This window comes from Phaseolus vulgaris, chromosome 3, assembly GCF_000499845.2.
Source record: "Phaseolus vulgaris cultivar G19833 chromosome 3, P. vulgaris v2.0, whole genome shotgun sequence".
In the NCBI taxonomy this organism is placed as follows: Eukaryota; Viridiplantae; Streptophyta; class Magnoliopsida; order Fabales; family Fabaceae; genus Phaseolus; species Phaseolus vulgaris.
In genome coordinates, this window is record NC_023757.2 from 35372562 (window position 1) to 35444650 (window position 72089).

Here is a 72089-nt window from a genome sequence, read left to right on the forward strand (position 1 = left end):
TTTTGTACTTATGTTTAACCTGGGCAGTGAGTGAGGAGAGGAGAATACCCTCGTGCTCATGCATGGTTCCAGTTTTGGTGACACCTCTTTCCATGAGAGAGAGAAACATTTTGGAATATTCTTGTCTGTTTTGGTTATCGTTCACGGCAAAAGATAGAAGAGATTTTCAGGTGAAGGGGTTGGAATTTAATGTTGGAGATAGCATTAGTTGGAAGCATACTGTATTGGTGTTATAGGTTCCATTTTCAGTACAGTTCCATAAAACACAGTGCTTCAAACAAAAAGATGCAATAGTCAAAGCATTGGTCAAAGATGAGGGCATGGTGGGGAAGGATCTAATAAGCGCCGAAAGGTACAGAGGACACTCATCATCCATCATCCTTAGAGCCTTCAAGGGACAAGAAAAGACATTTTTTTTTTCTCTTTTCTCTTTGTTCATCCCTCTTCTTCTATTCCCTCCTTTTTCTCGTTCCATTTTTCTTTCAATTTTTGAACTTCTGTCTCCAAACTAAAGTCCAGTTGTAACTAGTCTAAAAGGAAGGGACCCATTGCAAAAAGTTCACAACAACACTAACAATATTATGGTTTTTGTTTCTGTCCTATGTGTATCATCATCTTTGCTAGTTATACTTTATTTTTTCACTTTTGAATTTCGATTATCCAACTTTTGGTCAAAATTGTGCTCCCTCATAATTAGTGGCCCCCAACTTACCTTTCTAGTGTAAACAGTACACAACTATATACGACCAATTATTACGTTCTCCAACAGAGTTTGAGTTTGCATATACATTGCTTGTTTCTGGTCTTCGCCCATTAGGATCGTGCAAATTCAAAGGTTAACCATAACAAGTAACGTGTCTATTATTTTATAACAAAAAGAGAGCGAAAAACAAAACCAACAAAATAATTATATTTAATTAATGACAAAATTAGGTTTACCTACTCGAACCCGACTTCCCTTTGAACATAAAACACATAAAAAACATTTTAACATATAATTCATTTTCATGTTTCAAGAAATATAAGAGGGTTAGAATGTGTGTGTTTTTTATTACATAACTATAATAGTATATTATTGCAGTTTCAAACGATGGCTCTGTTCTAAAAACTTGTTGCGTCAATTTTGTTGGCTAACTGTTATTACACCACCTACACGACGAAACTCGAGGTGCATGATCTTAGACGAATTTCTTGATCGATAAGTCTCAGTTGACTATATATTTGTTTAGATAAGTCCAGAAGAATGAAACCGAGACGTTTAAATTGAATAAAAACATGCGTCATATTCTGGTATTTATTTTCTGAAGAACAATTAATATGTATCTGATTGTCACTATGAATGAGATATTTTGATGATGACTATTTAAAATCATTTTTTAGCGTAAAAGAATGACAGCTTCAACAAAAATGAAGTACTGAAGAAATATGCACTCTTCCAGAAAAAGAATCATTAAATTTTTCTTCCTAGTAAAAAGTAAAAGCAAATGACTGACTATATAAAGTACAAAAAGAGAGAGGTGAGTGCTTGCATGTGAAAGAAGTGTAGGCGAATGAGAAAGAATCGCGCACTCACAATAAACGCCAGTGTTCAAATTCTCCCGAGGCTAACTCAACGAATATAATCTCAGCTTTTTCCGTAGCACACTGGTCGCACCCGATGGACAAAAAACACTAAAGCGGATAAACATATGTACCTTAGTCATTTTTTGTTGGAAAACTTGGTTAATTTGTTAGTTTTAATCATTTAGAAACCAGAAAATTAAACTATTCCATACATTTGATGCGAATTTACCAAAAGTAGTAAAAAGGGCATTATGCCAAAGGGCATTGAATGCCTTTCGCGTGGATGGCAAGTTGATACTAACAAAGGGATTACAAAAGGATTTCCTTCCCATTATACTCATGAAATCATGTCAGTATATTAACAGGGACAAAAAGCTAAAGGCGTAAAAGAAAAAAAGAAAAATGATACAAAACACAACAAAGGATCTTTGAGTTAGTACAGTGTCAGCTAGCTATAGCTACGGTTCTCATGAATCATGACTGTCAGTCCAACTCATTCAAATGGTGCATCAGCTAAAGAGACTAGACTAGTCCGTTCCTCCTTCCGTTGCATTGCGTTGCGTTGCATGCTAAAACACCACCACTACTTTCCTTTTCCCCCTTTCATCATTATATGCACAGATTCTCATCCTACCTCGTGCATGAGCTCATTCCATGCCAAATATTGGCGTTTGAAAGAGACTTGGTTTTGCATGGGATTGGAATGTGTGCAGGGTAGGTCCAATCCAGTTCCCGTAACCAGCACTGCTCTCATAACTAGTATTGCTATTTAGAGAAAAGATGGGCGTGGCGAATGGGATTGAACAGCTTAAAGAACCACTGCTTCCATTTCCATGACCATTACCACCATGACCACTTTGTTGCTGAACAAAGATGCCTCCTCCACTGAAAAACGCGGCATTGTTGTCACTGCCGGTACTTGAGGGGGCACTTGAGAGGTCCATTTGGAAGGGTGTGGCACCAGCAGTGCCGTTGTTGGAAGATGCAAAAGAAGTTGTAGTAACACTAGTAGTGTTCCTGCCTCCACTGTTGTCGAGTGTAGGATTATGGTACCCCAAGATGGACCAGTAATCTGAAGGGTCTTGTTTGATAGGGATGGCAAAGCTTAAGGTAGAGCTAGAAGGCTGCTGCTGTGATCCAAAGGTTACGGATGAAGCTGATGATGGATCTCGTTCGTCGGATCGGCTTGCCTCGTGGCTTTTGCTGTCAGATGCAGAATCTGCGGAGTTTTTGTTCTTGCTAGATAAGCCCCCAATGGGAAGTGTGCTATTTGCAATGCTCTTAACGTCGTAGCGACTCATGTCGAAGTTTGTGACCGCATTTAGCCCCCTGAATTTGATAGCTGCAATGTCATAGGCCTCAGCAGCTTCCTCTTGAGTGCCTGATTTAAAAAAAATGCACCAAGTTAATTTATATAGTTACTATCAAATCATAAACTAATAAAAAATATAAATATGCAATTGGGCAAGTGGCAAGGGATTTTTGGCCATTTGGGTAGTTTAACAAACACCTCACTGACAGCAACATACTGCGTGTGTGTACAAAAAATGAGGAAGTTCTTTCCTTTTCAAAAAAAGGACATGGGTAGAGGAATGGAAAACAAAGAAACAAAACAATAATTGATGTGAATATAAGGAAGATATTGATGACTCACTGAAAGTGCCAAGGTAGAGGTCTTTGTTTCCGGCAACTCTGCCTATTCTCGCCTGCCATCGGCCATGCTGGTGGTGTCTGAATCAAATTATTTTATTCATTTAGAATCAATAGATATCCACTAGCGGTCAAATGGAATGAAAATGAGGCCACAAAACGTTAAAACATAAAAGTACAAGATAGACAAATACCTCGTCACTCCTCTGTATATAGAGGCCCCCCTAGAGAAACCACTACTCTTCCTGTAACATGGAGGAAGGAAAATAAATTAAACATGCCCATGAAACTATTATCATAGCTGAGAGTTTAACAAAAACGAGTAATTTTACCTCCGTAGAGAAGCCACAAACTCTTGCCTGGTCATGTTCTTCATCTCCACCAGCTCCTTCTCATAGTTGGAAATCTGTGAAATGAAGAATAAAATATACAATAAAGATCATCAACTCGAAAGGTTTGAATAGCACTAGATACTACGTAATACAGGTACCATAAAACCAAAAATGAACCCATGTCTGATATGAAAGGTATATCATCCTACTAACCGGAAAGTTGGTGGTGGTAGTTGGACCCCAGTACTTGAGAGCAGCGAGATCGTAAGCTCTAGCTGCCTTATCTTCTTTGTCATAACCACCTAAAACACAGGAAGGAGGAAGAAACAAAAAAATCATTTTTTTTGACTAAAATGATTAGTATTCTCGAGAAGAATCTGAATCTAAGAAACGAGCAATCAAACTCATGATAATAAATGAACAGGAGATGGAAGAGAATATGTGGTTTGTGACGGTAAAACAAAATGATGATGTAAAACCAAGCTATGTAATGCTGCAAAGTAATAATCATACTCACCCAAATAAACTGCAACCGCATAATGAGCAAAAGATCCCACGAGTCAGCAATCATTCCCCAGGTACAAAAGCCACGCAAAGAAACAAAAGAAAGCACGGTCAGAATCTTTAACACCAGCACCTCCCATTCACTCACATCAGTCATCACAGACATAAATATTATTATTATTATCATTAATGAACTAATGAAAAAAAAAAAGCACGCACTGTGCCACTAACTGTTACACTTCGTAAAACCTAGATAGACATGACACTCGTCACTGTTACTAAACACACAAACTCAGCAATCTAATAGCTCCTGCGAGCCTGGCAGATCAATCTGAACCATTGAGAAGGGTTTTCATTGGGATTATAAATGGCGAACCACATTCTTTTACTCCCATTTATTCCGGTCACATTCAGCGGACCGTTTAACACTCAGTCTCAGATCTCGTGGACCCGGTTCGCGCCTGCGCCCTCCCCGGTGCACGTCATACACAACCCCTCTCTAACAATAAATAACACCTAAAACTAGCATGTAATATTTTTACCTTGTCTTCCTTTCCTACTCTGTCCTTCCCTTCTACAGCTATTGTCCCATAGATGAGCTTCATATCTTCCAGTCCATCTATGTCTGATAATAAGGAACAAAGCAACGCAGATAAATAAACAAAAATAATTATTTAAAAATGAAATAATGACGGCAGAATAAAAGGTGGTGATGAAAAAGATACCGGGTGACGCCACGGTAGATGGAAGTTCTTTGGCCGAAGGTGTCGACGGTTTTCTTCGGAGAGGGCTTTTGAGGTTCGGTGGTTGGTTCGGCCGCGAAGCCGCGAGGGAAGCACGCGGCTATTGTAGTCTTCAGCTCCGAATCGTATAGGTTGTTGTCGGTGGAGAACTGCGGAAGTCGTGGCGGTGCACCCGTGGCGGTGGTGTCTGCTACAGCGGAACCGCCTAGAAAGTCCTCGAACTTGGGAGCAGCGGTGAATATGGAGAGGTTGGTGGAACCTCCGCCGGCGGCTGGCTCCGGTGGTGCATCGACCGTGTTGGTGCCTGTAAGATATAGAATAATAATATAGGGGGTTTAATTTTTAGTGAGAGAAGATAAAAAAGTAAAAATATGAAGGAGAAGAGAGAGAAGGGAACCTGTGAGGGTGAGAGATGGATAAGAGGTGAAGGAGTGGAAAAGGGAAAGAGGAGAGGTAGAGTGAGAGGAAGAAGGGTTTGGGAAGTGATTGGAAAGAGAGAAAGCGAGGGAGTTGTTTGGCGGTGATGCAGAAGAGTCCATGTTGTGGTTTGGTTGGAGTGTTGGTAGTCTTCGATGAGCGTGAAAGAGAGATTATGGGGTTTGAACTTCAGTTGTGTTCTTTGGAAACTGCGATCTTATAGAATCTATTTGAGAGAGAGAAGGAGAAAGGTTGAAGAAGAAAGGGTTGAGATTATGACACAGATATAGAGGTGGTCTAAGAGAGAGACTCAACTCAACTCAGCTGCTTCTTAGGGTTCACCAAAAACGAGGTTCTTTTCTCTTAGGATGGCTGTAGATAGATATCCCACACAACAGTGACATTTCTATGCTATCATTTTATAAATACTAACCTTTTTTATTTTATTACTATTACGCTATAATAATAACAAATATGTATAAGTATGATCCATGAAGGCATAAAATGCCCATCCCTTCCTTGCATGTGTGTGTATATCTTTTCCTAACATATCCATAAAATAATCTTCACTCCCGCAACCGACAAATATCTATCCCTGTTCAAAATTGTCTCAATATTCATATGGTATCATCTCATTACAGTAGTAGTATATTATGTAGGTATGAAATTTTGCACAAAAAAACACCAATATCTTTTATTCTCCACCGCTATGTATGAGTTCGTGGATTGGTGCATTTAGCATATTTTTATTTTTAGTTCATTATGAGATTTTAAAAAAAAAAAGATTAAAACATATAGAGAGAAAAAGTGGATGCTTTTTACAGGAAGAATGGGTGGTCCGAAGATTGAAAAGTAAGTATGGGTATAAGAGACATATTTATGGGTGAATTAAGTTAGGATACAGAGGCAGATGATAGTAAACAATGAACTAATATGAAGAATCATTTGATATAAAATAAGTGAACGTAAAGGAATTATATATACATGTGTATAAGTTATGATATGATGATGGAGCACTTGGTGTTAGTAATGTTTAGTGTATGATTGTGGGGAAGCAAGATGGAAGAAGAGGGGACACGGTGACCCATCACCCATAACTGGGCAAGTCTTGAACCATTTCGATTGCTAAAATAAACTTGAACATGCTTCATCTCTCTATTCATTTATTTCTTTATGTACCACTGCAATTTCTCTTACAAAAATCTAATTAAGCCAAATTAATGATCGAACATGGTGGCTTTCTGGGAAGATAAACTCTCTGAATCATGACATTTATGATATTTTTCTACTATCCAATCCTCGCGTGTTTCTTTCTGTGAATTTATAAAGCGCAGCAACACAACCCTTTTCTTTTAACTCCTTCAATGTCTTCTCTTCCCGCCCATACTCCTCTCAAACCCTACTACTTTCATTTTTTAGCAATCTTTATATCAATTTCACAATTTTCCTTTTTACAAGTTTGTCCAAGATAATTTAAAGCACAAAGCTCAAAATTACAAACCTTTAACTATGAAAACTTTTAAGACACACAACCCTATAAGTCTAATAAAATTTTAAACTACATTAATATTTTTGTGAGTGAAATGGCTTGTAAATAAAGTTTAGAAAAAATTATATTTTCTGAGTTTTTCTCTTAAAAAGAAAGGTTAAACTAACACATAATTTATGGGGAAAATAAAATAAAACATTTAAAAAATCTTTAGTTTGTCGATATTAATTGGGATTTCTTTTTCTTTTCTGTTCTATAGTTCCAAAGTCGATAAATATATTAACTGTTAAAGAATGTTTAACTTATATATACCTTTTCATATTTTAGTACTTGAATTTAATTTTATACACTTTTATGTAGAACTTTTACAGAAACTGTAAATAGGATTTTTGGAATAATTATTGTAAAAATGGCGCGTGTATATATATATATATATATATATATATATATTAAAATAGTGAAAAGAAATATTACACTAAAAAATATATGAAATAAAAATCAATTTTTAGAGACTAAAATAATTAGTTGCAATAGTAACTAAATTAGAGACATTTTAGAAACTAAAAAAAAATTGGTTTCTAAATTAGTTTCTATTATTGTTAAATAATTTCTAAATTGGTATCTAATTAGCAACCAAAGTTTTAACTACCAATTATTTAGTTTCTAAATTTGGTCTCTAAAGTCTTGGTACCAATTTAAAAACTATTTAACAATTATAGAAACTAATTTAAAAACCAATTTTTTTTTAAATTTCTAAAATGGTCTCTAATTTAATTACTATTTATTTACTATTGTAACTAATTATTTTAGTCTCTACAAATTGATTTCTATTTCATGATTTTATTGTAGTGTTATGATGGTGTATAATTAATAAACTAAAAAATAAATTACTGAAAAAATACTCAGTTAGGTTTTTGAAAAAAAATATATCCAATGTCTATTTAAGGATGTTTACGATAAATTTTTAGGCTTCTAAAAATTTGAAGTTAAATTTTGTTTGTTTTCTATGTTTGATATAATTTCTAAAATTCAATATTTTTTATAAATTAATTATTCATAAATATTTTTCTCATGTGTATATTACCTCTTAATATATTTCATAAATATTGGATTTAAAAATTATTTCATAAAATTAACTCTTAATTCATCCCGCTGTTTGTTTCTTTTAATTTTTTATTATTAAATATTTAAATTTAATTACATGAAAACAAATTTAAACATAACTATAAAGTAATATTTAATTGATGGTATCAATGTAGTAGTTTAAACCAATATATAAATAAATTTAATAATTTTTATATAGTACTAATTATTATATTTATTTAATAAAATATGTAGCTAATGTTAATAACATTATGAAATATTACTTTTGTTAAATATAGTTATTATTGGTTATAAATGGAATGGTAATATATATTGCAATCTATAAAATTTTCAAATTAAAGTATTTCAAAGAAAAGTAATAACATATTATTATTACAGATTCGGTACGAAATTAGCTCCTAAATGTGAATTTGTGTTAATTTATTCCATCCAAAACTTCTCAAGACATAAATAAACTATTGTTCGTTAAAATATTATTTGAAGGAATGGATGATTATAATAAGTGCTTATTACTGTTGAAACTTTTGTGCTCGTCTCAACACGTAATTGTTGCTACTTATCAGACACAATCTCACGAATTTCTTTTGTTTTCGTAAATTTATAAATATTTAAATATCTCGGAAGCAAATTTGTAGAACATATAATATTTGTATGGAGAAAGTACAAATACAATGTTACTTTTTTTGAAACTAGTAGAAAATACTTAGGATATATAGAATATATATATATATATATATATATATATAAAATCAAATTTATAGATGAATAAGTCGGTCAAAAAAATAAATGTAAATGAGGAAAAATCATAAAAGAGAAAAAAAAATTAAGAACAAAAAATATTTGAATAAAATGAGAGTGTGATTCATTTCTACTCAACATAATATTTTAGTGAAATTAAATTATAGGGGAAAGTGATCCCTTTTGTCAATCACATAATTTTTTTTTTATAAAACATGATTAAACATATCTTTAAGATATTTACTTAAAGTACTAATTTAATTATAAATATTACTTTAGAATACAAAAAATGGGAACGTACAAAATAAGAGAAGTTTAGTCGTGTACTTAGAATAGTCATACACTGTGTATGCATGCAACTGACTCTTATTCAACATTTTAATGTTTAGACTAAAGAAATTTTAACATTTCTCAAAAAAAAACATGAAGTTGTTTATTTTATTTTATTTTTATTGACAATAAATAAATTAAATTATTTGAAGGATACTTCAATTTATTTTTAAAAAATCGTATTCTTCAAAAAGACTAGAAGAGTTCTTCTTCTTAAAAAAAACTTATTTTTTTTTCAAACAACAAATACCAAATTTTATATGACCAAAACATATAAATAAAACACCTGTTCACTGAATTCTGACAAAGCTTACCACACAAAATTCATAACTTATGTAACAAACACATAACTACAATTCAAACCAAACTTGTCACTAATCCACAATCATCTTACATGCAAAAAAATTTATCAGGTTTGATCTTACATTTTTTAACACAATTTGATTTTTTACTTCCAGATTTCTGTTACTAAAACCACTCACATGTAAACCCAAGTTTCATTTCCGACTTCCTTCAATATGCGTAAAGAAAATAAAAAATGACTTTTTTGTTCAAAGTGCAATATTGTGACCTTATCAATCCAATTAAAATACTTATACCATACAATAAAATAAACCGAACAATCAATAAACATATGATTAGCAGATTTTATATGTTGTCCACACAAGACAAATATTACACGAGGAAATTCATATCTCTTCTACTTAAATTATCCCACTTTGTTTCTAAGTAATCTACATGAATCACTTTGAGTATTTTTCACTAATTTTTTACTTTCTATATACAATAATAATTTTAATTTGGGAAGAAGAAATCATTATTAATTTTAACTTGTTCTCAAATTCAGATTAAAATATAAACTTATGTGATTAAAAATTATATAATATTAAATAATATTTTTATTATTTACATATAACTTCCAGTTTTTGTATAAATGAAATATTTATTTTAAATAAAAAAATTATTTTAATATATTTTATAAGTATGTATGTGTATATATATATTATTTTAAATTATATTTTTAATACTTATATAAAAGTTATTTATATTTAAAAAAGCAGTATAAGTTGACAAATCTAATCATTCGCCCTAGACAAGATTCTGGACGTGGACTAATATCTCCAACAATCTAAATTTCTAACAAATTGTAGATTTGCTGACTTAATCCGATTCCGTATCGTGTTATTGGCTAAAAAATTATAATTAAAAAAACAAAAACATAAATGACAATATATATAAATTTTTAACATATATATATTGAAAATAGTTAAAAATATAATGTCAGAATTCTTTTATGTGTACCGGTGAGCTTAACTATAAAAAAAAATACACTCTAATAAAATCGTTAAATATTATCATTAATTTAGAAGTAAAAAATAACTAATTATTATATGTATTAACTTAAATTATTATCTTATAATTATTAATATTTAAAATATTTTCTATTATTAATAAAAATATATAAAATAATTTTTAAATTGATAGTGAATTATTTATGTTTAATATTTTATTATTTAATGGCATGGTAAATGTAGTGAATATATGTGTTTTACATAGATTGTACGGAATAAAAATGGAATCTTTAATGGTTGGACTTATTTTGGATTGAAGATGGATAAATTATTCTCTTGCGATAACGACAAACTAAAAGGGATGGAAATAATAACATAACGGAGTGCTAGAAATAATAAAAGGAATAAAAAGAATATCTGAGTTGAAAACTGTGAAAAAAATAAAGAAATAAAGAGGGGTGTAATATGTATCTTTCTTTTGTTATAAGCAACAAAGAATGAAATAAAATGAGAGTATAAGGTTATTCTAATAAATATAGAGTATAGTATAGATGTAGGTATCAGATCATAACACTAAATGCTACTCAACCGTAAACTTTTCCTACCTACTAAAAACTAGATACCTCCACCTACCACTGTTCCTGCATATTACATAACTGGATTCATTATCAAAAAGAAAATAATGCCTATAATGTACACAAATATATCTCATAAAAATATGATTTTATAAATAGACGTGTCCATTTAGCAGAGGTACTCCAAAAACTTTGAGCCCTATAAGACTCATGTAACAAAAAAAAAGTGATAATAATCGATAAAATGTTCATCCACATCTAGACCATATGATCATCAAAACGTGTAAAAGAAATATTGGATCGTTTGATGAATTTTAAACATGCAAAAATTCAAGCACCAATCATAAATATGAAAAATTATACTAAGGAATTTGTGATTAATCCATATCAAAGTCTTAATTTATGTGTTGGTGAAGATTTTAACTAGATCCACCACTTTATCATTAAAGATAACATTGTTTATGTAATTTCAAATTCCCCAAATGAATGTTTTTACCATTATAAATAATTATAAACAAAGTGTTATTCAACCTTATTACTATGAATAAATGTCCTTTCACTACATTATCACATATCTATTAGATATGAGATTAAGAAGACCCTTGCACCAAACCAACAAAAAAAATTCATTCTTTTTTCTCTGTTATTTTCCATCTTCCTTTGATTTTTCTTAATATTCCAAGAAATTTAACAATTTTCCTCATATTTCAGTTTTTGGTTCCTTCTCACAAGCTAATTACACGATGTCAAGGAAAATTTGAATGTTTCTTGGATAAACTCTTCTTCTGTTAAAGTGCAGAGTTAGAGATTGATTATGAACAAAATACTAAAAAAAAAAAATCATCAAATAAAAACCAATTTTTAGAGACCAAAATAATTAGTTACAATATAAATTAAAATAGAGACCATTTTATAAACTAAAAGAAAAATTGGTTTTTATTATTTTCTATTATTGTTAAATAGTTTCTAAATAATTGGTAGTTAAAACCTTAGTTGCTAATTAGATACCAATTTAGAAATTATTTAACAATAATAGAAAATAATAGAAACTAATTTAGAAACCAAATTTCTTTTTAGTTTCTAAATGGTATCTAATTTAGTTACTATTGCAACTAATTATTTTGGTTTCTATTTCATGATTTTCTTGTAGTGAAAATATTTTTTAGGGTATAAAGTTTGAAGTGATAAAAAAATGTTTATGGTATGATATTTCAAGATGTTTTTCAAAACTTAAATATCTACGAGGATCTAAAGGTAAGAAAAACTAACTTTTTATAATAAAAAGAGGCTTGAAATAAACTCAGAAAGAGTGTTTACATTCTTGCATGTGAGATATTGAGAATTTCAACTACCCCTACAAATAAGATCATAAAATAAAAATTAATTTATGAAATAAAAAATAATTAATTACAATAATAAATAAATTAGAGACAATTTCAGAGACTAAAAGAATTTTATTTTCTAAATTAGTTTCTATTATTGTTAAATAGTTTCTAAATTGGTATCTAAATAAATATCAAAGTTTTAACTATCAATTATTTAGATTCTAAAAACTTTGGTAGCTAATTAGATACTAATTTAGAAACCATTTAATAATAATAGAAATTATTTTAAAAATCAAAAGTTTTTTTAGTTTTTAAAATAGTCTCTAATTTAGTCATTATAACAACTAACTATTTTTTTTCTCTAAAATTAATTTTTATTTCATGATTTTGTTATAGTTTACTGTTTATTTAAAAATTGACAAGAATACGTCTTGATGTAATCATGATTAGTTTGTATGCATGAATTATAATTTAGAATAAATGATTTACATGCGAAGCGAGAAACAGGTTAAAAATGTAGTTCTAGTCTCATATGAGTATCTAAGGTCTGGAAAATTTTATATATTATAGCACATTGGAACAAAGATTTATCATTTTAATAAATCTTTAATTAAATCACGAGACGAATTTTTCTCAGATAACGTATAAAAGACTAATATAATTTTAAATATGTAGAAAAATGATACCTAAAAATTCGTAAAAATAGAATCTAGTAGCTATTAAAATATATGGAAAAGTCATTACCTCGAGTAACGTTTAATGTTTCCAAAAAAAATATAAGAAAAGTTTTCAAATTTTATAAATTTAATAAATTGTTTCAAGTTTTATAAATTTTAATTGTGAGATAAGTTTATTTAAATTCAAAACTATAAATTTTGAAATGAATTATATTTTCGAAAGATTTGACTAACAATTTTTTTGTTAATAAACATGAAAATAATAAAATATTTCTATTATTTTATATTTTTTATTATAAAATAACCTCAATATCATGTAAAAAAATATATAATTTTCTTATTTTAATACAAAATTACATAATATATATATATATATATATATATAAATTTATAAGACGGCGTGATAAAAAAATATAACTATGTATACACGATAACGTTTATATTTACGCTATATTCTGATTTGTTACATAGCTAATTTTATTGATAGTTTCAAATTAATGTAAAATAATGTATAAGAAAGTAATACGATATAAGAAAAATAAGGTGTTATTTTGGATAATTGTGAGTTTCTATATTTTTCCAAGAAAATTGAAAATAAATTCCGTTTAGATAACACCAAGTTAAAATATTTTTTAAACAAATTTTAAAACTATTTTAAATGCATCAGAGTTGAGGACGGCTCTAGTTGGAAAATGGTGAAATGAAATATCAGGTCTGAATTTTAAAATTTTCAACTGAAATTAATCCTATGTTTTTCAGCTCATTTGTTCATGTATAATCTCGAGGACTTAACTTAAAACAAAAACTAAAAACACCACAAAGAAGGTCGAAGTTTTCTGCAGAAAATTACATTATCATGTACTTGGTCAGTGAAAGAAATTCCTTTCATTACTGTTTTAATAAGAGAAACTTATGAAATTAAAATATCTTAAAATTTAAAAATTTAAATGCACATGGCAAAAAGTAACATGTATTCACTAGGTTATATATATGTATATAAACATGTAAGAGGAAATTATAAGTGACAGTTGGTTGTGCATTTGTCTTTTTATTCTGATTTCATATAAAAAGAAGTACACAATAATTTAAATGATAACATTTGTTTTAGATATGTCTGATTTTAAGATTAAATTGAAATGATTAATATTGGTGAGTGTGTGTTAGAGATATATGATATGATAAGGGTTATTTTTGAAATGTTTTAATAGTCTAATTCGCTTATCACATTGCGTTTGAAATAATGTGATGTTTGAATTATTAGAAGGATATATAAATTACACGTATTGAGGGATGCCATTATTGGATAAACTGAAGGATGGTTTCTATTATTAGATGCATGACGTGTTAATGACTTTATTGTCTCATCAAAATTACGTGAGAGACTTCTCCTTCTCCGACTAAAATATTTCTCATTTGTGTAGACAATAATTCTTCAACACTAAGAAACAACCAAATGAATCACAAAGAAGACACCAAACAAGTAAAGAGACACACAAAAGAAAAATTTGGAATGTACCAACAAAATCATATTCAAAATGGTATTGCTCATGCTTGTCGAGATGCACTAAAATGGATAAAAATATTAATTAATATTGTTTCGAGAATCTATTTTATATTAAAATATGTTTGTTAAACTATATCTTTTTATCAGCCAATAAAAAATATACTGAATGAAAATACGAGAAGTATCCAAAACTTTAGATAAAAAGTAAGATTTATACACCTTATTAAATTGATATCTTCAAATTTATAATTTAAATAATTAATAATAAAAATTTTATAGTTAATTAGATATTAATTTAAAAATTATTTATCAATAATAATTTTTTTTATAATAATATTTAATCTAATCAATATAACAATTAATTATTTTAGTCTTTAAAATTAATTTTTATTTAATAATTCTTTTTAAAGCTTTCTTTCCAGCTTTACACTCAATGTCAAGACATGTAACAAGGAAAACTAAAGAGGTATTCCTATTCTCTATTAAAAAATTATTAAATTAAAATTAATTTTAAAAATAAAAAATTACCATTATTATATTAATTTTTTTAAAAATTAAAAAAAATTATTAATATATAAATTAATTTATATTATTGATAAATATTTTTTTAAATTAATATTTGATTAACTATCAATATTTTATTAAAAAATATTGATAACTAATTAGATATTAATTTAAAAATTATTTATCAATAATATAAACTAATCTAGATACTAATAATATTTTTAGACTCTAAAATATATCATTTAGTTAATTACTTTTATCTTTAAAATTAGTTTTTATTTAATAATTTTTTTTATAATAAATATTAAATTATAAACTTACAAGGGTGCACTTATAATTTAATATTAAATTTTCAAGTTATCACACAAGTAAGATGGAAGAATATTTGATTATTTTAATATAATATTCATGTAATTATAGAATGAGTTTAATAAATAAAAATTGTATATGGCGAAGGTTGTTAGACTTAAAATTATACTGTAGTCGATGAAAGTAATTTTTAAGTTATTAAAATAAACGTCTACTTCATTAAGCATAATTTTGTTGTTAAAATAAAAATATTACTAGAATTGAATATTTTAAAAAATAAGGTATAATTTATTCCAACAAATTTCACAATAAACAAAATTGTGCTTACAATTTTCATAATCACATCTAATTTTTTTGTCTAACAAAAAATAAAATTAATAAAAATGAGACCGGAGATTTCTCAACCCTTATACAAAAAACTTGTCTCCACAAGACTTTATAATCCTACGTCCTACTCATAAATGGTCAAATTAGACTCTCAATCTACTACATGTTCATGTCTTTCCATACTCCACAAATCAATATCAACCAAAATGACAACATCCCTCATATCATCCTGAAAAATACCAATTCAAGTTGTGTTATTTGCTAGCCACAATGTTAGTTGCTTCAGATCAGAAGCTTACACTTATGAGATCACTTCATTTATCCATTATACATCTTTAACCATCCTCCACTTCCATGCATATTTTCAACCAAAAATTTTCTTGAGGTCAAAATATTCTTGATCACCTTTTACCTTGCATGGTTATATTGCATACACAAACACTACAAAAATGAAAACAGCAGACACGTATGTCCTTACAAAATCAATCCAACTTAAATACATATTCATTTCCTAGTTAGATAAACCAAGACTTGAGATAGATAATAGAATAAATGTATTAATAAATATCTCAATTGTGCCACAACTGAATCTGTTGCACCATTTTTAAAAATAATATTATTTTTATGATTCCACAAAACTTATATATTGATCATCCACGTAATTTTTCAGACTCTATTCTATTTAGGATTGAACTCTTTAGCTTAAGCACAAGTAATAAGTTGATAGATAGAAAAATAAAATAAAAACTATCACCCGGAAAGAAATATAAAGTCGAATGTGTTTTTGTTTTATTATGGAATAGAATTGGATTTTAATTTACATATAAACTAATTTTAATTTATTTCTTTCTTACTTCTATTTTTCTGTAAATATTTATAAAAAGATTATTCAATCAGACAAAATAATTATTTGCAAAAAAATGTTTGCATCTCAGTATTTAATCATGCTTGAACAGCTCAGCAAGAGGTGAAGAACCAAACCAAGCATTTCTCCTTTTCCATCACAGATCCAATTTCCATTTTCACCAAAGTCTCATAATCAGTTTCACATTTTGAAAAAGCCATAACTTTTCTATAACCACTTCACTACTTCCAACCCATTATTAGAATTAGGTGCATGATTCCACATTTAAAGCATAAAATTTTTCATAATTAGAGTTTTATAAGTAATTCAATTGTAAGATTAGGTAGCACCATACATATAATAACGAAAATACAACGGAATCTAACTTATTTGCAACAATTAACTCAAAAGGGGATGATTGTCTAAGTTTTATGGAACATAGTAACTTTATACATTTTAGCACCGATCCGTGGCTCTTTAGGTATGAATGTACTGAGAAATTAAAGAAAAAAAAAACTTTATTGTTTGGATTTAAAGAAAGAATAAAAGATTGTATACATTTTTTTTTCTTCAGTACAAATAGTTTAACAAATGATAATGGTGAGTTGGATAAGATTGAGTATCCAAGTCTTACACTAATGTTGTTAGCAATTCATTTTAGTACGAATCGTATTGGTTTGAACTTTTTTATATTATTAACCAGTCAAGATTTTCCTAATAAGTTAGTTTACCCATGATGAAATCTTGATCAAAATTTTGGAAATTTGGATTTGATAAACCTATTGTTAATTTAGAAATGAATCATATTGCTACTATGATTGAATCCAGCAAACCTTATCAATAATGTCAGAAGTATGAATCTCAGAGACAGTTAAGGGAAGGGATTTTACTTTACTAGAAGGTGTTAATTTCAGAGTTTTGTTGATGAGATTTGACATTAAAAGCAAAAATATTATTATAAAGAGGTTATTATAAGTGGAAACTAGAGAGAGAAGAGACATGATTAATTAAGTAAAGAAAAGTATTGAAGCAAATCACCTTTGAGTTGTTATATAGGACTAAGTTGGGATGCATTTGATAATGACATGACATAAATGTGAGTTGAGGAAAATTGAGATTAAGAAAGCAGTGTTGATATTAAAGGAAAGGATTAGAATAATGATAGAAGTGTGTGTATAAGAGATATGGATTGATGGGAATTATAGAATAAGTGAAGCAGGATTGTGCAACAAAGATGGTGGGTGGCTCCCGAAAGGACACTTTGACCCCGGACCATGCGGACACTTGTCTCAATCGCTACAAAAGAAAATGTGTCTTATAGTGACTCAGCCAATCCAGATTGCAAGCCAAGCAAAGCTCACGTTCACACTGCACATGTGAGAAAAGGACAAATGTGATTGTGAGGAACATTGGAATAGAGATTAGGTAGTGAAGAACAATTTTATTTAGTAAAAATGTGGGGAGCAGCAGACAGAGTAGTCCTCAAAACACGTATAAGAGTTAAAAATGCTTTTACACTAAGCAATGAGAATGCAGAAAGGCGTAAAAAATAAAGAGGAAAGGTTACATGACAGTGAAGTTATTTGTGGGGAATAAAGAAAGACTAAAGGGTGTTTTAGATTGGTAGAGAGTTCGGCGGGAGTGGGAGAGTGTTGGCATTGAGGCTTCATTATTCCCTTCAAATCTGCAGTAAAAAGAAAAGGAACTAATTAAACTAATAATTGGTGACTTATAAAACACCCACTAACATACACATTTTTCTATCATAAACTAAGCAATCTTCACAGCTGGCTACTAAAAGCCAATTTCTTTAATTCCAGGCCGAATACTTTGCCAAAACAGTCAAACTTTGTATTAGAAAGCCATTGCAGAGTGTAGTTTGGGGTCAGAGAAACGAATCATTTCTCACGTTCGCTGCTATATCTTAATTTCTAGTTTATTACTATTATTGCTTCATCATCATCATCATCTCTTCCGAATTCTCTTTTGCTTCATTTAGTTGTGTTGTTTAAATTATTCTTCTCACATTCTCGGTTTGGAGAAAGATCTGATCCTGCGTGATTCGAGACACAAAGGTGGGTCCAACTACGGATTCACAATACGTGTGGTTGATCACGATTCTCTTACATAATAAGAGATATAACAAGTGTATGAAGAGGGTTGTTAGCCCCTCACCCCCAATTTTAAGCCAACAAATATTTTATTTTGGCGTTTTTGAAATGGTATTCTAGAATATACATTAACATACATGGTATCTTATTATCAATTGAACACATAAAGTCGGATTCGGCATGAGTGTCTGAATTTAGAGAATATAATGAATAGTAAAAAACTAAAAGCAATAATTAAGGAGGCAGAGCGAAAACGGTGCATCCACATGATAGGAGAGTCAAACAGAGAAAATGAGATTGCACGTGGCGTCTTGAGAGGTCTGCCCTATACTGAAAAATGATCCACCACCATCACAGCACGTGACTTGAGAACAAGACCTCTGTTTCCACGTGCCATTTCAGGCACAAGAACAAGAGGGCGGTGGAAGTTGTGCTGGAGTGAACCACACGTGATGCTGGTGTCCATCGTAATCTGCTACTTCCACTTTATAATTTCCACCCTTCTATATTCACAATTCCTGCACTCCTAACTTTAACTACATTCTCACCTTAATATTTTTCTTTTTTATTATTGCACTTGTTACATTACTCCTTCGCTACACTTTTTCCAATCCTATAGTAACTCTTCATATTTTAAAAACGTACATTATATATCTATTGTTAACTTTAAAAAAATCTACACTAGTATTCCCAAACTGAACTCTTTTTTTTGTTTCAGTATGACTTACTATTACTTTTATTTATACAAAAACAGACGTATATTCATGACACAGGTTCAAACAGTTACGCTTCACTGATATATGGCCGTAAGTATATATATCTTTTTGATACCAGGGTGCATGTTTTAAAGCTTAGCTAAAAGCTAAAACACATTCGTAGTTGTGTCAAGCGACCAATAGTGGACCCATATAAAGATTTTAACAAAAACACTCTTAAGAATAACCTTTTGCAATGAAGCCCATTAGCTCCGCGCTCTAAAGGGAATTTCTTCCTGAACCCATATTTTTTCTTGCACCACATACTTTTGAAAATGCTAAAATTATTCATTCTAGATTATATAATCTAAAATGCAAAATTTACATAATGTACATTCTATAATACAAATTACACAATGCAAAAATTGTATTTTAAAATGTGCAATGAAGCAAATTCTAGAATACAGTATTCTGAAATATGTAATCTAAAATACAAAACTGTAATTCGGATTGTATTTAAGACTATACATTCCAGAATACAAATTTTAAATGATACAATCCAAAATATAAAAAATCACAATTTTAAACTTTATGATTTTATAATCTGAAAAGTCTAAAGGAATTAAAAAAAATGTTCAATGAAAAATATCAAATAATTTGGATATTTTTCAAAGTATGGGGGTGTAGGAAGGAATGCATGGAGGTGAGGAAGAATTTACCCATTTTTAAAGCATCCGCACTCATTATAACTACGGGCCAATACAGTAATGATAATTATTGTAACTGGTTAATCTTCGTTAATTAAAAAAAAAAACACTTCGCACAATATATACATTCCATATCAAGTTCAATTTGTTACCTATCACCGGTTCATACTCTTGGTATATAGTTATTGTGAGAAAGAAAGACAACTTGATCAAAATATAGCAGAACTGGTGTTTTGCTTGTGTGTTGCATCACTGGAATGCATACGCATAGTTAAGCCTACCTTGACAAAATTATGCCATTGTCCAACAATAAATATATCAACCATTGATGATTGACTTATAGTGATCAGCTATAGTTTCATAAACGGCACCTTCATCGATAAGGTTTTTAATAGCCAGCCTGCAGAGGAATTCAATAAGAATCAACAAGATTTGAATACTATGAGAGAGAGAGAGACAGAGAGAAAGAGACAGACATGAGCTTATCCAAAGAAATTTCAAGATGCTGTGCAATAAGATCACGACGGACTCCCTCATTCCTTGACCTGAAACATAAATATCAGAATGTTAAGTTGTGAATACCAAACAATATTCAACACATTCATCTAAAAAACAAGTGCGAACTTTATTATTTTAACTAAGGTCGTGTGATGTTTTTTATATCTCCAATTTATTCTCCACTCTTTGTTTCCATAGGACTAAAAGTCATGCAATTTTCATTTCTCTGTAGTTCTTTTGGTAACCTTGGTTGAACACGTGAAGACACCTGTGTTCCGCATCTTGAAGATGAAGATATTTTTGGTTTTGTTTTGATGATGAACTTGTACTTGGCAAATGATATATAAGGTTGCTTGTTATTGCTATTGCGTGAATGTTTGTGATACTTGCATACAAAAAATTCATTTTTCTTCTTCTACAATGGGATCAAATCTTAAACAATCATTCAGACTCACAATTCAAAGAGTTTATTTTTCCTCTTCAGAGCCAAAGCAAAAGATTATAATTTTTTTAGCAAGAAAGTGGATACATTGAAGTTCTGGGAGAAGTTTCCTCATTCTCTGTGCTTTATTCGTTTAGAAAATCTGTCATCAAATCATGTGATATCGTTTTTCTTTCTGTGCCATTGCATTCTAAGGATTATACAACTAAGTTTGACGCGTTATACAGAGTAAGTTTCTGCATATGTAAAAATTCCTTGATATTGCTTTGTTCTTGTAATTAGTATTTGTAACATTTGTTTTCTCGGATAGTAGAACAATCCTTCTCAAATTTGAAGGGATTGAACTAACGGTGGATTAGGTAAAAATTGAACCAGAACGAAATTTCTTTTTGAAAATATTTTGTACTTAAGGGGATTAATTCTACATTAAGAATTGGATATCAAGAGATTGAAGAAATATTCTTCTACAAAGTTTAAAGAGAAAGTCTTGCTTTTAAACTCTGTTTTTTACCAATTCATCCTCCTCTTGGGAATTCTCTAGTCATATTTGTCTACAACCTTCTTTGTATGTGTGCAAAACCAATTTTGATTGATTTTATATCAATTTCCTATTTGATGCCATCTCAATATCTCATTATATACAATCATTTTGTAATTCATCTTTTCTTATGAGTCAAGACAGACATCTATCTTAACATTTTTATTTTGCTACATCCACGCACCTTTTATCTCGTTGTTCCTTTTAAACATGACATAACATTTACTTTCGTAGATTATAACTAGATATATAGTAGTATCCTAAGACTCCCCTTTGTTTGTTAGGTACATTGTGATCTCAAATAAGTCTGTCTGTAGTTTTCAAAACAGAAAATTAACAAAGAACATCCGACATTCTTGGATTTTTATTTTGATCATAATAGTATATGAGGATACATTGCACAACACCAGTTGAAACTCAGGGGATACCAACCAAAATAATGTCACCAATCTTGCTCATTCTCATTATAAACTCAAGTTGCCAGTTTGCCAACTTGTGCCATGTATAGAAGCATACGATTCCTTAACATGCACTTTCAATCATTTAATTTTTTTAATAAAAAGGTTAAATTAATATTTTTATCTCTGTTTTTCTTTTAACTCTACCAACTTGGTGTCTCTTATATTAAAATGTTCAATATATTCTTTTAATTGTCAATATATGCAATGTGGTCCTTTATGCCTATTTTCTCACTAACAATGTTAACCTAATCTAATGAAAAACAGACACGTCACTATCAGGCTAAAGTTGGGACACTGGGAAAATAGATGAAAGGGGAGATATTGCATATTGTTTTGACAATTAGAGGACCTCGCTGAACATTTTAACATTAGAAAAACAAAGGTAAACAAAGTAATAGAAAAAGGGTAAAAAACTAATTTAGTCTAAAAAAATTGTTTACAACCTTGCTCCGAATTGAACTATTAAAAAACTCCGTATGCTACTTCTACAGCAGACAATGCAGAAGTTTGGCAATATTTAAGAAAGGTATTTTGGATACGCATACACATAAATCAATGGATAAAACCAACATTCAGAAAAACAAAATAGTTGATGTTTAATTACAACCAGATAACGTACCTGTTGGCGGGAAGATGCAGAAAATCTAAGACCATATTTTCAGTACCCTTCTGGCCAATGGCATGTTGATCAGAGAACTACAGATGAAAAGTAGCAAAGGAGTTATATCAAATAAAAATGAAACATAAACAGAAAAGTATGGTTCACTCTCTTACCTGATTTGTTGGTGGAATAACTTTAGCTTGATAACCCATTGTGGGAGTAATTGGCGTAGAATTCATAACATGTTGCTGATTAGGGACACTACTCTGAAGATGTTACCAAGTGAAACATTAGAATACACATGTACGCATGGTATTCATAACTATATATCCACCTCACATCATGTCAACTCAAACAAAAATTACAATATTGTAACTAATACCCGAATCCTGGAATTGTAGAGATGCACATGTATGCAATCTATGAAATGACTAGCAACCTCGTTAAAGTCAGTCACAGGCCTGAAATGACGCAGCGGAGTGAGGTTAAATATTGAACTGTAAGCAATAAGAGGTCCGCCTCAAATCGCCGAGATAAGAAGATAACCATCCTCAATTGTGATAATGATAGATATCGAAGACAATTTAAAATATTGAAGAGCTAAATATTTAAACTTCGTCCACACCTGAAATAGAAAACATTCAAGGTCCTTTTACCCTGAAAGTTTTTCAAATGTCCATGGAGCCTCGCATACATTCCGTCCCTAATAATGAAACTAGAATATTAGTACATACTATTTGAAATGAATTATCTGAGTAAATAAAAACATACACGTGTGACAACAAATAACCACACTACAAAACACGAACAAAATTATCAGTGTATCTGCTGCTTATTTTCTTGCAGAAAAAAGAATAAAATGGACATATTTATGTACCTTTCTATTTTTTTTATTTTAGTAGTAACATGTAACTCAAAACATGTCATTTCCGTTCTGAATTAAACAAGTAAACACGTATGGTATTTAAAAAACGGGAGTGATTAAAACCATTCTTCTCACTACTTATACATACAAGTTCAAAAATGGGTAAAGTTATTAAGACCCTATTTGAATAAATTCTAAGTAAACAAACACAAGAGAATAAAATAAAAAAGTAAAATGAATCAAACTTCTTTAATACATTAAAACTAGTTCTGAAAAAGTTAAATAAAATGACTTTTGTAAATTAGCTTATACATAAATTAATTTAAACTTATAAAAGAAATTTAATTAATTTCCTCTTTTTTATTTTATTTTCGTATAAATATGTTTTGAGAATTTTATTCGACCAGAACCTAAATACAAAATGAAAATCTACACAGCAAATACAATATTGCAGTAGCATACAAGATAGACTCTGCTTCATTTGAATCAGCAGCTTCCTGAAACCTGCAGACGAACAAAAACTCGTCACTACCAAAAGCAAATGGTGCAAAAGAAAAAAAGATCAGAACAAAAATAATGATCTAGACATAACAAATTTAACGACAATTACCATTTATTACACTCAATCTTCCCAGTACCATCATCAAGCACAAAAGTAACATCAGTAACTCGTCCAGCTTTGTTGCACACTCTTCCTATAAGAGTAACCTGGACTCGAATTGTCAGAACCTCCAAACCTTAACCAAATTAACAAACTAAGATTCAAGGAGAACGCACATTATTAACGTCCACACCGTCAACAATCAAATTGGCTTTATCATCGCTTGATTGAATCGCATCGTATATTTGCTTAACTGTTAGAGGAAGCAAGGACTGAGCATCGCGATTCTACAAAACAACAATAAATCATAAATATAACTTCAAAGCACAACGTTTTCTCAAAAACTTCCAATTGGAAGAGCAAAACCCTAGGGATTAATTAGTGTTAAATGTGTTTGTGAGTATGATAAAAAGGAAAAATAAAGGAGAAGAGACCTTGGAGAAACCCAGTGAAGGATCAGTGCCCTGAGTGGCCTGAGAAGGCATAAATCCGCCGCCGGAGAAGGCTGCGTTGCCGTCGAACTGACTCGAACTCGAATACATGCTTCTTCACTTGTAGAATCGATATGCATACACAAATTTCAAAATTTGGTGTGCGTACTGTAACTGAAACATATATACAAAACGTTTTCTTTTTTACTCTTTACGATTAATATGGAAATACAAAAACTAGTTTCCCCCCATTATTTCTGTTTATTTCCTCCAAGTAATTGTCTTTCTAAAAGAAAAGAAAAGAAAATAAATAAAAAAATGGTATACCAAACAACCTCTGGAAATATATGGTCTACCAGGAGAAGGAGCTCGGGCACAGCTCAAAGCGGAGTTTATAATTCCACCATTTTTTTATGCTTATACGCATGACCTAGCCGTTGTTGGCTAAACTATGGCTTCTCTGAATGTTTATCTTCCTTTTTCACCAAAAGAACAATGTAAAAATAGATAACTGTATTATTTGCCTTATTCTTGGTAACTTAAAGAAACAAAAACACAAAGGATGTCTGGGGACGAAATGAACGAAATGAAGAGAAACCAAACGATTTTAACAGAAAAAAAATGGTACGAGATTAAATGGAGTAAAGAGAAGTTAAAATATTAATTGAACCAATATAAAGACAAAGCTCTTTTAAAAAAGAAAACACAAAGGATGGTAACCATATATGTGAATGATTGAACGTTCGAGAGGTAGGAAATTGTTACATTTACATAAGAAGCCTGTGACGGAAAAGCTGAGAGCGTGATCCACCCTTTAAACTTTTTTAGGAAACATAACAAAGGACCCTAACTATATAGGAATGCAAACAATTTGATATACAAGAACCGTTAAGGAAAAGATGAGAGCATATAAAAAATGCTTACTGTATAATTAAAACAATCAAATAAGAAAGCATACTCTCCAGCACATCTATCTCCACTTCTGCAGCAGAACAGTGAATCGAAAATAAAATTCTTGAAAAATAAAGCCAAAACCTCATTTATTCTCAACTGTAGCGACCCATGAAATAATATATGCTAATTATAAGATAAAAAATTCCAATTATACCATCAGTAGACAAATTCATGTAATATCTTTGAACAAGCGACATAAATCATTAGTAGAAACAAGAAATATCAATCAATAAGTTATATGACAACCAAGACATCTAAATTTGAAACGAGTCAATGGATGAATTTATCAGAAGACAGTACAGGAAAGAAAGAAAATAAGTGGAGTTTGATACTTCAGATTGTAGATAGCCTTCCACAAGAAGAATCTTGAAGCAAAGTGAAAACTGAGAAACAAGTCAGAAGCTCATTAAGTGGTAGAATGGTAGTAGAATCCAAGAAATTAACAACTAAAATCTGAACCAAGGACAACCAGATCTTCCAAGAAATCCCCAATTATGAACCTAAAACACAGAACCTTTGTAACATTGATGACAACGACCAAAAAGTTTAGCATTGCATCACACGCACCTTCAGACCCTACCATATTCACAAACTCACGGCGGGCCACTCTAGTGTGACCATCCGAAAAAAGCAACAAACGATGCAACCCTCGACGTTGAGTAGAATTTATAATGTTACAGATAGAGAGGTGTATTGGATACAGCTAGCATTTCTTCATTCTGGTGAAGAGCAATAAATTGGTCTTATGTACTTTTGATCCTTCAGATCAAATTTGTCACTCAACAAATTAACTGTGATAGTCTTGGAATGGAGTTAATCAACTATTGTTCTATTTTTTAATGTAGAATATTTTTTTTTTCTTTCCAGTTGTTTAGTCATCCACTGAATGAATGAACCAATTTGATCGCGTTAACAGTAGGTAATTAAATTTTAGTTTTCCAAACTAATTAACTGTGAGATTTTGCGCATTCAGGAATCAGATATACTCAACTACACCTATATCTGCGCCCAAATGCATAATACACCTTTTTTCTAATTTTCTTCCAATCATCTGAACTCCAATGGAAACAATTAGAAGAGTAAATACTCAAGCACACCATCATCCAAGAAATCAATAGCAGCCAGCAGTTCAACACAGAATTAACAATTCAGTCTAGAAACATAGAAGGATATGGCAAAAACAAAGGAATCAAACCCATTGGAAAAAAAACCCTGAGAAACAAAACCCTAGAAAGGACAGAGACGAACCTAAGGTTACGACAAAGATAGCTTGAGATTGGGACCCCAGAGAGCGCGGCAAAGGTCGAGCGCGTGAAAGAATTTTCAAAATTAGCAGGATTACGGATCAAGTATATATCGAATGAAGATATTTATTTAATTTTAAAATAATAAAAATATAATTAATATCTATAATAGTTTGAATATATACATACTGTTTAAGAGTATAAATATGGATTTTATTTTGATAATTTTAAAAATAATAGATTCACAGAATTTTCATCCATTTAAAAACTAGGACTAAATTGATTGAAAAGTATTAAAAAAATTAAAAATTGAGAATTTGACAAACTAATAAATACAACATGAAGGGTATTTGAAGTTGAACTGCACACAAATATGTTTGCTGTTAGTAATTAAGTTGAAATACTTTTTTTGCCAAATTTCATTGTTACAAGTTTATGCAAAATATATATTTCTCACTTTTTAGCATTTTTTCTCAACGTTGAGGGTTTTCATTATTATTCTCACTTTATTAACCATTCTAGTTTCAATTTAATTTTGATAAACTTTTGAAGTTATGTGTGATTTCTTTTCCAAGTTTAGATTACATTTTAGATATTTTAATTCGTTGAACTAACCTTAATGGTTTTTTTATAACAAGCTATTCAATTTATATTGACTTTATTTATTCTTATCTATATTTTTAATATAAATAGGTGAAAAAAGAATTGCATGCATGCTAGTGGTGAGATGTGAGTTTCGTGGATTAGAAGTGCAACAATATGATTGTCTATTCAATCGATATTTATTTGTGCAACTCATTATATATGGGTATGACATAGTTTTGAACTATTACATGTATTTAGCTACACATGCAAATGCAAGAGAAGTTAGTGTCACACCAATAACAATGTAGTAGACAAAGTATAAGGACTTCTCATCTATAACGTTCAAAACTCAAGTCTCATATGACATGAGAGGTCGGGCAACGATATGCTCATAATCATATTGTCGCAATACATACGCAAGCAAATGTTGTTGCATACATGTACCATAAAGAGACGGACTCAAAGGGCCTACTAGGGCGATGGTCGTCATATGGACTCCAAATGACTCTAACATAGGTCAGAACATCTAACTGGAACCAGAAGCAACAATAATACAAATATGTCATTCAGTCACATCAAGTTGCTCATGAGTGAATCTTCTAATAGGTGGGATTTATATCCCTCCCCCTATACCTTTAAAATGTTCGTATATTCATGTTTGTTACAATTTCAACAAATCAATAGTTGTGCATTCATATGAAAATAAATGTAATTTTCATTAATCTTGTATATGATTTACCTGTATAAGTGTCACATAAATGTCCAATTACTTTGTTAAGCAAAGCACGCATCCCTTAACTGATAAACATATGGGTAAGTGTGATAGCTACCCACGAGTATTCACCACACACTTATAGATTTTTTAACAACAACACATATATGGAGGTGACATTCTTATCAACAAGTGTTGTGCATCCCACTAGATGCAACAAATATGCTCTCACAACACACTACCAAGTCTACCGAATGCAACACTCCTCATAAACCTCTCAGAGCCAACCAAGTGTAATGTGTGCACTCCAAAATTGCCTCATTTGTGAGGTCTTACCTCACCCTACCACAACTTCAAAATGACATGATCCATGAAACTTACTAGCAGAGAAAGGTCTGAAGGTCCTTTAGGAAATCCTTTCTATTCGTCATGTCGGTCTTCATGTGCATCCATCACATTAGTAGTTGTATGATCACATGTTAGCTTACGATCTCGTATATAGACTAATGTCGAAGGCCTACCACCGCCTTGTGATTCACCACCTCCAGTTCTAGTCATAATTGTGTATGCAACATCATTCTTACATTAATGAAAACCAAAATTCTAATAAACTTTACACATACCTACAATATTTTTGGATTTGGAAATGCCTTTCAGATTGTACAATTTGTATTTAATCACGTTAGACGATACAATTTGAAAGGTATTCCCGAATATAGAAATGTCTTTCGGATTGTACAATCCATAATTATTATTTTTTCTAAAATGCATTTTTAATTGTACAAATCAAAATTTGGAAATACCTTATGGATTGTACAATCCAAAATATGTAGAAAAAGTAAATAAAAAAATATGATTGTGTAATTTGGAATCTTTCCAAATCACCAAATTTGGAATGAAAAAATACATAAATGAAAACATCAAAACGAACATTTGTTAACAATGCAACCAACAATGACTCGCCAATGCATATGCAATCTTCAACAAAAGAATGTGAAAATGCTCTAAAACATCACAAAAAAGCTTGAAAAAGGAAAGGAGATGCGAGGAGGGAGTGCTTGAGGGTGTCACCATTGATGAAAAAGATGAAGGAATAAGGAAATAAGGTTATTTATTTTTTAAATTAAGGGTATAATGTCTTTTGGTCACTCCGGGTGCAAATGAAAACTATGGTGTAGAAGAAATTGCCCAGTGTGGTTACCAGCCATGATGGTGTCTTGCATGGGTAATGAATAGTTGTCCCATGCTCCAACAAGGCTACTTCTTCTTGCACCCCATGGGTTCTTGGGGCACCACATAATAATTGCACAATTACATTTTTGTTCTGCAATTAAAAAATAAATAAACTCAAAAACTCTACTAAGGTTTTTCATCTTACCTCTTTTCCCAACTTCTCTCACAGTGCATCCCAAAACATATATGGAACGCGATTATCACCGGTTAAAAGTTTTTTTGTGGTTGTATACAGAATATGAGAGCATTTTATAGTGCGTTTGTGATTGTGTGGTGAAAAATGTTAATTTTTCATATGTATTTCACTCTTCTCTTACACTGATTTTGCTGCATTGATTTTTTGTGTGTTCTAAAAGCATTTTGGATTATGTAATCCAGAATAAAAAAATTTAAACTACAAATTTCGAATTACATAATCCAGAAGCCGTCCTCCAAGAAACATCATCGGAAGCCCAACCCATCGTTGAAATGACCAACATGGGTTGCATAACGCACATACAAGCTTAACGTCTTCTGCAGGAGTGTAAGAATTATCTAATGGAAACACCATGCTGGTAGTTCTAAACTTGAATGTTGTGTTTGTTTTTGGGTGTTTACTGTTACCGAAGATAGAAATGCGGGAGGAATCATGTTTGTATCTATCAATTTACGCTGATTTAGGAGCGTGGAAAGACACGAAATCTGCAAAATAGTTTCTACTCATACTGTATTTTCATGGTTTACCAGTGAATTCATTTCTTAACTTTTAAAATATAACAAATTTTTTAAAGATAAATAAATTTATATAATAATAATATAAATATATTTATATAGTAATAGTAAAAGAAAATAAATTAGTAATATAAATATAAATACTATGAAATAATAGTAATATATTTAAAATTTAAAATAGGAATAATATATATAAAAAAATTAATAAAATTATAAATAATTATAGTAACTAAAATAAAATTTTAAAATAATAATAATAATAAATTATAAATTATAAAAAATAATAATAAAAATAAAAATAAATTACTTATTTAATAATAATTAAAATAATTTTATTAAATAATAATATTAACAGTAATAAAAATTAATTTTTATTTTTATTTTATTTGATTTTATGAAAATATATTTTATATATATTTATAATATTTTAATTAACTAAAATTTATACAAAAATATCTCATATTTTATTATTTAAATATTTTTTAAAGAAAGGGTAAATTTGTAAACTTACATTTTACACATTTAAAAAAAATTAAAAATTTCTTTACAACCATCATATCACTCACAAACTTCAATAAACTTTCCTTACAGATTCACTGTATTATATCATAATCCAAACAACCTCACTTTCTTTACACTTTCCTCTCAAATCACTCCTCAAATCCTCTCCCTAATCCAAATAGAAGTGAACAATGGACAATTACTTGGGGATAAGAAGCAGTAGTGGACTCGTGACTGCTACCACAACTTATCTTCATGGAGTTTAAATCCCATCTTTCATGCAACGAAAAATGACAGGAAGGTTCACGAAGGATGCAAGGGAATGGTTGACGTCCATGGCAAAGGTTGTAGAATTGCTGAAATAGAGCAATTTCAACGCATAATTATCATATAAGATAAAGAAAAGGGACAACAAGGATTGGTGCAGATGAAAAGTGCAGTGCATCTTGCAAGATTCTAAGTTAAATCAAAGTATAAAACAATGAATAAATTAAAAGAAGTCTTAGCTGAAACTCCCCTGAACAGATAAAATACATTGTTTTTGTTAGCATTAAATTCAAAGTCGTCATTAGTTATATTTTGAAATTTGAATAATCAATAATTATTGTTCCTGCCGGTTGACCAAGAAAATCTTCATGCGTGGCTCTGACTTACGAACAAGGACTCCTTCGTCTTCAACTCAGATCTCCGCCTTACGTCGTCGTGAGTACCTGAAATGAAGTGAGCAAAAGGGCGCCCTCGCGGAAGTTTGCACTCTGACGATCAAGTCAGCAAGCAAGAAACATAAAACACCTCCGTATCGGAGCATCGTAACTGAATTCTCTGAAGGTGTGTAACTGAATCGTAACTAACTTTCTCTCTCTCTCCAACCACTTGTGCGTACAGTGAGTAAGCGAGCGAATGATTAGAGTGTGTGTGTAAACTGAGTAAAACGTACCTTACTAAGCTTTCAGAAAAGCTTATATACCTTGGGTTTCAGTGCTTGCTGCCACGTGGCTTCTCTGACTTAGCGCAACTCCACGTGGAAAGCCTTACCACGCTGTAACCCAACTTAGGGAAATTCCAGCGTGTAAGTCTTCCTTCCTCAAAGTGCATCTGGCGCGATGGGTGACTTTCTGGGTGTCAACTCATGCACCCCAGCCTCTAGTCACTCGCACTAGGAGTGTATCTGCCTTCCTCTCGCACCACGCACATGGTTCGCCCCTGGGCGTGGCCCTTTCCTGGGTCGTATCTGTCCCAGGGACTCTCCAGAGGTGGCGTGGGTACTTCACGAGTCAGGTTACTCCCTACTGGTACCGGGACTATGGCCTTGGAGCCACCTTTATCTTTTCTTATTACTCATTCTGAGGTACCGGGGCCTGAAGCCTCCTCGCCCGTACCATGGCCTCTTACTGTGCCGCCCCCTCCACGGTCTTCCCTACCCGTGGGTATCAGGGGGTGACATTAACGACGTCTCAACCTGGCGGTGCCCACACTTGGCGATGCCCACACCTGGTGATGCCCACACTTGGCGACGCCCAAAGTGGTCAACCTATTGACTTTCTTCCTTGGGTCCCTTGGTGGGTCCCACCATATGTTTGACTTTGACTTTGACTTTGGTCAACGCCTGGGGACGGGTCGGTACAATTATTAGTTTTAATTTTAGTTTTGAATGTCATTTATACTATAATTTTAAATGTAATTTGTAGTATAACTTTTATGAGAGGGAATGTAGAATTTATTAAGTCTATTTTGAGACTATTTAGAGAGATTGTATTCTCATTTAAAAAGTAGCAGTGAAATAAAAGTTATATTATTTGTTCACAAATTAGTATTAGAGCTATGACCAGTATAACCAATAATTTTTCCCTGCCTCGATTAACAAAAATGGCGAATTATGACAATTGGAGCATCCAAATGAAAGCCCTTCTAGGATCTCAAGATTTTCGGGAGGTGGTTCAACAAGGTTTTGAAGAATCGAAAAATACCAATGGTTACTCGACGGTCCAAAACAAAGTGTTTAAAGTGACACGATCGAAAGATAAGACAACTTTGTATATGTTGTATCAAGCTGTTGATGAGACAATCTTTGAGAAGATTGTTGGTGCATCCACTTCAAACTAAGCATGGGACATCTTGGAAAAGGTGTTCAAGGGTGCAGTCTGAGTTAAACAAATGCGTCTTCAAACTCTACGAGGTGAGTTGAAGGCCATTAAGATAAATGATTCAGAAAATGTATCTAGTTACATCGCTCGTGTGCAAACGGTAGTCAATCAACTTAAACGCAATGGAGAAACTCTCACGGATGCAAGGGTCATGGAGAAAATTCTTCGATCATTGACTAATGACTTTAAAAATGTTGTATGCGCAATCGAGGAGTCAAGAAACTTGGAAGAGATGACCAGTAATGACCTCGCGGGTTCTCTTGAAGCACATGAACAACGGAAGAAGAAAAATAAACAAGAAGTCTTGGAGGAAGCCTTACAAACAAAGATGACCATTAAAGAAGACAAGGTGATGTACGTGCAACATAACCGAGAAAGAGGACATGGACGCGGAGGTCACGATTTTTATCACAATGGAGGTTGTAGTCATGGAAACAACAATGAAGAGAGGGAACAAATGAACCAACAACTAGCATAGACGAGGTCGTGATCGTGGTGGTCGTTCACATTGTTCAAATGTTGAATGTTACAATTGCGACAAATATGGACATTATGCAAAGGAGTGTTATACCAAGAAGAAAGTGGAAAAAAATGCAAATTTAGTGGAGGAAGATGAGACAAAAGATGAAGGAATTCTCATGATGGCCAATGAAGGCACCATCCTGAATAATGACATGGTATGGTATCTAGACATTGGTGCTAGTAATCATATGTGTGGGCATAAACATCTCTTTGTTGATATACAAGAGATCAAAGATGAACATGTGTCTTTTGGAGACTCAACAAAAGTTCCTATCAAAGGTCGGGGAAAAATATGTTTTTTTTTTTCAAAAGGATGGAAAACAAGGTACTAGGAGGACGTTTATTATGTACCTGACTTGAAGAGTAATATTCTCAGTATGAGACAATTATTGGATAAAGGTTATTCGATTTTCATGAAAGACCGGAATTTTCACTTGAAAGAAAAAAATGGACGAGTGCTTGCAAACGTGGAGATGGCGAAGAATCGGATATTCAAACTCAACTTAAAGAATACCTTGTCAGAGAAGTCCCTTTATGATGCAAAAATTGAGCTTGAAGGTTTAAGGGAAATTTGCAATTTACTGAATAATGAAAAGCAAAATCTTCTAAATGAAAGGAATGTCTTGGTATCTCAATTGGAGAGTGTTGAAGCAAAGTTTGGTAACCTGAAAAGAAGCTTTACAAAATTGGAAGAAAAATATGTTGATATGGAGAAAGACAAAGAAAGTATAGTCAATCAAGTAGAAGAACTCCATTTGTTGCTTTTGCCACAAAAAAAAGGTGAATGAATTACAGTTCAAATTAGAAGCCCCTTATAAGTTTTCAAATGCCCTTGAATCTATGAAGAAGTTGGGGGCAAAACCAAAGGTCAATGACAAGTATCTTCCATCTTTTGTTATTGTTGATGAGAGTGTAGGAAATAATACTTTAGGTAGTCTGACTGCAGGGTACAATAAAGTTCTTTGTGACAATAAGAAACTTGGTTCATGTGTTTTACTTGAAAATAATAGTTTTGATTTGGGAGAAGACAGTAAATGGAATGGTGTTGAGGCATTATCTGAAAAGGATATATGGTCTAATCATTATGTTCCAAGTTCATTGAAGTCAGAGTCTTCCTTAAATCTTTTAAATTCCAAGGATATAAGTGGAGAATATTTTGTTTGGGAAACTAAAAGTAATTCAATTCGAAATTCTGCATGAATTGCTGCAGTGAAGAAAACTGAAGTTGCTTCTAATCCAAAAGAATATGGTGACTATTGGAAAAATATTGGAGGTCGTTCGGGTAGGAAAAATATAAAATTAGAAGTGTGGGCGATGACAAACAAAAAAAAATCTAAATGAAAAATATGAAAGGTTTGAGTTTAAGGACTCGGCCTCTACAATTGATTGTTCATGCAGTCCTTGATAACATAAAATCTATACCACATATACAACATCCTTTAACTTAATTTGATGTAACTTCTTAATTAGGTAATTTTATCTTTTATTAATTTAAAAATTTATTATTTATTTATTTAATAAAATAAATAACTTTTTATTCCAAAAATAATTAAATAACTATTTACATATTATATATATATATATTTATTGTTACATTTAACCTTCATTATCTCGTGACTAAATTAAATAGGCTGAATCACAATCCAATTATATTTACTTGTACCCTTATATATAGGAAGAATTACACTTTTACTATTAATTACTTTTGACTTACTAGTAATTGTTGGAACCTATAATCAGTATTAGAATTTAGCTAAAAGTATGATTTATAGTAGAACAATTGATGAAAAAGTTATTACAGTAGTACTTGACTGATTAGGAAAATACATGGTCGAGAGGTAGTTAAGTAAAATCAGAAAAAGATAAAGGAATAAAACAGTTTTAATAAGATTGATAAAGTTCAATAATGAAATACTAGGTAATCAGAATAACAAATAGGTAGAGTATTTTTTATAAGATTACAACTTAATTCGATTGATTCTGATTTTATTATTAGAGCACTTTGCAGGTACATTCTTTTTATCGAGAGAGTCCAAGTCAACTAGATCGAGAGTCACGAAGAGGAGCGAAGAGGAGAGAAGAGAAATTATATTACTTTGTATAAACACATGTAAGAATATATATAATAAAATTCATCATAAATTTCTTTCTTTTCGTATATAGCTATACATTAGAAACCTAGGAAATGACATGGATTAAAATCTATCCAAGCAACAAGACTTTTCATTAGGATTTATATATATCTTGATTTTTTGCGGTCACATGATTTGCTCATGTTTCGGTGTTATTCCTTATATATTTCATTTACGTCGACATACTCGACCATGAAGGTTATGACATGTTTTATTGTCTTTTATATATAGTTGTATAGTATAAAAAGTGGCATAATGTTAGTTAATTTTTTTACTTATCAATAACATTATTAAATGATTTGGTTCTTTTACATTAACATTTAATATAGATATAGTTTATAAGGTTTTTATACAAAATATATGAATAATCATATTCATCATTTTATATTTAGTGTTTAAAATTCTAAAAATTAGTTAAATATAGTGCACTGAAATCATTTCTTAAATATATGTATAATAACAGTAATATTATATTCAATATTTTAAGAGTTATTTAAATATATATTATATTCAATATTTTAAGAGTTAATTAAATATAATATACCTAAAAAATGTTATAGATGTTTTTTTATCAGAAAAATATGGATCACTTAAGGGTGACTCACCCCTTATACAAGAAATAAGAAGAAAAATAAGACCGGACTTCACATTCTAACATATCCCAAACTTCCAACAAAAGCTACTAACTATTCCTTACTCCAAAAATAATAAAAGAAGTCCGGTTTTGACAATAACAACTCATCAAACACCGAAATAATGTTATAAATGTATGTATACATGTCCTCTTATGTTTTAAAAAAATTATTTTAATAAATAAATTATATAAAATATATGTATAATTATACACATCAACTTATATATAATATTTAATTATTTAAAAATATATTTTTACTATAATAAACTTCAAATAAATTAAATATTTATTATAAATAAAATTAATGCAACAATTAAAAATATTGATATATATATATATATATATTTACACTATTTTTATTTATAGTGTGATTTGCAAGTGTATTAAGTATAATTTCTCTTATTATCCTATACACTTTAAATAACTTGAACTATACAAATATAAAATATATAAAAAAATATTAAAATTTGAAAACTAAATGTTAGAATTTCAAGTATGAGCTTGGTCTTATATTAAGTATAAATGAGTATAAAGAGTATACAAGAAAAAAAGATTCACATATTTTGCCTTAAGATTTTGAATTGGAAGTGATGTCTTGACATTTTTATATGGAATGTTCATGATTCATTGGAGTCTTTATGTCGTTTTCCCTTAGAAGAACTCAAAAAATGATGCGGTGAGTGATTATATCTAGTATTGTTAGGATTCTTTGTATCTAAAGTTTTTCTCACAATGGTTTCAAGTACATGTGTCTTGTTGTAATAAAAACGATGGTACAAGTGGATCACACCACTATTGCATGAGGAAATGTACCAATGGATAAGAAACTCGTGCTTGAAGAGGAGATTGTTAGAATTCTAAGTGTAAACTTTATTCCATATTGAGTATAAACGAGTTTAAACAGCAATATATAATGAAAAAAATTCATGCCTTAAAATTTTAGGTTGATATAATGTCTTAACTTTCTTGTATGGAATATTCATGACTCATTGATGTTGAATCTCCTGATATTTTAATGAAAATACGTAAAATAAGTAACTTCGAAAAAGTTTCACATGTATTTTTATTTGATTTTTGGGGGAAAATAAATATTTTAAAAATTATATTAATTTTACATATTTAATTAGAAATAACTATCTTAGGACATACTGTTAGATTTATTAGTGTCTAAGTTCAAGAGGGGTGAATTGAACTTATAAAATTTTCACAATAAATAATATTTAAGAAATCCTTACAGAAAAAGAACAAATTGATTTAAAGAAAAACATATTTATTTTATGATTTCAAGAAGCAGCTTCAAAAATATAATCAACAAATTTTTATTTCTTAGTTATTAGATCCAGAATTTTTGTAATTTGATTATCAAATCAGAAATTCAATTAAAAAAAAACAACTTTCAAAAGCCTTTACAAAAAACAGTTTCAAAACAACATAATCTCAAAAACAGTTTCAAAACAATAGAATCTTGAACAAGATTGCTTGCTTAATAGAATTTTAACACTTGTATTACCCAATCAAAGATTACCGATATTGTAGCAAGATAAAACAAAATATGATTTAACCCAACAACAGTTAAAACAAAAGATTCAACTTTAAAAATATCAGATTCATTTATCACAAATTATCAGATTTCAGATTTAAAGTAGTGATCAAGAAGGAGAAAGGCACACACAGTTTTATACTAGTTCACTCAACAAGAGCTACATCTAGTCTCACCTTATATCAAGATGGATTTCACTAATAAAGCAAAACAATCTTTACAAAACCTCTTAGTTCTTGAACCCTCCAAGAACCAAGATCACAAGCTGAAACACCCTATTTCAGCAACACTTCTAGAAACTCTATCAAGAAGTACAAATGTAAACACCTTTACAAAAGAAAAGTATAGGAAGGAAAACACCTGAAACAACCTTGAATTTTTAACCAAAGGCACTAGCATAAGAGCCCCTAGACCTTTTTAAGAAAAACTTTCAATAACTAAAATTCACTTCAAAATCTCAATGAAAGCACTTGAAAATTGTATGCAAATCGTGATTGCAAGGTGTGTTTTGACCTAAGATCAACTTCTTTTTTCATAGGTTTCAGATTAAAACAAATTTTCAGAAAGCAGTTAAGAACTGTTATAAAAATAACAAATTAAAGTTCAAAAGAACAAATTGTTTTTTGAAAATATTCTTGGTGATAACATAACCACTTTCACATTAGTTAATAACGGTAAATGTGAACAAAATTGAATTTGGAGTCAAAACGAAATTTTGAAAAAGTTTAACAGTTTTGTACCAATATAAAAGAATCAATTGTTTTGTCAAACAATAGATTAAAATTTTGTGTAGTAAATTAGTTTTGAAAAAACTTGAAACAAATTTTTGAAAACACTTTTTCGGAAATCCTTGTGCATGAGCTTATTACTATGGCTATGAGATATAATGTAAATTCACAGTGCAAAAGGCTAAAACACTTCTAACCTAACAAGACACATGAACTACATTCTTCATAAACATTTAAACGAGATGTCTTCATCAAACACTTCATTATGCAAGTTGAGTAGAATTTGCAACTATCTTCAATACCTACGTCATAAAATGCTAGGATCTTTTGTACTTGTAATCTAATGTCGAACCCAAATTTAATTTCAAATACCATATGTTTTTAAACAATTTTTTCATAATTTTACTTGATAAACTATAATTACAATTCTTCTATATTTTTATAAGTTTTTTTTTCACTACAAGAAAATCATGAAATAAAAACCAATTTTTAGATACCAAAATAATTAGTTGCAATAGTAACTAAATTAGAGACCATCTTGGAAACTAAAACAAAAAATTGGTTTCTAAATTAGTTTCTATTATTATTAAATAGTTTCTAAATTGGTATCTAATTAGCAACCAAGGTTTTAGAGACTAAATTTAGAAACTAAATAATTGGTAGTTAAAACCTTGGTTGCTAATTAGATACCAATTTAGAAACTATTTAACAATAATATAAACTAATTTAGAAACCAATTTTTGTTTTAGTTTTTAAAATGTCTATAATTTAGTTACTATTGCAACTAATTATTTTGGTTTCTAAAAATTGGTTTCTATTTGATGATTTTCTTGTAGTATTTATAAAAAAAAAAAAACATCATGACTAAAACTTAAAAAGTAATAGTACCTGATTATTTCAAACACATTAGAGTTGGCAAAACAAAATTTGGACTTGTAAAACAAAGAGAAAGCTAAAGTATCAAAACAAGAAAGATTGACTTTTGCTAACAACACTTCTTGATAAAACACCAATTTTGGAACAGAGATAGCATATGATAACTTCAAATTTGATAATCATACACTTTTCATTGGGTATTTTAACAACTTTTGAACCGATAAAAAATTGAAATAATCTCAGCATCTACCTGTTTCAACTCCACATAAAATTATGTTTAAAGTTTATCTAAACACAGATCACAATCACATGGATCCTGCGTTTCGACTTGTTTGAAAAGGCATGGCAGTATAATTCATATGATGTTCGCCAAAGGTAACTAATATTTTAGGATCAGATACAATGATACATCCATATCCAATGCATTGTCAAAAAAATATACTATTGAATGGCACCAAATCCAGCACAAGGAGTGCTGTTTTTTGGGTAAATTTAGAAATTTTACAATTCACCCAGACTACAGAGCTGGATCAAGTAAATTGGTGTGGTCATTGTAGCTATACAAGCTACAATTTACAATTATTATAGTGAAGCTCAATCGTAACAAAGAATTTTCTTGAAGTTGGTGTGAACAGAAAGTGACCTTGTCTCCTAAGTCATGCATAAAATAATATTTGAACTACTGCACCAAATTAACTTCCACAGTTAGGTTAACAGTTCCAAATCATACTCATTAAGAAGTTATAATTATAAAAACTACAAGGTATATGGCAGACAATTAAAAATAACTAATTGTCAAAAGTCCTCTTCATTCTCATAATTTTGAAATAGTTGCTAGCTATAGTGGCATTTGCATTGGTTCAAATTCAATGAATGAAACCTTAGGTAATTTCCAAGTAATGGACTTTGCTTTCTTAGGAATGGAGAAAAGTTCTCTATGTTCCAATGAAAGCTGTGAAGATAAGTAGATGGCCCTTAGTAGTCACATATATATCATTACTTAATTCAAGCAGAAAAAGCCTTGCCTTACTTTCAACTGTAACCCTAACATGTGCCTCACAAATACAACACAAAATATAGTAGTTAATCTCGGTGAACACAAGCCCTAATGCATATAAAAATATAAAAATAATGCTGCAAAGTATGTACCTAAGATGGTGACTAAGTCCTACGGGTATGGACATGGCACATGCAACAAAGGCCGACCAACTTACAATAATAATTGGTTCACAGCAGCCTTAGAAACAACGACAGTAAGTACATACCCATCTTGCTTCACTGTTTGTTTCCTTGTCAATACAAAAAGGCTTTCAGTCACTCAAACTATAAGTAACAACCTATGACCAATCAATCTAATTAACAAAAAGATTAATTATATATATGAGTCTCTTTATGATGGTCAAAACAGTGTTTACGTATAAAAACCATTGTATACCAAATACTCCATTCTCCATCCTATATAAACAGAACCTGGTCTGACATTCTTTATTGGAAAAAAGTTATGATGGCTTTTGAGTATGAGAATATGTCATTGAGCAAAATTCTTTCAAAGAGATCCTCTCTGGGGTGCTCCTCTCGCAACTCTTACTATAGGAGTGGGGAAGGGGTTCCTTTCAAATGGGAAATGCAACCAGGGGTTGCAAAGGAACAACCAAAATATGATCTTCCTCCTCTGAGTCCCCCACCAGCACTTCTCAGCCTGGGGCTTCCCAAGCCATGCATTCCACACCCCAAATCTTCAACACGGTCAAGACTAAGGTTTTGGAGGAAAAGGGTAAAGCGTGGAAAAAGCAAGAACTCATCCCAAGATTGTTTCCACGAGGAAGATGTTATTGTTTTGGACATGTTACAAAGATTAGATTGCAGCTCCGATTCTGAGTCTGTGGCATCTTCGCGTGGCTCAAGTTTCTCTTCTTGGTCCTCCATGTCATTCATGAAGAGTCCTACCAAAACTACTGTGAGAGAAGTGTATGGAAGGCCTTTGACCTTAGGTTGCTTCCCCATGCATGTTAGCAGAGTTTTCGTTTCTATTGCAAGGCGTGATTGAAATGTACACTATGTATATGCAGATACTTCTGCTTCTACCTTTACATTAGAATGGTATATTCGCTCGCACACACTCGTATTATTTTTCATTTTGTAAAAATTTCATCATCTAATAATAATTTATCTGATTAGGCAAAGTCTAATGCAGCCACTTCAACTGCTGTGACGAAGACATTAGAGATCACAACTAATTCTTATTCTTTACTTCATTCACTACTACATATATAATAATTAGTAACATCAAAAAAATTTACTAAATTAAAGAAAATGTTACTAATAAGATTTATTAACATTTTATCAAATGTAGCGGATATTCTATGTAACTAAAGACTTTTGGTAACATTTTTACATTTTAATAGATACATTTACAAACATGTCACTAAATATTTTTAGTAACATTTATTTAATAAAAAGATAACATTTTAAAAATATTACTAAATCTTTTTAGTAATATTTATTTAATAAAAAGTAACACTATAAAAATGTTACTATAAATTTTTTTAACTTTTTTTGTTAAAAAGGTGACATTTTAAAAATGTTACTAAATCTTTTTAGTAATGTTTTTTAATACAACAGTAATATTATAAAAATATTACTAAAAGTTTTTAGTAACTTTTTTTAATAAATAAGTAACATTATAAAAATATTACTAAAAGTTTTTAGTAACTTTTTTTAATAAATAAGTAACATTTTAAAAATGTTACTAAATCTTTTTAGTTATATTTTTTTTTAAAAAGTAACATTATAAAAATATTACTAAAAATCTTTAGTAACTTTTTTTAATAAAGAAGTGACATTTAAAAAATGTTACTAAATTTTTTTAGTAATATTTTTTTAACAAAAAAGTAACATTATAAAAATGTTACTAAAAATCTTTAGTAAATTTTTTTATTAGAAAATTATACAAATTATTTAAATTTAGATTTAGATTGTAAGATGTCAATTATGTTTACATGTTTTTATTTTATAAACAAGTTAGTAATAAAAATCTATCAACACAAACGCCAATAATTTCAATGGATTTTCAATAGTTGAAAATGAATTTAGAAATATCTTGTGAATACATGTCACTTGTGTTTACCATCTAGCACACATAAAATTTCTAGTATGTACTATGATTAGAGTCTCACAATCACATAATCAGTTCATGGGAATGATAATGACAGTCATTAACTAATGGGATCAAATTTGGTGACACTGAATTTGTGACATTAGTCAGCAGATATCCAATCTGAAAAAAAAAAAACAGAGGTAAATTAAAATATCAACTGAATTCAATGAAATACAGGATAAATACCAAGAATAGTTCTGAACCAACTAAACTCATAACATACATGTGCAGACATTTACTATAAGTTATTTAGATATTCAAGAAAGAAACAATGACAAAAATTCTAAAATTACACACTTCAAATATAGCTTGCGACTAGTCAACAATTTATCTCATCTCAAATCCTAAGAAAGACAAATGAAGTGTTGATAGTCAGAACAACTAATAGGGGGAGTATAGGTGGACGGTAGTTTTTTTTTACAGAATAAAGGGGTAATTTGTTTTTACTGTGTTGCTTGTTTTAAGCATTAGGAGAATCCTCACTTCCTGTTCATGACAAGTACATTGTCTTTCTTAATGTCATACTAACTAAAAAACTAAGAAAAAAGAGCAACAAAGAATGCCTCATTGGCCTTTACTGGTCATAGATTGAGAAATGCACACAGTATTAAAGACATGGCAGGAATCAATCAAATAGTGCTCTGTGATCAATCAAATAGTTGCACAACACAGAAGTGAAATATGTACCCTTCTTACAAAAATATAAGAAACATTATAGTACCAAATATTAACTACATCAGCAATTGGGTTTAGAAAAAGAAAAATAAATGCTTGAACTGACTATTAAATGAATGGGGATTTTCTCAACCTATTTATAACTTAATGGTAAGCACATGAACTCACTCAGACTTTTATTGGTGAGCCCCGCCTTGTTTGTAGTTGCATATGCAGTAAATGCCAAACAATAAACAAGCGACCAAATCATTCAAATGCATTATCTCAACTCTCTGTTTCAAATTTAAATTTACCTCATTTTCTAGGATATTCCTGTCAATGCTTTTAATCTGTCACTTAAATGAATGATTAATGTAAATGAAGCAACAATGTTACATTTATGAGGCAAGCAAACAGTGGCTGCAGTAACTTCCTCCACATGGAAGGGCAATGTGACTGCAGGAGGCTATAGGTGGCCACATGTTTATTCATATTTTCAAAATCATATGAAATACAATGATGTCACACTCAATCAAATGCTAAAACTATTTGTTCGAGGTGTTTGATTCCAATAAAGCAATTGTAAAGAAGAAATCAAATTGAAAGAAGAAACTATGAGAACAAATAGATGGAACCATCATCAACTATAATAAAGAATATAAAAAAAAAATCTGATTACCTAATCATGAACTTTAATTCGTCCCATCAAAATGAAGCTTTGGTTTCCGTTCTCTTTTTCCAATCTGTTTCTTTTGAACACCACTGATTTCAATACTTGTGTTAGATGGAGTTCATTAACAAAACAATAATGAAACAAAATAAACATATACAACTATGATCTTATAATAAATTACACTAATAACCTTTCTTCTACTGTACTGAAATGTAGTTTTCCTCTTAGTCTGGCTGCTCTATTGAAATAAATTTCTTTTTCCTGATTCAAATATCATAATTAAGTCAATCAATATTAAATTACTTAAAATAAAACAAAAAGACTTAGACTTACTTCATTTGTCATACACTTCCATGCTTTAAAAGCCTTTTTATGAACCTATTTTTTCAAAAGAAATGTTAATTACCAGTGACTTCAAATAATTAAAATATCAATTTTTTTAATTTCACTTACTCTTTCAACATTCTCTGAATCAACATTTATTTCTTTATAATTATTTTCAAATTCCTCCCTGTAATAATGATTGTTAGTAACCAATAAATCAAAGTACAAAATTAGAAACATATTTTAGATGACTATATTTACATGAAGAGTTCAATGGCAGTGGATGGATGTTGGAGTGTCTTAAGATCTTTTTCAAGTGTGACAACTCCAACTGTAAGGTCTTCTGATTTCCTGGATAATAAAATAGTAGAATGTATTCCAAAACAAGATTAACAAAATTAATTAATAATTAATATAAAAACAAAATAAAGAAAAAATGTTATACGAGTTCACCCCTTAGCTAATTTCGTGTTAGTTTTCTCTGTTTTTCTCTTTTTGCTTCTAGGAGTGGCCTGACTTTGTTTCTACATTAAAGTAAACAAAATGTAATGTGTAATATCTAATTCAATAATAAGTTTAATGCAAAATTTAAATTATATACCTCAACAACAATTTCTTCTTGTAGATCTTGGGTCATTACTCCTGGAATACAACTTTGCAATTGAGTGAAAGCAGATTTGATGTTGTTTAAAAGATCAATTTTCATTGCTTCTACTTGTTGTTTTAGCTTGGCTTCCATCTCCTCTTGCATTTTTTCTTGCATTTTTTCTTTTATCCTTTGAAGCTCAACTTGGGCATTTTTTTGAACTTCATCAACTAATTTTTGTATCTCAATTTGAGATTTTGATCCCCACAAGTCTGAAGGCACAACCCCTTTTCCATAGGTCCGTACATATCCATGTCGCTCTTTTCCAAAGACTTGGGAAAATACATCATCGGAAGTTTTATCTCGTTCTTTTGAACTAGAAGCAACTGCATCCTCAAGCTTTGACTGAATAATTATGAATAAAAGAGGTATAATTAAGAATAAAAGTAGGGAAATGAAGTTACAAATTTTTCTGATATGCGTTAAAAAGAGAAGCAGAATTGAATTCACAAGACCAAAACACACAAAAACTGTAGAAAACACCATGACATTGCCTAAAAATAACCTCCCTATGTACCAATCAATATGGCCAATGAATTGAAACGTGAAAAAGGGGTTTTCAGACACTGGATCAACCTCTATCACTACTGCACCAGCAGCAAACAAGAGTTTTCAGAAGAAGCAGAATTGAAACGTGATACACATAATGATTCAGATTACATACAATAATTTTTTTGGTTTCCTCACTCCTAGGCTTATGTGTCATGATAAACATTTCTGCACGAGATGGCTCTCTTCCATCAGTATTTTTCAGTGCCTATCACAGAAGAAAAAAAAATATTAGCACAAGAGAAATAAAATCATTAATACACTAATTATGCAATTGGCCTAACCTCTTCATATCGTATCTCAGCAAAAGTTTTAGTTCCCGTGGTATGAACAGTAATAAATTTTGCTCTACTTGCTTTGTTCTTCTCACTACAAACCTTTATAATAAAATCATGAGAAGAGTAAAGATAAAAATCAATCAAAGTATGTAAGTACCTTGGCTATGTCAGATTTCCAAAATTTAACAAGAACTTTCCACTGGTCAACTGGAATACTCAAGGGACAATTCTTTAAGTGGTAATCCTCTGTCATATTGGGAAAAAATATTTTTTCTTCAATCGACATTTGTGGTTCCTCCAACTTGAGGATATGCTTCCTAGAACCCACTTTCTAGCACGTTCTTCAATGTCAAATTTTGACTGCATCACATCAATTAATAAATATCAGAATTTAAGTATTATATATAATTAAAGATAAAAAAGTTAGTGAAGTACCAAGACTATTTTCCACATGTCATCCCAGTGATCTTTTAGTCCTTTCCAAGTAGTGAAAGTCAGAGGAGCAAGATGTGCATTCCTAGCTAGTGTCCCCAGATAATTACTCAATGCAGCTCGATAAGTACCAACAGGTTGGCCAAGAGCATTGAGTTTAACTGGTAAACGCTCTTCATCTCTCAAGCCATGAGTCTTGAGACATCTGGTAGGGCCTCTTTTTCTTTTACTAGACCCTGTTAATAATGTATAAAATTAAAAAATCAGTACATTGCCAACTAGACATATACAATAACAAATTACTTATTTAAATAAGCATATATAAATAACTAACCAATGTGGTGGACTGGAGTTTGACTAAGTCTTGATACGGTTTCTTCCAACCCGTCAAGTATTTCAATCATAGAACCACTTGGAAATTTCTTCGCCAGCAAAGGTGGTTTTTCTTTCTCACCACTAGCCATAAAATTATAAAAGTAATTCCACAAAAAGTTGTACACAGAAAAACACACAAAAACTACATTAAAAAAACATTAATATCATGTTCAATGATTATCCATTATACTTGTATCAACTGTTGTTCCAGGTACATCATCCCTAAACCAACTAACATGCTCACCTTCATCTTCATCAATCATAGGTTGATGAAAAAAAGGACTTTCTAATTTATCTCCCAGGTAGTTTTCCATATCATCATTCTCTAAATCTCCATTTACATCAAACAAATCTCTAGGGGTGGTTTTAGTGACAACGTGCCAATTATCAGTTGGATCTTCTGTGTAATATACTTGCTTTACTTGAGTTGCAAATACAAAAAGGTCACTTTTGTAAATCAACTTTCCAAAATTTACTAGTGTTAACCCAAAATGATCTTGCTTACTCTCAAACCAATCACATCTAAACAACACAAACTTAGAGTGTCCATAATAATCTAACTCTATTATATCTTTCAAAACTCCATAGTAGGTAACATTTTCTACTTCAGGATTTTCATCTTCTTTATTTTTAAACCTAACAGTAGACGAAGTAACCATTACTCCAAAGTTTTGTGTCTGCCTCTCACAACCCTCAATAATAAACTTGTACCCATTTATCACATAAGCTAAAAATCTTCTAGCAACACTATTAGGCCCTTTAGCCAACCATTTAACCTCTTCACTAACAACAACATTGTTAACATGATTTTCAAACCATGTGTGAAATGTAAGATATTGATATTTCGTCGTATTCCAATTTCTTGTTGAATCTTCACAAGCATTACTAGAAAGAAATTCCTCATGTTCTCTGCAAAAATATAATTTTTTTTAATAAGCTCACAAAAGTTAAAATCTCATACAAAAAGATAAAAATATGGATACTTACGTGACAAATGACTTGATGAGCTCACAATTAAACAACACATAACGGTGAGCTTGTTCCCACTCTAGAGGTTCCAAACTAGTCATCACTCCATTCCCTATTGGACCATCTACATTCCTTGGCAGCTTGTTGAACTTTGTTTGGACATTATCATTCAAATATCTTGAGCAAAATGTCAAACACTCATCCGCCAAATACCCTTCTACAATTGAACCTTCCGGATAATTTCTATTACGCACGTAGACCTTTAACCTATGGAGAAATCTATAAGAATATAAAACTATGATTAGGAATAAAAGAGGAGAATATAACTACAAAAAAAAATAGTGAGTTAGTAAAAGAATTACCTTTCAATTGGATACATCCAACGGTAATGTACAGGCCCAGCAATTTTAGCCTCATACGCTAAATGTATGGATAGATGAACCATTATGACAAAAAAAGATGGAGGAAAAATCCTCTCCAATTCACATAGAATTAAGGCAATTTCTGCATCCAATGAATCAAACTCCTCAATTATGATGACTTTAGAGCATAAAATTTTGAAGAAAGAACTTAACTTCATTAAAACTCTTGCAACTTCTTTTGGCAACACTTTTCGAATTGCTACTTTTAGCAAATCTTGCATCAATATATGGAAATCATGACTTTTTAGTCCAAGAAAATTTTGTTGTTCAAGATTAACACATCTAGAAACATTGGAACCATAACTTTCTGGAACTTTCACTCCTTTTAGAACACGACAAAAGATGTCTTTTTCTTTTACCGAAAGTGAAAATCTTGCATGTGGAAGGAATACCTTGTTTGGTCCTATATTTATAGGATGAAGGTCTTTCCTTATACCCATCTCTACCAAGTCAAGACGGGTTCTCAGATGCTCCTTTGGTTTCCTCTCTATATTCAATAATGTTCTTATTACATTTTCACATATATTCTTTTCAATATGCATGACATCAAGATTGTGACGAAGCAAATTAGTCTCCCAATATGGCAAGTTAAAGAATATACTCTTTTTGGTCCATGGATCATGTTTCTTTCTTTTCTTTTTCTGAGCATTTCCAAATACATTTTTTCTATCACCTAATATATCCAATATGTTAGACCCTGTTAATGGAGTAGGTATTCCTCTCAATTCTTGGTTACCATCAAAACACTTCTTATCTTTTCGCCACTTATGTTTTGAGTCTAACCATCTTCGATGACACATATAACACATCTTTTTACTATTGTTTAAGTACCTAGAGCATGTGTGGTAGTTACATACCGGGCATGCCAATTTTCCACTTGTACTCCAACCTGATAACATAGTATAAGCAAGCAAGTCACTAATAGTCCAAAGTAATGCAACATGTGCCTGAAAAAACTGTTTGCTAGAAGCATCATAAGTTTCAAACCCTTTCTCCCACAACTCCTTCAACTCATCAATAAGAGGTTCTAAATAAATATCAATACTACTTTTAGGGGAAGAAGGACCAGGAATTACTAATGACAACATTAAGTAAGGTTGTTTCATACAATCCCATGGAGCTAAATTATAAGTCATTAAAACCACGGGCCAAATACTATGTCCTTTGCCCATCATCTTAAATGGAGTAAATCCATCACTTGCTAACCCAAGCCTCACATTTCGAGGATCTGATGCAAAGTTAGGATGTAGAGAATCAAAGGTTTTCCAAGCAAGTGAATCAGCTGGATGTCTTAGCTTTCCATCTTTAGTACGACCTTCATCATGCCATTTCATTGACATAGCAGTTTTTGATGACATAAATAACCTTTTTATCCTTTGTTTTAAAGGAAAGTACCTCAAAACCTTGGCTGGAATTGGACGTGAAGCAACCTTACAGGAAACTTTTCTTCTAGAATTTTTATGCTTCTTTTCTTTATATCTAGAAGAACCACATTTAGGACACCTAACTTCATTCACATACTCCTTCCGAAATAAAACACAGTCATTAGGACATGCATCAATCTTTTCATAATTAAAACCCAAGTCCTTAATGATGAACTTGCAATCCTGGTATGATGATGGCAAACAAGAGTTTTCAGGAAGTAACTCTTCTAAAAATTTCAGCAACATATCAAATGAAACATTACTCCATCCATGGAGATTCTTAATATGTAGCAATCGAACAATGACTGATAACTTAGAGAAATTTTTACAACCTGGGTATACTTCTTGATGAGCATCACGTATCAATTTGGTAAATCTAGTTGTTTCAGTATCAAGCTCTTCATTATCTTCATCTATAATATCATTGAATTCATTTTCTTCAAGATCTGTGGGCATCATAAAAGTTTCCTCCAACAAACCATCCAAAACCTTAGACATACAATATTTCTCTCTATCAGCACCATATATCTTCTTTGAAGATCCACCCTCTCCATGAAAAACCCATCTAGTATAATTTCTATCAAATCCGTCACACAATAAATGCTCATGCACATACTTTCGGTTACCCCAAGTACAATTATTACACTTTTTGCAGGGACATAAAATCTCATCTCCTTGTGCAGCATTTTCAAATGCAAAATTTAGAAAAAATTCCAAACCATTTAAATACCTAGTAGATGTTCTAGGTGCTACCACCCAATTCTTGTCCATGCTTATGTTGTCTTGAAGCTAAAAATGAAATACCTGATAAAAAATGAAAAATTATCTATTAATAACAAAATTATCTATGAACTTGAGAAATTAAAGGAGAGTAACTATTCAACAATTTAAATTCTAAGAATAAAAAAAGATCAAAACTAGAATACAAGATACAATCAACATGATGTGAAATAACAATGAAGCATTGAAGGTAGGCAAAATGGTAGCCTCGGTAGAGGATAAGGAAGATAAAAATTAGCCTCTGTTTTACTCAATCCAATTAAACCATTCAATCTATTTTTGAGAATTAAGTAAAGTTTTGAGATTCATGAAAGGCATTTTACATTAGATATGTTAATAGGCCATGTCTTGTAACTGTGGCTTTCAATTTGTTTTGTTGGATAATAATAATAATTGCAGGTTTTCCTCTGGTAATACGTAGAGATATAGAAAGGTGGTTAAGGAAAGGAAAAATAAAGAATTTGAATATGGTTGGAGCGCTGTTATTTATACGTATTAGGTAGCTAATATGCATTAGTTTAGTGGGTTGCTTAGTGTGAGTGACTTGTAAAGATAAGATTAATAAAAGGAAGGGTTGTTGATGATATGTGAGGAAAAACATTGGAATCTTTTGAAAATTGATTAGTTGGTCATTCTAGTCTGGCAAAAGGCACAAGGTTAGGACCCATGAGCTCCAGGGAGATTTTGGGTGGCAGGGTCCTACACTCTTCTTTATATCTTTTGTCTCGTGGCTTATATTCTGAATTATATGTATCCAATATAGTGGTTTGGTTGAGCTCTCTGACAAAGTTAAAATTCAGTTCCATGTTATCAAAATTGTACACACAGCAATAAAGGTTCCCCTCTCTTGATTACACCATCCACCGAATCTAAATAAGCATGTTACTTAGAATTCCATGGACTGGTTTTTGCCAATGTTTCAGAAACTATTTCTATAAGTACTGGACATGCCACTGGTTTCGGTACTAGCTATCTAGGGTAGACTTTAATTTGCTAAACACAACACTGATTATAGGCACTGCAACGAGAAATTAATTAAGTCCTGATGTATACCAGCTAGCTAGGCTCATTATTTCCCATGTATAACTCTCTTATTTGCTATGCAATCCTTAAATCCAACATGTTACATATTCCCTTTCATTAACAACATTATTTCCAGTTTTCCCACAAAGACATCCTAATAGTGAAAATCATTGAAAAGGCAGGAAAAACATGGAAAAAGAGGTTATACATAGCAACTGGAACAGTGATGTTCCGAGACATACCTTCAGCTGTAGTCCTAAATAGAAATCCACAATTATCACTTGAGCACAAGCTGGAAATGGAGCAGAGTTAACTGCATCGAGAAATAAATAAAAAGCAAATCAACAAAATCTCCAATTACCACTAGAAGAAAAGATCTATCAAATAATTAATATTATCATAACACTGCCAAATCAGAATCAACACGTCTTGTACCAAATCAATGAGAGAATCACTAATTATTAGCGTTTTAATACTGAAATCAAACACAAATTAATCATTCGAAAATGAAACCGCAATAATCACCTACTAAATAAACACTAATCCAAGGTTGAAATGTGAGAAATAAAAACTGTAATGAAACCAATAACAAATTGAAGCGTTTGAACAATTGAGAAAATCTTTACCTCCGAAAGAACGAGAAGGACAAAGATGAAGCACGGAGAACCGAGTGAAACCTGAGGAAGAGGAACGGCGAGACTGAGAAAGTGACGAAGAGGAACGGCGAGACTGAGAGAGTGACGAAGAGGAACGGCGAGACTGGGAGAGTGACGAAGAGGAACGGCGAGACTGGGAGAGTGACGAAGAGGAACGACGAGAGTGAAGAGGAACGGCGAGAGTGACGAACGAGACTGCGAGAGTGACGAAGAGGAACGGCAAGACTGGGAGAGTGACGAAGAGGAACGACGAGAGTGAAGAGGAACGGCGAGAGTGACGAACGAGACTGCGAGAGTGACGAAGAGGAAAGTGAAAAATTGAAAGTATATTTTGTATAAATTTAATTAAGTGTAATATTTAAAAACTTTACTAAATTAAAAAATTTAAGAGATAATAGTAGTTTAAATTTACAAATTATAATATTTATTTATAAAATGTTACTGTTTGTTTAGTGTATAGTGACATTTATATCAAAATTGTTACTAAATAATTAAAATTTATATTTATTTTATTTATAGTAACATTTATGTAAAAAAGTGTTACTATAATAATTAAAATTAATATACTGTAACATTTTAAATAAATGTTACTAGAAAAATGTTACCATAGATAGAAAATGGTGTAGTGATTCATGACGATCATGTAAAAAATTCCCTCACTCTGGTTAAAAGACTTGAAACATAACTGGCTCTAGATTTTCATTCTGATTCATGCACATAACAGATACGCATTTTTTTATGTATCTATTGTTGAAGACTGATTTGGTAAATGAAACCCCACTTTGTGAAGTCTCCCCTTTTTGCCATTCACGTGTAAACATTTATGATCTAAATTTGAAGGGTCTTAAATTTAGCTCAACTTAATTTTTTCAAAAAGAAATTGAATAAATGAAAATAAAAATAAATTTAGTAAAAATAAAGCTGAATTAAATTATTTAGTGAGAAAGAAATAGAGTGAAAATAAATTCTAAACTAGTTTTGTATGAAATCATTTAGAAAATGAATTTAATAGAGTAATAACTCTTCGTATAGTTTACTATGGTACAAGAAAAGTTTACTATATACAGCTTTAACTCTTCATTCGTAATGAAATTATTTCTGCATTTAAACTCATAATCAACCGATAATCAAAGGATGGATAATTTGTGTTTCACCCGTTATTTTTTGTTAAGTTGTCCACAAAATGTTTGAATATATCCTCACGTTTTAGAAATAATTATTGCGAATGGGGGCACAAAGTACGTATTTAGGTGAAATTTAGCATCAAAATATTTTGTGATTGAAAAATGTCATCAATTCCATAACATGGTCGGATCAAGTGAAAGAGTGATGATTCATCTAGAGACAAACCTGGAGCATTCTGTTGTGGTGGTATTTTTAAAAATCAAAAGCGTGCGTATCTCGAGAGTTTCCCTCTTAATTTAGTGCCTAAACATCTGTTTTTTAAGCTAATGGAGTATTACTCATTGAATTTGCACGAGAAATGATGGAACAATCTCTAATTCATATACGGTTCTACCAGAGTGGTATACTCTTTTGAAGAATTTAAATTTAATCTTCTAGATACTAAAAAACATATATGGTCTAACCAAGTTTTTTTTTAGGTCATATTTACAGGGAGGCAAATACTTCTACAACCATTTTCTTATGTTAAATGTCAAAAATATATTGATACACAACCTTGCTGTGATAGTTTTAATAAAAAAATAGTAAATTTGTAATGAAATGAAATACAAAAATTATTAAAATAATATTATAGTTGGTTGTTAAATAGATGTAGATAAAAAAAATTCAGTGTTATTATCAAAAGTTTTATTGGTGAAATTTTCTTGCTCAGTTCATGGATATTGTTTTTAATGTTTAGATTGTAGTGTTTATCATTTTATATAAATTTAACTCAAATCTTATTGTTGGTGAATCTGTCGGTAAATCCTTTTAAAAGACTCGATATTCAATAGAAATAGACGTGGTTATAGCAATTATAGGTTCAAACAGTTTGTTATTATTTAGGTTTGTTTCTAAAAGTAAATTATAAGAGAAGAGGTGTTTCCTTTTATACACACATTAGAGCTTATCTTGAGTTATAAAGTGGTGGGACTAACGTTTTTTGTCCAAAAACAGTAAAAAGTGGAGAAACATTCCTTGAAGTCCATATTTTGTGAAGCAGTATAGATTCATAAGATGGGGGCACCAAACTTGATCATAAACCCAAAAGCTATCACATCCACAATGGATGAGATGGAGAATGTATCTTGGTAAGCCATAGTAGGCCTGGTTAGTTGTAACTATAACCTGCAACCTATCAACCTCATCATCATCACTCTTCAAAAACAAGTAACTTGTTGGAGTTAGTGTTTTGGATGGCATACGCATTTAAAAGCCTTTTGGGCCTACATGCTGGAAACAACGCTTGCTAGCCTGTCTACTGAAAGAACCCTGGTGACATAGGAAGCCTTTAGAATGAATGAACTCCTATGGGCAAACAAAAAAGGGGTAAGAAAATCCTACTATTTATATATTGCGTAGCTGTACGAAATTTCCCATGTTCACTCAACAGCTATGTCATTCATCGAAATCATTATAAAAAAACAAATTCAAAATAACCATTCAAGTCTTATTCGTAAGGTCAGTTACATACATCACCCCAGGCCATGCAACTCGGTAAAAGACCAACTCTTGAAAACTATTTAAGATAACATCTTTCTTAACAACTTGCATAAATGTCCTTCCTAGTTTCATTCATCTCTTTAAAAACAAATCATCATACAATATAATCCTCTATTATTGCTTCTGATAGCCTTTTTTACATGTATTCAACTGATGCTATACCAATATCTCTTCAAATACAATTACTTCACATTTTATGGTCACGTCCGTTTTATCTCATTAATACTAATCACAGTTTTCTCTTGTCCCTTTAAAATTCAATATTCATATCATGGAATATAAAACTCTATAACTAGGTACTTTGTCATCATCACGAACAATTATTTTTTTTCTTCTTGATTTTAGTCATTCAACTTGTATAGTGTATTGCAATCTCGTTAGTTTCTACATTATTCTATATCATTGATACTCGAGCTTTAAATTATTGATGATGGATAATTAAACTTGGAGAAACATGTAGCTCGACGTCTCTCTTTATTTACAAATCATATCCTTTTTTACTTTTGATATTACTCAACACTTCAAATATAAATCAGTTTCGCAAATCAGTATTGACAAATACAACTAGAATTCGAAATAAAAATTCCACCGCATTTAAATAGCCTTCAATGCGCTTTGTAGAGCACTGGGCCCGACTAATCCCTCCACATTCATCTTTGAAAACTACCACAACCATGTCTTCAATAAATTTACGTGAACCAAATAAATGAGAAAATTAATTTTGGAAGAGACAAGAGTGGTATCATAAAATCTCTCTAGCTGTCGATCTTAAATGCTACGTAGTTTGAATGGTCCTTGTGACATGCATAATATCTACTTTTGCTTCTACCAGTTTCAAGGATACAATACCACTAATTACAACATTCTAATAATTACAAAGACCATACCCTGCCTGTTAACATGAAGTAGGACAGTGCAGGATGGACAAGCAAGATTAGTTAAATAATTTAAAAGCACGATATCCGTTTCTGTTATACTGCAGAATCAACTCAGTTAATCATGCCATGCATCAAATGTGAGTATCCTCGGTTTTGTTAATTACATACTGCCTGCAAATCAATCAAGAGTAATTTCACAACGCTGTCCCCATCAATGTAACTGATAGAGAAGTAAGTAACAATAAATCTACAGCTGTAAGTGACACCATAAACACAATAACATTACCTCATTTCATATTAGAAGCTGCCAATTACCAGTATAATTATGCAAAGGATAATGATATCGACTTTATGATTGAATCGTAAATCATATGTTAATAAACATTTCAAGCGAAGATAATTAAACCATCATTTAAAAGGAACGAAGGCCACAAAAATGGTTAATGCTAAAGGTCATCACCACACCTCTCTTTCTACACCAACACCTGCTACCACCACAAAGGCACACAAGACCATGCCAACACTAATATCCCTTCTGCACTAGTACAGGAGTTAGTATGATGGAAATCCTTTTCTACAATCCTTTATATTTCTATAATTCTCAGTGCTAACAACTTAGCTTCAGAATTTCAGGTACAGATCAGTTTTCTCTACAAAACCAGGTGTCGGAAAGGTCAACCAGTTACTTCCACAACAAGGAAACCGGTGGGCTTTAGAAGACTACATTTTGAAGATATTTCCAGCATCGTAAAGTTCACGTGAGAACTTTTGGACATACAAAATGTCAGATGCTATATCACACGAGAAAACTATAAACTATCTCGATTAGAAACTCAAGAAACATAGACTCCGATTGGATATCCAAGTAATGAGAAGTCCCTGAAGATAGTTTAAGGCCATAATCGCCTTACAAAATAAAGTATACCTCACTACAAATAATTTTCCAAAGCTACTTACCAACCAATTACCACAAATCCAATCACGCTATGAAAAACCTTCAGATTCTTAATTATATGAAATGAGGTGGATTGCTAAATGGACGTAACAAATACTTGGCTGAAACAGACATATATAAAAATACATACCTCAGCCGGTGCTGGAATGATAGATTCCCTGTAAAGGTTGAAAAGAATTTAAACATACTGCATCTATTCATAATTAGATAGTTGTTAACAAATCAAAAGTACAGAGTACCTTGGCCTATCCGATTTTGCAATATGTTTAGACATTATTGATGCCTGTGATACAATGCATTATCACATTATTGAATTAAATTGGAAATGCAGTGTCAAATTAACATAAAACGATGCTAAAAAATACTGTCAGACAATTATATTGAAAGTCGTGATTAAAAGGAAAACTACTTGGATTTATAGAAAGAGAGAAGTGTTTGAATTGATACTCAATAAAAGTGACATGACACCCCCTCCCCCAGAAAAAAAAAATATTAAAAAAGAGTCCACATATATATTGATCCACATGCTTTTCAAATTTCAGTTAATGAAGAATAGAAGTCACAGATTTAAATTAGGCTTAAGTCCAATTTTAATCTCCATAATTTCGACAATGTGCAATTTTGGTCCCTAAAAAATATTTAACAGCAGATTTGGTCCTTTAGTTTTCCAAAGCTAAACAATTTTGGTCCAACATAAATATATCATCTACTGCTAACAAAACTACTTGTGTGTTTTTCAGTGATAAAAGATATTAAAACTTATTATTAAACATTACTATGACTATCCTGTGTGAATAAGTAACAAACTATTATTACTAGAGAATTTTAGAAATTAATAATGCATTAGGAGTGGATCAAAATTGCTTAATTTTGGAAAATTAAAGAAACATGCCATTAAATTTTTATAGGAATCAAAATTGCACATTCACAACTACGGGAAACAGAAGTGGATTTAAGCCTTTAAATTAGTGGCCATATTGTGACCGTAACAGGAATAGACTTGCTTGAGTAGAGAGACAAAACAATATTTAGTCTGCAACAGTTGAAAATTTAGAGTATTTAGAAATATCAATTACCCTAGCATATATATAGACAGAAATACTCAAAACAGCAGTACTGCCATTTTTTTCTATTTTCCCAACATTTTCTGGCTAAGTACACCAGCGAAGCTTCTATTCTTGATTCTTTTAACACATCAGTTTTTTTCCAGCTGTCATTATCATTTTGCATTTTGGCCAAACACTATTAAACATAAAAAACAAGAGCTTCTCTAACTAAAAAGCAGTTTTGGTTGATTTTATATCACAATCAAAGTATCAAACAGGCTCTAAATGCCTGTGACCTAACTCGAAAGAACACAAAACACTACCTGCTCCTGTATGATGCTTCTTGCTTCAACAAGCTGAGCTTCAAGCTCAAGTTCCCTCTCAGTAGCCTCCGAAGTAACTTCTGCTTCCTTTTGAGCATCTTGCAATTGAACCATGCGCTCCTTCATATTTCAATTTTCAAGCACTTATCAACCACAGACAAACAGTTCATATACGTAAATACTTGAAGATAAAAACCAGTAAGAACCTTTATAGAAGTCATTTTGTTACGAAGGCTTTCTTCTATTTGATCTCTGGCCATATGAAAAGGAAGGTCAAATACGTCCTGCAAGTAACAAACTCATTAACAATTTCAAAAGGCAGTTTGAAAGAGGAACAAAGTATGAAAACTAAATAAACTTCCTTACCATTTTTCCAACCAATGGAGATTGTAAAGGATCACTTTCAACTCTTTCATTGCCAGTGAGAGATTGCTTTGGTAGTCCGTTAGGCGCATTTAAGAAATCACGCATATCCACCTGTAATCAGTATACTCACAAATCTCATAATCTAGGTTGAGGAACCTGCTTTAGAGGGCGCATCAAGAATAAAGGCCTTCATACAGAGGAAAGTAAAAGACCGTAGGAGACATAAATTAGAATATTAGATGAAATAAGAAAAGAAATATAATACCACAAATACACTACCATGTTAATGATCTTCCATTTCCCGTTTAGTTAACATGGCCATCCATCATTTTGCACTTTGCATGACAAAATAATTGATTCCCAAAACACATCAAATTTTTTATATTGTTGACTTTGTGTCAAAACCAAAAACATAAATTTTTAATAATGAAAAGGATAATGGAATGAAAATGGCAAACCCATTCATGTACAGCACAGGTGTGTACATACACATACATTCACACATAAAAATTGGCATGGGAAGAAAGGGAATATCAGGGGAAGAGAACTCTCTAAAATTGAAGGCAAGATGAAAAATTAAAAAAAAGAGGCAGCATATAGTGACTGAATGATAACAAAGCAAAAGTTCATGAAAAATACAAATTACATCAAGGAGAATCAGTGAAATGTGAAAAAAAGAAACACATTGCATTCATAAATTACCAGCAAGTGGAAATTTCAGCATATAACAATAATTACAAATCAGGAACTTACCTGCATTGATCTCAACAATGCTCTGAAATCAGTATTCTCTGCCATCAGTTCTTGATTTTTTGCCTCATAAGCATCCACCTTTCAGTATTAAATTAAAGTGTATGTGATGAGGATATTTCCAGAATGCAAAGAGCTATAATAACAATGTGAAAGCTTATTATTCAGCATACAATCTTTTTGTAAAAATCATTGTCAGCTTTCTTCCCATTCCATGTTCCACGTTGCCTCCCTTCCTTCTGTTTACACACATTATAAATACCAAACCATCATGAAACTGAATATCTTCCAAGCAAAGTCCAAACTAAATGGATAGCTTGTACCTGAAGCAAATTCATTATCTCCATGCCGGACCTAGACTCTTTCTTCTTCTCCATTAAAACTTGGTTTAGCTTCTCCTGCAAATACAAAACACCAGCCCTTCATCATTTTCAAAACCTAATAAACTGCGGAAATCATGCAATCAAGCATCGGTAAAGTTCCTATGAAGCAAGAGAACCAATCACCAAAATTCAATTCTCATCGAACTATACAAAAAGCAAAGACATCTCACCTGCAATTTTATGTATTCCTTTTCCTTCTTCTTCATCTCATGCAGTTGTTGAGTCTTTACTTGCTTTAACACCATTCAATAGTCAGATTGACAAGAGTCAGAGGGTTATCCATTTTGAAGTAGGGTCATCCAAAGAAGACGCCACAATAAGCAAAGTAGATCAAATTCTAACCTGATTACCAATAACCATTCTCTGAAACTCATCCCTCTCCTGTTGCAGCTTCTCAATTTGAGCCTTCAAAGCTGCCGTGTTTTTAGCTTCCTACACCACAGGAATTTAACCCCATTTGAAATAAAATAAATAACTACACAAATAAACTCTAGTGGCATCAGTGCACAGATAAGGAAATTGTTGTTCGCATGCATAATAGAAACACGCTTCTGAACACTTCATTTAAGCAAGACAATAATATGCTTTACGTTTGTCAAAACAAGAAATCCAAGCATCTCCTTACTGTTCTAGTAATAGTCGCTATCTCCCTGTCTTTGACTTGCAGTTGACCTTCAAGCCTCTCCACTTTGGCTTCTAACCTCGAGATGTCAGACAACAGTCTACAACAACATCAAAAGCAAAACACATTGAACTCGGTCAGATAATGCATCACGAGGGAACACTAAACAAAGGTTAATATGGAAACTACCGTTGTCTTTGATCATTAGCAGACTCTCTAAATTCAACATCGCGCTGTCTCTGTTGGAGCAGAAAGTAAATGCAATTGCACGTCCTCGCAATGGAAACCTACCACATTTTCCAAAACAACACCGTTCAAATAACATACGACCACACATTGGCGCAAAAAACGATGTTAAGTGAAGATCAGTTAAATTCTCACGGGGTCATTTGCGAAGAGATCGAGCGAAGCAGGGAATCCGAACGTGACGAGCGATTGGTTGATATACTTAGCGCAATGCTCCAAATTCTCCACATCGGCGAACGTGTACTCTCTGAAACAAATGAGAGAACGAAAACCCTACGAAATGGATTACAGTGGAAGAAAAAATAATTGAAGAGGATAGGGTTTTTTGAGGTACTAAACTAACCCGGATGCTAAAGCAGATTGAGAAGGTTGCTGCAGAGAAGAGAAAGAGAGAGAGTAAGAGAAATAGAGACGGAGTAAAAAAACGTGAATAGAGATTCTCGGAGTTTTACCCTAAGATCGAAGTCTCCTTCAGTGGGAGGCATTGCTGTTAGAGTGAGAAAGTGGTTGTGTTTCTGGGCTCTGCGTGTGACTGGAGTGAGTAGTGTTAGTTTTAGATCTAAATTCTGAGGTTTTGAGCGGTGCCCAAATTTGAAGGGGAAACAATAATTTAACGGGTGCTATGGTTGGGGGTGCTGAATTCTGAATTATGACTATGTCTCCCAATTATACTCTACACTCGAATCTGGACTATTTGTTTTGTACCCTCCAATTAAACATCCACAGCTGGCTTAACCTGCACTTTTTCTTGGAGAGACAGTGACGTGGCAGTTCTTGATTGGTTATATAGATGCAAGGTGGCAATTGCGAACTTTATTTTGGTTGTGAATTATGGCGCCTAACTAGAGAATCCTTTTGAGTCTGGGATGAAATGAAGTGAAAGCAAACATCCCTTGAATTAGACGTGCAGGGTTTTGTTTTCTATTTTTGTTGGTTGGGATGCGACTTTCATCTCCTAATCAATGTTTATGCTGTGCATCCTTCGGGTTCTTATTTACTTCTCCTTTCCTAATCAATGTCCATTGTTTTGTTATGTCCCAACGCACATAACTCCTCCAGCTACTTGTTTTCTTTTTCTGATTCATCCATAACTAAAATTTCTCTAAAATGCTGCCAATAATCTACACAATATTTGCTTCATCACGCCACGGTGGTCATTAGCTATTTTCTTTTTATCACAATAGCAACTGCTATATATGTTGCAGACCTTGTGCTGGATAAGAACTCTTGGGTTACTTTGAGCATATCTAGAATGTTAAGACACACTTAGTTTATTGATAAAGTGGTATTAAGCAATTCAGCTATCAATTCAATATAATGATTATAAAATAAACTCACTCTTTAATCCACCTACTAAACATCATTCTTATTCAATTAATGGGCATTCAACTTTGTTTTAGCATATTTGTTTTCTTTAATTGATTCATACTAAATTAAGAAAACACATATCTAAGAACTGGGTTTTTTTTTTCTCAAGAAGGTGACTAACATTTAATGAAATGGTGACGTTTTAAAATAAATAATTGAAATAAGATTCTTTTATATGCATACCAATTTGTTTTTTTTAAAGAATGTGGTGTCTCATTTTTTTTTTTTTAATCCTCGTCTATAGTTATTTTTATGAATTATTGATATCAAACCCATGATTTCTCTTATTGAGATGTAGACAGATATGGACAAAAGTAACATGATAAAACGATCTAAGACACAAAAAAATACACAAGGATAAAGGAACAACAGCACATCCTCGAATAAGTGGCATTCATGAATCCTTGTCAAGATTAAGCAAAACCACGATGCTGATTGCTTACGAATTGGTTCATAATTATGTATTCTAGTGTCTTCTTTCAAATGAATATCATTTTTTTTCTGCGATATTTATTTTTTTCTCATGCTTTTAAAATATAAAATATATTATTTTTAAGTCAGAAAGGTAACAAAAATAATTTATTTATTTTCTATTATACGCATTGTTTTGTTGAAAAGTATCGTCCTAACTTCACTTCCATTACAGAGGAATAAGAATTATAGTGTGGGAGTGCTTTTGGAGTTTTAAATATCCATTTCATGTGTTTAGGTATGAAACCGTAGATTTTATTTTGAGTAACTTTATTTAGGATATAAATCACGTTACACTTAATTCAACATGAGATTCGACATACAGTGCAATTACTTTTATATAAAATAAATAAATAAATAATTTATCAATATAAATAATTAAATTAGTAAGTTAATTTTAAATTAAAATTTCATGAACTCAAACTTATTTTCTAAATATTTATAAAAATGAATTATCTAATTTCTGGTTAGATTTAATGATATTTATTCATAATTTAGGAAATTTGTTCTTAATGACTGTGCCTTGTTAATAATAAAATAAATACATTCACTTAAGAAATTCAAATTAGTGCTTTAATGGTATAAAATAACATTAATCTATAAAAAAAATTAACAATTATTACATTTAAAAATAAATCAAATTTTTAGGAACAAGAATATACGAATCTCTTTCTTATATAAAATATTGGAAGTGTTAATTGTCATATGTTTTAAAATTTAGTGTGATTATCAACGAAATAAACTGCCATAATAGTCATTAAAATTAAAAATAAGTAGTTTGTTAAATTGAATTAAACGTGATTCACATACAACCAAAAATATTAGATATATTTATATAGGATGCTAAGTGTTAAGTGTGCTAATATACTAATAAAGGTCAAAAATATTAGATATATTTATATAGGATGCTAAGTGTTAAGTGTGCTAATATATTAATAAAGATCGAAGACAGTTTATATATATATATATATTATTTTTTTTTATTTTTTTTTTATTTTTTTCTCAAAATATATTTTTTTAAGGATAAAGCAATGACAAAACATCGATCTTTAAAACGGACAATACATTAGATGCGGTGATTAATTATGATTATCTTACAAAATGTAAGTTGAATAATATATAAGCAAATAATGACATTATTAGTTTAATCCAAAAAATTAAAGTATGTATAACCTGATTCAATATTAATTTTTATTAGAAGAAAAAACTAAAAAAAAACAAACTACACTAAGTATGCTAATGATTTTAAATACATAAATATAGGAACTTTTTTTGCCATTAACTCTTGCCAAGAGGCCACTACATATATTAAGTATTTCTTTGTGTTCATATATAACTTCTCATCAATATGCCTTTGTTGTGGTGTTAGCAATAGATATGTTGCAACTCCATGAAGTTGTTTTGAACATGAGTTAAATAAACAAGTGAAAGTCTTTTATAAAATCTCTTGCTTGTTGAGATTATTCATATTATCCACCAGTACCTTAGTCACTTTATCAACATTATAACTAGAGAGGTGTTTATGCTCTTTCTAAAAGTCATTTTGAGAGTACATGCACAACTCTTTAAACACAATCAACTAAAATATAGTTTAAAATAAGTATAGTAATGGTTGCATGATGTAATAATAATAATACATATATATATATATAATTTTAAAAAAATTAAACACAAAGTTAACTTAACTAAGTAATATTTTGTTTTAAATGAACTATTAAACTCATAGTAGTTATTAAAGGAGTTTTTTTAAGAAGAAAAAACAATGCAAAGAGGAAAAATAGACCGGTGTAAATAGCAGAGTTATTGAATGAGATAGGCCCAAAAAGCAAACAGTAATTGAGCTTTTGCTTCCCTCGCCTGATAAATCTGAACATGCAACCTATCAGGCATGCAAAATGATAAAAGTTTCTTGATATCTTGGAATACAATTTTGGATTTAGATTCTGAAACATCTTTTCAGAATAACTTTCTGGAATAGTTTTTCTAAAATACGTTTCTAGATTATTTTTTTTCAAAATCTCTTTTCTAAAATATGTTTCCAATTTTTTTTTAAAATTTATTTTCCGAAATATACTATTTGTATTTTATTTTTAAAAAAAAAATGAGATTTTAGTTCCCAAATTATATTTCCAGAATGTAAACAAATTATTATGGATTTTTTTTTCAGAATATATCTTTCAGTTCATGAAAGACAAAGAATTTCAAAAATTGATACGATGCAGGTTAGAAAAGCCCATTAATTGAGTGTGATAGGCCCATGTCAACATCAAAAGAAATTAAATAAAAATGAATAAAATTATAAAAAAAATTAACAAAATTATTTGTCCACACAAGAAACTCAACGGGTTTAAAGTTTATATAAACATACTTTTTTTTTCCAGAAGACTGTCTATTTTTAGAGTCTAGAAGACATTTTTTTATTCTCTCATCCTACGCAACCACAGAAACTAATTTCATTTACTAATCGTCACCTTTTTGGTCTCCGAAATTTTCATTAAAAAAATCAAATATGTGTTCTCATTGCATAAAACATCCTTGGAACATACATGAAAAATGTCAATCCATTCAATTTAGAAAGGCTAATACAATAACAAAAATGAATTAATAAAACTGTTTCAACTTAGAGGTGAAACTCCAGACATCATAACTATTAAAAAAAAAATACTAATAAATCATTGTTAGATATATTTTTTCCATTGACCGATATTTATTAAGAAATAATTGTTTATCTCACTTATTATTTAACAAATTTTTCATATTTTATTGTTTAAAAAAATTATGATTAAAAAAGTGTTAAAATACTTTTTTTTATCAATAAAGAATTAATATAATTAAAAAAAAATACTTCAGAGATATCTCAACCTGTATACATGAAACCTTTAGTTCTAGACCACCAGAGAACACATACAAAACTCACAAAGACCTATTAAAAAGTGGAATAATATTAAAAAAAAACTACTAAGTTCCTTACTAAGGAGTAACATAAATGTTTTTTACGAAACATCTATTTAATAATTTTCACATCTATTTAATAATTTTCTTTTCTTATGTGAACTCATTTATTCTCTCATTTATTCTCTGTTTCTAAACATAGATGAGAATTATCAAACATTGATTTTATTGACTTAATGAATTTGTTTCCTTTCGACATAATCTGTAAAAAAAAGTCAATATTATTGATCTTACGGAAAATTCTCTTTCAACAATCTCAAGCTGGTTTGAATGTCAAATTGGTGGGATTTATATATTCCATCTATTTATTTATTTATTATATATGGTGAAAATGGTCTTTTTGTTTTTGTCTCACTTCTTTTGAATTCAAAACTTTGAACTTTTAAACATGGACGTACTTCATGTCGTTGAATAATCTATATAAGTTTTATCTTTTCTATGTTTTTCAATTTTTTATTTATATTTAATGTGAAATTTAAATTTATATTTAAATTCCTAAATATCTTCTTTCAAGCTTTAAGTCTCTTTTTATATATAAATTAGGCATTGATATAAATTAAAATTTAGAATGAATTACATTATATAACCAAATAATTTAAATTTTTTTTATAGATACTATTTGTTTTATAAATATTAAGAAGTTAACGTCGCTCTAACTTAGCCTAATAAAATTGATTTATAAGTTGAAGAAATTTATATTCGTTTTATACATTATGAATTGATTTAATATTTAATTAATGTGTGATTTTTTCTTTTATCGAAAGTAGTCAATATTTACGTGAGACGACTATATATTGATAGGTATATGATAGTAAATGACGTGATAGATCTAACAAATTCTCGCTATGATAATTTATAAATTACTTTAATTTCAATGTGTTTTAAATCTGATTCAATCTTATAAAATTAATTTGTAAATTATAATTTATAGTTAATATGATATCTTATTGTCAGTGTCTTTATTATATTTTAAGCATGTAAAAACTATTTAGGTAAGTGGTGCTTACCACAGCATGCATTTTTTAAATTAATTTAAAAAATTGGCAACCAGGGTAGACCGTAGATGCAGATGGCAGACATGCACGCGCTGACATTAATCACTTTCTAACAAACATTTTGGTTTATTCTTCTTTACCATTTCTCATTTGGTTCAATCTAAATTAATCGTCAATATTTTGACCAATAGATTTTCAAATCCTCGAAAGATTTTCTGACTCTAGTCCATTTCCTTTCAATATCCCTGCAATTTGCTGAACTTTTTAATTTATGAAAATGAACCTGCTTTTGGTAATTTCCAAAGAGAGAAACCAAGAACGATATCAAGGGCTGAAAATGATTAGATATATCTTATGCACCTTTGCTTGCAAGTGTTTAACCCTAACCTCTATCGAGTTTTCGTTTATATTATAATTTTTTTATTTAAGATTTAATTAGTTTATATATTATAATATAAAAATAAAATAAAATAAGCTTACAAAATATTTATTAAAATCTATAATAGTTATTTTAACTTTTATTTCTTTAAAGACTTAAAAGACCCTTAAAAAATGTAGAGAAAACTCGATTATACCTTTTGCACTCATAATTCCCCACATATTACTGCATATCTTCGTTTTGTTTTTCTGCAAAAAAAACATAACCAAATCAATAATTGTCACTGTTTCAAGACAATAAATGAATAACTGAGAAGGTTTCAATTATCAAGGTGTTTATTTAAAAACAAAATTATGCAATTCTTATGAAAAGTAAAACCACGACACGAGGACCTCAGATACAATTAGTTTAATATAATGTGACAAACGTAAGATTGAATCATTCATACGATAACAAATGCCTAAGGCTCTCACACATAAAAACTCATTACCCTTTAACTCTCAAATTAAACAAATAGAAAAACATACCACTTTAACCTTTTGTTAAGGTAACATTTTTATCAAAAATCCTAAAAAAAACATACTATGAGTGTGTCTAATAAAACTAATAAATTGTTTATTAAATTATTTAATTAGTTTATAAATTAACTTGATCAACGTACAAAAATTCAGTAAATATTTTAAAATATTTTATTTTAGAATATTCTTTTATAATTTAAATTATTTCAGCTAATTTATAATTTATTTATTTATTATTGATATCATTTTTAATTTTATATACATAATTAATTATTACACTATTTTTAGTATTTGTTGGATATGTTTTAAATTTTTTATATTATTCTAATTAAAAAATTTAATATTACAAATTAATGTAACAAATGTTTTGAAAATTAAACACAATAAAATTTGTAAACAAAATCAAATGTAGTAATAGTTTAAATTAATAAATGAAAATAGATTTGATATTCTTTAAATCAACTAATTAAATAAAAAAAGACTTTGTTCGAATAAGAAACCATATATAAATTTTAAAAATAAATAAAAGTACTGAAAAGTTTTTAAAAGTTTAATTATTTTTTAAAAAAAATATGTAATTATATTTTTTCACAAACACAAATTTCATTTATATAATAAAACATAAGTAGTTATTTTTTACCATTATATCATTTTTTTTATAAAAATGTTTTCATGTTAAGCGTCATTATGCAACTTGACATCTCACTTAAGCTGACACTTTAAGAAACAACAATCATCTGTTATCACACGAAAAAAAAATTATTAAAAAAAGAAAAAATAAAGAAAATACAAAAATATGGGAGGACTAGGCCAAAACCCACATGTTAACAAAAACGATACATATGTAGACTATACATATTCATAAAGAATTTTAAGAACAAACTAGATGAAAACATATTATACCAATGAAATGATTCTCTATGAATAAATCCTAAATTAGTCAACTTATTAGCACACACATTCCCTTCACGAAAAATATGAGTAACCCTAAACCTGATTTTACGACAGTAATTAAGATAAGTATTCCATCAATTCCAAAGCATCCAAAGAACATTTGTCCTATTAGTAAACGCAGCACAAACCAAAGTAGAATCACATTCACCATTATATCATTTGCTTTACAAAACACTTTTAATTTAACAAACTAGTTTATCAAATCATAACTACTAAACACTTTTTGATTTAACAAATTAGTTTATCATATCATAACTTATACAAACTATGAGCTTATTAGTTACTAATAAGCTTATCAACTACGAGTTAACTTACTAGCTACTAGTTATAAAATATTTTTGTCAAACATACCTTATAATGCAATTATGAAAGTTTTCTCTTTTGACTACCAAAAAAAAAACTATCTAAATAGCAAAATAGTTACACAAATAATATGATTTATTTATCACGACATTGTCAGCTTCCCAACCTTCAAAAAAAGTTTGGTTTAAATCAAATACTACTGGATATGTTTATGGTTGTGAAAAGTAGGTTCTTATGCATGAGAAGATTATTCTGAGTAGGAGTGTGGTAGTTTAACATAATGGAATGAAGAAATACCATTTTGAAAGAAGAAAAAGATATAATTAAGTGCGAGGTATATTAGGATTTGAGTTATGCACGTTGACAAACCATCCAAGTATTATATTTCTATCTTGCAAATGAGTCATTATTTAGTGGATTGTACATACTAAGTCCTAAAACATGACAGGATTAACCTTTACATTTGGTCCTTGGCACCTTCATAACACCTTTGGTTTGAAAACTTCAAATGACATTTCTCTTCGAATCTTATGTGCCAAAATACCCACTAAAGTCCCATAAGGTCATTTTTTAAAGTAAAAATCTTGTTTCAAAATAAAAATGAAAAAAAATTACCCAAAAATATGTGTATACACATGAAAAACATTTACCCAAACGAATTCTAAATCTAAGTTAGTATGGGCAAGTTTTGGTTAACCTCGAGTCAAGTTAGATTAGGATAAGTTTATGTCAAGCTAGTTGAGATGATTAGGATAAGTTTATGTCAAGCTAGTTGAGATGAGCTCGAATCATGTCAAGTTTTTCAAGACTGAGTTAGGTCAAGTTAAGTCAAGACAAGTTTAGGTTAAGCTAAGTCGTATCCAGTTCAAGTCAATTTGAGTTGGGTTGAACTAAATCTCGAGTTGACTTGAGATTGGGTTAGTTCCAATTTGGGTTGAGATGAACCTCACTCAGGTCGAGCCAAATTGGGTTAGACCACGTTTGACCATGTTGGGTCAAACTGAAGTAAGGTCAAACCCATGTTAGACTGAGTTAGGATGGGCCTATGTTAGATTAAGTTAGGTTGGGCCCAATTCAAGTCATCTCAAGTCTAGGTAAGTATGAGCAAAAACATATCATACCCAAGTGAAGTTAGGTTGGGTTAACATCATGTCAAGTTAATCGACTTATGTCCAGGTCAAGTTGAATCAAGTCGGATCCATGTCAAGCCAAGTTGGGTCGGCCCACATTATGCTAGTCTAGGTCCAAACGAGGGCATGTTAGGTTGAGGCTCAAATAGGTCTAGACTAGGTTAGATCCATGTTGGACAAGATTTAGTCAAACTTAGGTCAAATTGAGTTAAACCAAGCTAAGTTGGGTTGAATCGACCTAGTCAGGTTGGACCAAGGTTGGTTCAAGCCTATGTCAGATTGAGTTAGGTCAGTCCTAGATCAAGTTGGGATCCAATCAAGAAAGGTAAGATTGGGTTGGGTCTGATTCATGCAAGGTTGGGTCGGATCAAACCCAAGTTAGGTTGAGTTGAGTTAAGCTATAGTAGATCGAGTTGGGTCAGTCCTAAATCAACCTAGGTTATACTGGGCCTATGTCATGTTCAACTGACTTGAGTATGGTTTTGATCAAGATGTGATTGAGTCTAGTTGAGCATAAGTTAGTCTAGGTCAAGTTCAAGCGAGCCGGTGTTAGTATGGCTGAAGCATAACCTAGGTCAGGATATATCAGACTAGATCAAGCTCAAGTCAAGCTTGCTCAAGTCGAATTGAGCTCAAGTCAGGTCGAGTTGAGGATGTTGGGTTTAATAGTGCCAAAGTTCAAGAGGGGGGGGGGGTGAATTGACTTTTTAAAAGTTTCTCGCAGAATCAGTATTTATCACAGTTTACAGAAAATAAATCGATTTATTTGTAATTGAACATATTTATTTTGGCACTGTTTATGTTTGAAAAACATTTATATCAGCCCAGTTATTTTCAAGGTTATACAGATTAATTTTGAAGTCACACACACACTGATATTAGGAAGAAAAACAGTAGATCACAAAACAGCAAGCTTCAATTTTAAGCAAGTGATTAAGGTTCAATTGATAGCTTGACACTTAATTGAGTAACCTATTACAATCAACCTGTTCCAGTGGCTTTTAACAGATTATAGATGTTCTTTTCAGAATCAAACATTTTTTTCAGAAATTAAGAACAGTATGAACCAAGCCCAGAAAGAACAGATTTATTTCTTGACAGTTTAACAGATATGCAGAAATTTAAGTGCAGAGATTAAGGGAGAATGAACACAAGGCAATTATACTGGTTCACTCAACTGAGCTACATCCAGTCTTCACCTAAACCAAGGTGAAATTCACTAAATCACAATTCAAACAAACACAAATCCCACTGTTCTTGAACCCTACAAGAACTTAGGTACACTTGCTGAAAAAACCTATTTCAGCACACACACTCTTCAAGAAACCCTATCAAGAAGAGTGTACAACCAAACTTTTACAAGAAAAGAAATGTGAAACGACTACACCTGATTGAGGATGCAGAAATCTGCCTTAAACCAGTAGAACAGATTGCTAGAACAGTAGCAACACCTCTCATCAAGCTTTTGGAACCAAACAAGAACAAACACTTTTTGATTTTCGAAATCTTTCAAGAACAGATGCTAATTCTTTGTAAATCCTTAATTCTCTGATGAAAAACTTGTTTTCTCAATTGTATGATCGATTTTTAAACTCAGAAACAAGTTTTCATTTTATAGAAAACCAACTTATAACAGATTTTTGAAAAACAGTTAAAGTTGTTATAAAATGAACAGATTGAAAATAAAATGAACAGATTTATTTTCAAAAAGCAGTTAGAGAATTTGTCATGTGAGGAGACTTAGTCAGCCATTCTGGTGCAGGATCAAAACTGAAAACCGTTTAAGATAGACATGGCACCAAAGTCAAAAAGAATCTATTCATTTACAGATGAACAGATTTATTTGTCAAAACGATAACAGCAAATGCTTTAACTATTTAAACACAATCGTTTTGAAAGGTAGAAGACTTAGTCAAAATACTTGATGCACAAAATCTAATTTTCACAAGACTTAGCCAAGGCATCAATTTAAAAATGAATCTGTTTATTTAGAAAAGAACAAATTTATTTTTATGCAGTAAACGTGTTTTTTGTAAAACATGTGAAAAACAGTTTAAGAAATTTTGTGCTTGCTCTTATCACATGGTCAGTGGTTAGGAGGTGAGTTACCCAGCAAAAAGCCTACTCTTAAACAACCTCTAAACACTACCTAAGACATTCTTAAAGCAAATGTAAATATACATGAAATGTACATAAAAGTCTTCATCAAACACATGTTTTGAAGGGGCAGCAACCATCTTCAACAATCTCCCCCTGTTTGATGGAGACAAATCTCCATAGCTCTGTTGCTTTAAGAACCTGTACTGCACCAAATACTAAACCAGAAAAATAGAACATTGCATAACATGTAAAATGGTTTTAAGGTGCAGAATGTAACTTCCTGTTTCAGCTAGCTTCACCTAGCATGGTGAGCTATTTTTCTCCCCCTTTGGATTCATCAAATAGCATTTAAGCATAGGGAAAGATAAAACAGAAACATAACCATAATAGTCCAGAAAATAAAGACAAATTGTTCAGCATTACAGAAATTAAACACTGATAAAAGAAAGCATGGAAGGTAAGATACTATTAATCCTTGTAGTATAGCTCTGCAAGCTGCACCTGAACTCCTTCAATTTGATCATCAAGGTGCTGAAACCTTGCTTGAGTGGTCTCAAAATATTCCCTTTGTTCTACAGTCATGACATCAAGGCGATACAGAACTTGCCTTTCAAACATGGATAATGGTTCACCTCGGTATTCTGGAGTTTGATAGGCAACAATGGCATTCTGATGAGTTGCAGCAGCTTCTTCATGCACTGATTGGGGAGCAGGTGAGTCTCCTCTGACTTCTACAGATGGAGAACTTATCCTTTGATTTTCAGCATGTTCAGCAGATTGTTCTTGACCATAGGAGTGATGGATAACATAACATGAGTGTTCTGCAGCTTGAACCGTGTCATCCTGCATGGGAACAACTTCATCCTCATCCTCATTGTTGAGGTTTGAGGCTCCATGTTCTGCTTGAGGGTTCTTGCCTTTGAGAACCACCCAACTGTCCTCTACTTTGTGAAATCCCATTTTTGTGAGAGTTGAGTTATCAATCTCACGCACAACTTTGATGGGTTCGTTTCTCTCATTTGAAGCATCAACACCAAAGAAATCAAATAAATTTTGAAACAAGTATAGCATAAGGAAAGCGATAATCAGCCAACCTTTTGGATTTCAGCATATGTTCATTGATGATAAAAACCCAGTTTACCTTAATCTGGTTCATGATGCAATATAAAAGGATTAAATCCTCTTCATGTAAAACAACATGATTTGTACCTCTTGGGATGAGTTGTCATGCTATAATGTAGGCAACAAGACGTGGTGTAAGGTTCAAATGACCTGCATGGAATCTGCTTATGCTTTGGGTAGGAGTCCTCATATAGCTCTTGTAATATTGCAGTTTATTGAATTCTTGAATCCCACTGGTGTTTCCTTTTCCCACTTTCAGTCCAGCATACTTGATTCCAGCCACAGAATTCCAAACATCACTTGTGACCTTCATTTTGATCCCTTTCACATAGGAGACAATGTTCTTTCCATTCAAGGTTAGATTAGTGTAAAACACCTTAACTAAATTAGGATATACATTACCCGTTAATTCCAGCAGCTTTTTCAGTTTCTGGTGCTTCAATACAACCCTTGTTTCTGCCAATTTTTCTGATTTCAGCCAATTGAAATCCAGCACCTTGGGTATA

The 72089-nt window shown here is 30.9% G+C and overlaps 5 protein-coding genes across 11 annotated transcripts; all 5 read right to left on the minus strand.

The window, feature by feature from the left end:
* Nucleotides 1–1872: 1872 nt before the first annotated feature.
* On the minus strand, nucleotides 1873–5600 carry LOC137807325 (AP2-like ethylene-responsive transcription factor AIL5). The gene is made up of 9 exons (XM_068607923.1): nucleotides 5190–5600; nucleotides 4775–5096; nucleotides 4592–4674; nucleotides 4063–4071; nucleotides 3759–3847; nucleotides 3546–3619; nucleotides 3408–3458; nucleotides 3218–3294; nucleotides 1873–2944 (listed from the first exon to the last, which is right to left on the minus strand). The coding sequence occupies exons 1-9, from the start codon at nucleotides 5329–5331 to the stop codon at nucleotides 2211–2213; spliced, it is 1581 nt and encodes a 526-aa protein (XP_068464024.1). The 5' UTR covers nucleotides 5332–5600; the 3' UTR covers nucleotides 1873–2210.
* A 14250-nt stretch (nucleotides 5601–19850) lies between these two features.
* LOC137807326 (replication protein A 32 kDa subunit A-like) lies at nucleotides 19851–26462 on the minus strand. Of its 6 annotated transcripts, XM_068607927.1 has the most exons (13): nucleotides 26380–26429; nucleotides 25102–25159; nucleotides 24505–24653; nucleotides 24181–24351; nucleotides 23923–24033; nucleotides 23756–23853; nucleotides 23608–23649; nucleotides 22906–22983; nucleotides 22663–22741; nucleotides 22454–22546; nucleotides 22299–22375; nucleotides 20217–20285; nucleotides 19851–20140 (listed from the first exon to the last, which is right to left on the minus strand). In XM_068607927.1, exons 4-13 carry the CDS (start codon nucleotides 24286–24288, stop codon nucleotides 20059–20061), a joined length of 837 nt encoding a protein of 278 aa, XP_068464028.1. In that variant the 5' UTR covers nucleotides 24289–24351; nucleotides 24505–24653; nucleotides 25102–25159; nucleotides 26380–26429; the 3' UTR covers nucleotides 19851–20058. The 6 variants fall into 6 exon arrangements, with proteins under 6 accessions (XP_068464028.1, XP_068464027.1, XP_068464026.1 ...); XM_068607926.1 differs by lacking the exon at nucleotides 24505–24653 and having other exon boundaries at nucleotides 26380–26459; XM_068607925.1 differs by lacking the exon at nucleotides 25102–25159 and having other exon boundaries at nucleotides 24513–24653; nucleotides 26380–26456.
* A 15313-nt stretch (nucleotides 26463–41775) lies between these two features.
* LOC137807328 (uncharacterized) lies at nucleotides 41776–45223 on the minus strand. The gene is made up of 11 exons (XM_068607932.1): nucleotides 45132–45223; nucleotides 44981–45073; nucleotides 44812–44904; nucleotides 44103–44492; nucleotides 43955–44025; nucleotides 43763–43852; nucleotides 43631–43688; nucleotides 43511–43555; nucleotides 43368–43438; nucleotides 43184–43266; nucleotides 41776–41970 (listed from the first exon to the last, which is right to left on the minus strand). Exons 3-10 carry the CDS (start codon nucleotides 44860–44862, stop codon nucleotides 43197–43199), a joined length of 846 nt encoding a protein of 281 aa, XP_068464033.1. The 5' UTR covers nucleotides 44863–44904; nucleotides 44981–45073; nucleotides 45132–45223; the 3' UTR covers nucleotides 41776–41970; nucleotides 43184–43196.
* Nucleotides 45196–51434, minus strand: LOC137807327 (uncharacterized). Of its 2 annotated transcripts, XM_068607931.1 has the most exons (7): nucleotides 51026–51434; nucleotides 50642–50712; nucleotides 47113–49400; nucleotides 46769–47029; nucleotides 45741–45862; nucleotides 45410–45642; nucleotides 45196–45334 (listed from the first exon to the last, which is right to left on the minus strand). In XM_068607931.1, the coding sequence occupies exons 3-7, from the start codon at nucleotides 49365–49367 to the stop codon at nucleotides 45224–45226; spliced, it is 2982 nt and encodes a 993-aa protein (XP_068464032.1). In that variant the 5' UTR covers nucleotides 49368–49400; nucleotides 50642–50712; nucleotides 51026–51434; the 3' UTR covers nucleotides 45196–45223. The 2 variants fall into 2 exon arrangements, with proteins under 2 accessions (XP_068464032.1, XP_068464031.1); XM_068607930.1 differs by lacking the exons at nucleotides 45196–45334; nucleotides 45410–45642 and having other exon boundaries at nucleotides 45802–46690.
* A 3025-nt stretch (nucleotides 51435–54459) lies between these two features.
* LOC137807329 (uncharacterized) lies at nucleotides 54460–60252 on the minus strand. The gene is made up of 16 exons (XM_068607933.1): nucleotides 59744–60252; nucleotides 59635–59663; nucleotides 59427–59538; nucleotides 59235–59332; nucleotides 59049–59145; nucleotides 58766–58855; nucleotides 58594–58656; nucleotides 58364–58438; nucleotides 58214–58279; nucleotides 58044–58121; nucleotides 57291–57401; nucleotides 57131–57208; nucleotides 56925–57044; nucleotides 55795–55838; nucleotides 55686–55713; nucleotides 54460–54771 (listed from the first exon to the last, which is right to left on the minus strand). Exons 1-16 carry the CDS (start codon nucleotides 59774–59776, stop codon nucleotides 54757–54759), a joined length of 1137 nt encoding a protein of 378 aa, XP_068464034.1. The 5' UTR covers nucleotides 59777–60252; the 3' UTR covers nucleotides 54460–54756.
* Between the last annotated feature and the right edge of the window lie 11837 nt (nucleotides 60253–72089).

What these genes read in the sequence shown, in the direction of transcription:
- LOC137807328 (XM_068607932.1), bottom strand. Translation starts at nt 44,862, where the DNA reads ATGTTTATCATGACACATAAGCCTAGGAGTGAGGAAACCAAAAAAATT. An exon ending in AGGAAACCAAAAAAATTATT is followed by an intron (nt 44,493 to 44,811) that starts GTATGTAATCTG and finishes ATAATTATTCAG; the next exon opens with TCAAAGCTTGAGGATGCAGT. An exon ending in TTCAGTACAGTAGAAGAAAG is followed by an intron (nt 43,267 to 43,367) that starts GTTATTAGTGTA and finishes TATTGAAATCAG; the next exon opens with TGGTGTTCAAAAGAAACAGA.
- LOC137807326 (XM_068607924.1), bottom strand. Translation starts at nt 24,288, where the DNA reads ATGTATTCGAGTTCGAGTCAGTTCGACGGCAACGCAGCCTTCTCCGGC. An exon ending in CTTCACTGGGTTTCTCCAAG is followed by an intron (nt 24,034 to 24,180) that starts GTCTCTTCTCCT and finishes GTTGTTTTGTAG; the next exon opens with AATCGCGATGCTCAGTCCTT. An exon ending in ATTTCTTTGGATAAGCTCAT is followed by an intron (nt 20,141 to 20,216) that starts GTCTGTCTCTTT and finishes ATTCCTCTGCAG; the next exon opens with GCTGGCTATTAAAAACCTTA.
- LOC137807329 (XM_068607933.1), bottom strand. Translation starts at nt 59,776, where the DNA reads ATGCCTCCCACTGAAGGAGACTTCGATCTTAGG. An exon ending in CAATCTGCTTTAGCATCCGG is followed by an intron (nt 59,539 to 59,634) that starts GTTAGTTTAGTA and finishes CATTTGTTTCAG; the next exon opens with AGAGTACACGTTCGCCGATG. An exon ending in AGGAATACATAAAATTGCAG is followed by an intron (nt 58,439 to 58,593) that starts GTGAGATGTCTT and finishes TTGTATTTGCAG; the next exon opens with GAGAAGCTAAACCAAGTTTT.
- LOC137807325 (XM_068607923.1), bottom strand. Translation starts at nt 5,331, where the DNA reads ATGGACTCTTCTGCATCACCGCCAAACAACTCCCTCGCTTTCTCTCTT. An exon ending in ATCTACCGTGGCGTCACCCG is followed by an intron (nt 4,675 to 4,774) that starts GTATCTTTTTCA and finishes CCTTATTATCAG; the next exon opens with ACATAGATGGACTGGAAGAT. An exon ending in ATATACAGAGGAGTGACGAG is followed by an intron (nt 3,295 to 3,407) that starts GTATTTGTCTAT and finishes AATTTGATTCAG; the next exon opens with ACACCACCAGCATGGCCGAT.
- LOC137807327 (XM_068607930.1), bottom strand. Translation starts at nt 49,367, where the DNA reads ATGGACAAGAATTGGGTGGTAGCACCTAGAACATCTACTAGGTATTTA. An exon ending in TGGATGTATCCAATTGAAAG is followed by an intron (nt 47,030 to 47,112) that starts GTAATTCTTTTA and finishes ATATTCTTATAG; the next exon opens with ATTTCTCCATAGGTTAAAGG. An exon ending in CTCATCAAGTCATTTGTCAC is followed by an intron (nt 46,691 to 46,768) that starts GTAAGTATCCAT and finishes ATATTTTTGCAG; the next exon opens with AGAACATGAGGAATTTCTTT.